This window comes from Phoenix dactylifera, chromosome 3 (genome assembly GCF_051530095.1).
Source record: "Phoenix dactylifera cultivar Ajwa chromosome 3, Ajwa_hap1_PhDact_Kaust_v1.1, whole genome shotgun sequence".
Lineage (NCBI taxonomy): Eukaryota > Viridiplantae > Streptophyta > Magnoliopsida > Arecales > Arecaceae > Phoenix > Phoenix dactylifera.
Window position 1 is genome coordinate 42,228,985 of NC_143192.1, and position 71,499 is coordinate 42,300,483.

General features: G+C 39.5%; 5 protein-coding genes across 11 annotated transcripts in view; 3 read left to right on the forward strand and 2 right to left on the reverse strand.

Moving 5' to 3' along the window:
* Nucleotides 1-131, forward strand: part of LOC120105006 (GDSL-like Lipase/Acylhydrolase superfamily protein) — a 1,705-nt gene extending 1,574 nt beyond the window's left edge. The window contains exon 5 of the mRNA XM_088719339.2: nt 1-131. This exon is cut by the window's left edge and continues 184 nt beyond it. Within this exon, the coding sequence (XP_088575465.2) occupies nt 1-55 (55 nt within the window). The 3' untranslated portion in view covers nt 56-131.
* A 4,580-nt stretch (nt 132-4,711) lies between these two features.
* On the reverse strand, nt 4,712-13,799 carry LOC120105922 (rho GTPase-activating protein 3-like). Its single transcript, XM_039118709.3, has 5 exons — nt 13,177-13,799; nt 8,504-8,624; nt 8,296-8,415; nt 5,699-5,929; nt 4,712-5,602 (listed from the first exon to the last, which is right to left on the reverse strand). Exons 1-5 carry the CDS (start codon nt 13,581-13,583, stop codon nt 5,033-5,035), a joined length of 1,449 nt encoding a protein of 482 aa, XP_038974637.3. The 5' UTR covers nt 13,584-13,799; the 3' UTR covers nt 4,712-5,032.
* A 12,022-nt stretch (nt 13,800-25,821) lies between these two features.
* On the reverse strand, nt 25,822-41,158 carry LOC103699601 (ubiquitin fusion degradation protein 1 B-like). 7 transcript variants are annotated; one of them, XM_088718465.2, is made up of 10 exons: nt 41,009-41,158; nt 38,284-38,328; nt 32,318-32,395; nt 29,528-29,552; nt 29,387-29,419; nt 29,134-29,255; nt 28,891-29,021; nt 28,506-28,732; nt 26,749-27,002; nt 25,822-26,065 (listed from the first exon to the last, which is right to left on the reverse strand). In XM_088718465.2, exons 2-10 carry the CDS (start codon nt 38,284-38,286, stop codon nt 25,973-25,975), a joined length of 966 nt encoding a protein of 321 aa, XP_088574591.1. In that variant the 5' UTR covers nt 38,287-38,328; nt 41,009-41,158; the 3' UTR covers nt 25,822-25,972. The 7 variants fall into 7 exon arrangements, with proteins under 7 accessions (XP_088574591.1, XP_088574588.1, XP_088574593.1 ...); XM_088718462.2 differs by having other exon boundaries at nt 26,749-27,008; nt 41,009-41,147; XM_088718467.2 differs by having other exon boundaries at nt 38,284-38,350; nt 41,009-41,142.
* A 4,868-nt stretch (nt 41,159-46,026) lies between these two features.
* LOC149768108 (L10-interacting MYB domain-containing protein-like) lies at nt 46,027-46,633 on the forward strand. Its single transcript, XM_089929942.1, has 2 exons — nt 46,027-46,386; nt 46,472-46,633. The coding sequence occupies exons 1-2, from the start codon at nt 46,027-46,029 to the stop codon at nt 46,631-46,633; spliced, it is 522 nt and encodes a 173-aa protein (XP_089786068.1).
* A 1,606-nt stretch (nt 46,634-48,239) lies between these two features.
* LOC103718497 (V-type proton ATPase 16 kDa proteolipid subunit) lies at nt 48,240-56,980 on the forward strand. The gene is made up of 3 exons (XM_039122238.3): nt 48,240-48,547; nt 48,663-48,948; nt 56,526-56,980. The coding sequence occupies exons 1-3, from the start codon at nt 48,472-48,474 to the stop codon at nt 56,656-56,658; spliced, it is 495 nt and encodes a 164-aa protein (XP_038978166.1). The 5' UTR covers nt 48,240-48,471; the 3' UTR covers nt 56,659-56,980.
* The last annotated feature ends 14,519 nt before the right edge of the window (nt 56,981-71,499 follow it).

A 71,499-nucleotide genomic window follows, 5' to 3' on the forward strand; every position in this document is an offset into this window, starting at 1 on the left:
TGCTAGTGCTGCTTATCCTGTCAATGTTCGGAGATTGTACGAGTATTCTTCCTAATTTTAAGATCCATGAGTAACAATAATTAGCAAATAACATTCTCAGGGAAAGAATTGGGGTGAGGATCTTCACTAGTTCATTTAGCAACAGCATTGTGAATAAGGATTTATGATGACATTTAACTATGTTCATGCTGTCAGGGGTGGAATGTTGGTTTTGTAGACTGCTTTTTCTTCTTTTTTTTTTCCTTTTTTTTTTTTTTGGTACAACGGCGGCTCACACCCTACGGGTGTGGATACGGCCTGCAAAATCTGAAACAAGTAAATCTAAGAGAGACTCCGGCATAGTGTCGGGCTCCCACAAAATAAAACCTCCAGAATGGTGAGCCGCATAGGAAGCGACCCAATCGGCTGCACAATTCGCTTCCCTGTAGACGTGTGTAGCCTGATATTAGCTTATATGCTGCAATGCAACCTGTCCTTGATGTGAGAGAATTTAGATCGTTATTCTATGGATCTTAAATTACTGACCTTTTCTTAACATATAATACAACCAAACATGTGAATATTGCTAATGAGTTCCTCCCTCCTTCGTGTCGCTTGGTCGTATCTAATGGCCTGAATTTACAAAAATCTTTTAGGTAGGAAATGTTGGCGGCTTGACTTTATTGATCAACTCGGTGATTTGGGTATAACTGCGTATATCCATGTATATTTGTGCAAATCTACGTATAGTATACACAGTAAAATTAGTGCCCCTCTTAGCAATTGTGCATATATAGTTGTCTTGTATTTTGTGTGTATCTGTACATGTGACTGTATATATATCGTAGGGCTCCCAGCCCTATTCACAAGTATGTATATCTGTCTCTCTCCATGCAACTATGTGTATCTATGTACATGTCTGTAGAAATATGCACAAGTCACCTCGGTCCCTTGAGAGGCCCCCGGCTTGGCCACTTAGAGAGTACCATTAAAATTTTTGAAAATTCCAAATTAGACTTATAGATGGGTCCCTTTTAATATAAAATAGACCGAGGGAAAAAAAGCTTTGGCATATATACTACCAGATAATACTTGTGAAAATTATAATTATCGGTTTTTTTTTTTTTTTGTGCTAAGGCGGGTGGATTATACCTGACGAGTATGGATACACTCAATAAAATCAAAAAACAAAATACCTCGGAGTGCCACGGGTAGCTCCCCATCTCCAGCCTACAGGGTATTGCCAGAGTGACTAGCTACATAATCAGCTACCCAGTCTGTAACTCCATTGCCTTCATGAAAAACATGCTTGACCTGGAGGCCCCTCTGTCCCTCACCAATGCCCAAATATCTCGGAGCAAAGGGTGGACCAGTGGACGCAACCATTACCCCTTGGGCCTCTCTGAATCTAGCTAATGACCGTGGTCGAGTGCTCCTCTAGGACCATGGAACTGGCTTGTAAAACACACCGGGTATGACAAAGACCCACCCAAGTGGCTCTCAGCTCCGCACCCGGAACTGAAATGTTGAAGAGTTGACTGCCCTGCAATCACGACTTTTGGTATCAAAGATTCAAACACTACAGAGAATTAATCACCGACAATAATTATTTGTTGCCTTAAATAGTTTTTTTTTAGAAATATCAAAATTAATCCCTAAAAGTAGTGACCGGTCTCAGTTTCACAATATTGGCCAAGATTTTGGCTTCTCACTTTCTATGTACTGACATACCTATCAAATGTTTTATTATTATTATTATTATTGGCTGATATTATATATATATATATATACATTCTTTTTTATAATGACTGAAATATACATATTGAATGTCTAGTTAATTTTATTTCAAACTTTTTCCACTACTCGTCTTAGCTGAGATAAATTGAAATCTCAATCCATCTCAGTATAACACAGACTACTAAGATAACTGGCACATTAGCATCCAAGAAAACCTACTCTGATTTAACTCTAAAAAAAATTAGTCTAATCTCTTTTTTTTTTTATGTCGAATGTGATAGAATCGCTTTACCTCGCATAATAATTTGTCCACTCTCTTCACCCTGCACCATACCATACCTTTAAGCCGATGGCAGGCTCATGCAACCTTGAGATTGGAGGGAGACCTCCACAAACAGTACTTATTGCCTCCAGGTACAGGTCAACGTTTCCTTCTCGGAAAGCCGCGTAAATGAATCGCTTGGAGCGTGAGCAGGAGACAGCAGTATTTTAGATTCACTGCCGTGTTTGACTCGTTGGTCTCTTTGCAGTGCATGTTATTAACTTGATCCCCAGAACACATCTCTGAATCTTAACTAATGCTGATATATTTCTCTATGAAAATTGCACGGAGAATTCAATGCAGGCCTATAGATAGAACTCTCTCTCTCTCTCTCTCTCTCTCTCTCTCTCTCTCTCTCCCCCCCCTCCTGTTCCTCCCTTCAGTTCTCCGTTTCCCAGTGGTAGGATATGCCGTTGACTTACCAGTGTTTATATAGCTCACTGAAATATTACAGGTCATATAGTTGACTCTCAGCTAGGCCGGCAGCTCCTGCTTCGCATGGATTTGAGTGCTGAGGATCAGGAGAGGGTCAACCTTTGCCATTCTCGGGAACTGACGTTTTCCAGGGGATCGAGAAGATGAGATACGTCAAACATAGGGGAAATTATTTCTATGAGTTGACCCGACCCGTGCTCTAAGGGTGGATTGCCTTGTGTCAACCATGAGTTTTTTTTTTTTTTTTGGTACAAAACCATGAGTTCCTTAAACGACGAGCTTTCTCTGACGTGCATGGGTGGACGTGGAAATTCCTTTACGAAAACGCTTGCTGCGAGAAGCTAAAGCTTGAGCACACATCAATTATACGCCTTTCGGTTCATTTAATTGTAACATAAAGTTTTTTTTTAAAAAAAAAAAGAAAAGGAGGCAGAGATAGCCACCCGACTTTTATTCAAGATTAAAAAAAATACAAAAGAGAGGGGAAAATATTTTAAAAAGTTATATTACAGCAGATGAATCGAACAAAAGAAAAAAAAACGAGAAGAAAGAATCAGACATCTTATGTCTCAGCCTTCACCAAGATCTTTAGGGACCATTCCTATAACATAAGGTTGAAAAACCAGATTGTATCTATTTGACTCTCATTATTAATCTTTTGATTAGAGTAGAAACTCTCCATTCTGACTTTATCCAATTTGGACTCTATCATTTGAACATATTTTTTCTGATATTGGACACTTTTCCCAATACTTGAGCCCAGCTGTTTGCGCTTTGTTCTTCATACTCTTATATCACATCGAGCCCAATACTAGTATATAGAAATCACCAGCTTATTAGAGAGACATGAAGCTAACAATTCCCCATCTGCTCTATAATTCAGAATTTCACCTTAATAGATGCAGATTTTTGAAGGGAAAAAAGACCTAATCAGAGACCTAAATCAAGTGCTGTCTCAGACGATCAGCATCGAAAAGGACGTGCCCCAGATCAGCATACGTTGGCCTTCGTCCTTCTTGTGACGCCGCGTGCTGATGTCATCCAGTGGTGTGCGTGGCTACAGGCTTCTAATCCTTTCTGCAACATTCAGTATTATGACACGTAGAATTGATATGCGGATCTCGTGACTTCTAAGAAATTTTTTCTCGTCTTTCCGGGGACCGAGACACAAAATGTTCACAACCATAAATCATTCAGTGTTTCCTCCGATTAAGCGCTCCAGAGGGGCAACGGAGGTGGTGTAGGGTGCAATTGGGCATCCTATAGCTAAAAACTCAGCTCAACTTTATTCAAAATTCAGGCTCGAAAACTTGCTTCTAGATCGACCTAAGTTTTAATATTCAACTTCGAGCTCGATTTGGTTAAAAAAATAGTACTACTTTAGAACCATTCGACTTGATTCAAATATCAATTGAGTCATGCTCGAACTCGAATTTGAGCTCAAATTTAAGCCTTGATCATAATTTAAAAAATAGTTAAAAACTAAAGTCAGAACAAATTAAAAAAATATTATATATATATATTATTAAGTTTCTAATTTTCAAAAAAATTTTGAAACGTTTAATTAAGTTTCACATATGATGAAGGTACAATCGGACTAAAATAAAAATAGATATCAGTATATTTATTTTATTTGATATATACAAATACGAATATAAATATTAGTCAGTTGCAAATTTTATATCCATATTTATTTTAAATTTTATGACTACAAAATCAAAAATACTACTAAATAAGTGATAAATCAAATTAATAGCACGATAATATAATTATAAATTTTCTCAAAAGTTCATTAATACTATATAAAATTAAATAAAATTATAAATAGAATCAAATATTAGAATACACATTGAATAATTATCTATTCATATCCACATATTTTTTTTAATGAATATAAATATGGATACAATGTTAACCGAACGCCCGAATTTCTTTCCATATCATGCAAATTTCACAAGTTCCGGCTTGAATCATCTGACGTGTAAAATTCTAAAAGCCTGTGGAGTTCTCATTATTAGCATCCTATCAATTTATAAGCTGTAGCAAGCATGAAGCTAGCTTGAAGTGCAATGCAGTCTTGTCAAGTGCTGGATGGCAGGTGAAACAAGTGAACCAAGATACAAGAATTAAATCAATCAAAGGTAGGCTATAGTCTCAAAATTCAAATAACCAATATCTGGCACATATTTTAGAGCTCATAGTGTCACAATCTGCTAGCTGAATCATTTAACCAAGCTCTACATAAACTTTTAAGCTCATCCATTCTTTGATACAATCCATGAATATGGAGCATTTATAGGTACAAGTTCTGACGGGTAACTTCAAAGACAACTAAAGTTTTAAAGCCCAACAGAGAAAAATTAGAATTGTGAACACCCCCAGGGTACTTCCACTTTAACTATGCCTAAACATTATTATTTTTTCTACTCATCCCAGATGCACTATGAACATTAACCTACTAAATTTTTGAATTCCTGTGACCAATCACAAACATCAGATAATCACAAATAAAGACCATAGAAAACTACCGAGATACATGTTTCCACTATACGATACACCTCATGCCCAAGCTTCTCTTCCTTCCCTAGAGTTTCCAATGCCAAGCTGTCCCAATTTCTTGCTGGACCTGTTTAACTGGAACACAGGGTGCCTGCAAAGCTTCCTCACTCCTTTCCTAAAATTCAATCTATCCAATAAGCCTTCTACATCCCCATGACAGCGTCCACTTTTAGACCCATCTTTAGTTGCATTTAACTCACTACCAATAGGTGAACTTTTTCCAGAAATGAACTCACGGTCCTCACTGATATCACTCTTCTTCTCAAAGCTCCGAAAGCTCTCTTCAACATCACTGTCTGGAGCATGTTCTGCACTGAACAAGAATTTTCTGAAGGCAGTTCTGTCAAGGAGACACATTCCCATGGTTTTCTCATTAGAACCCACAATAGATTTTTCAGTTGATTTTGTTAAATTGGGTTCATCCTTGTCGCTTGGAGATTCGGAATAGGGATGGAAAATCCTGGTCACTGCAGATGCCTCCTCCCTTTCTTGTAGTGTCTTTATGATCAACGTCTTGAGGAAGTTCATTACCTGAACTGCATGGATCAATGCAGTTAAAGGATCGGCCATCTGAAAAATAGAAATGTCACATCAGTCATTTTACAATCAGTTTTGAGTTATATGCAGAATAACTGAACTGATAAAAATTCAACTTTTTCTAATAACCTGAGTCATGTTTGGTGCAAAAACCATAGCAATATTACGAGCATTCATCTTGTTGGAATGTTCATGCTCCACAACATCAGCCATCAGATTGATGGCCCAGTCAAGCAATGCTGCTTCCGTTGGTGGAAGCATCCTTGCAAGTAGAGAGCACTCTTCTTCAGTGTTGCAATGCATCACCTGATCTGGAGTCAGTGAGTCAAGCACCCCTGTGGGGAGTTCCCGAAACCATGCCTACAACAACATTTAAGAAAAAAATTCAGTTAAGAAAAGAATATGAAAGGAATATGCGTGCAAAGAATAAATTTTGAATAGAAAATCTTGAAACTCAGAAAATGGTGTAGCTTTGGTGCATTCTCACACTATTTGTTCTTGTGCAATGTTAAGATACACAATGTGTAGATTTTTCTATTTTTCTCTAAAGCATTGAGTTTTGCATTAGTAGTTTTTTCAGATTAAATGAAAATATGGCCGGCCATTCCTCATTTAGCTTCCCTTTCCGAATATTTACTTCGTTGCTTCTTTCCCTTTACTAAATTTCTCAATTGTTCTACAGACTAACAGATGGTAACATTGCAACTGAATTTAATATATCAAAACCACCTGCTCAGCAGGATGCAACTCTAAATTGCTAATGTAGAAATTTGAAAATTAACATGCTAAAAATGAACATACTGCATGTTCTCAGGCATCCTTCTGAAAACTCAGCAAATCAGATAAATAACAGCTTCCAATAAGTTTGTGCTTTTAGAGTGGCATCTCGTATGAGTTCAGTTAAACGCATAATTCAAGTTTTAACTAGTGTTTCCTGTTATGAGCCATCTAGAAAATCAGGCCGATGACTAAGCTGCCAAAGCTCAATTACATCAACTCTGACATCGGCAACGTATCACTCCATGGAGGCATGAAGGAAGCCGCCAAAATTATGCTTAAGTGTTCCTATCTCACTGCAAAAAGATCCAATTCAGACAAGGTTAATCATGCTCTGGACAGAATTCAGTCTCATAGAAGGGTTACCACTTTTCAATCCAGACCCGATCACAGTTTGAAACTGGTAATTTTGTGCTACTGGTCAGTTTGGGTCTCATTTAGCTGGATCAGATCCAAAAAATTTGACCATTTCTTTTTAGTTGGTTATTTAGTAATAGCGGGTTGAAAAATCTAGTCCCTTTTCTTTATTTTGACCCACAACAGAAAATGGGTCTAAATTTCCAGTGGACTTAATCAGTACATGCAAACCTAATCATATCACATGGATCACGGACCTTCTCAAAATTCTCGTTATTACTGTTTTTTTTTGCTAGACCTCATTATTACTGTTTGCTATGCATATGGTAGATAGGTCTACTCACACTAGTCATGTATATTTAGACACACAGATTTGTTACAAGATGCCCATTTTTTGCGCCTTTGCACTGCATCCATAGCCAGAGCTGCACTCTCTACCAAGGCCATGTTTATTATTAAAGCGGGCTTCTCCAGAGACAAGACCAGATGGGGGCAAGAATAACATTATCACAATTAGCTTCAAAATGCAAAGTTAATTACCACATACATTATGTTTGAGAAGTTTATTTGAAAAAAGAATGCCAGTTACAAAGATATGATAAAAATACAAGAAAGAAAGAAATGAGGGAAAACTAGCAGTGAGAAAGGGCTGGGCAGAAAAAGGATTCTTTACAATCCAGGTAAGCTAGATCTCTAATCACAAAGTTGATAAAAATTATTAGTTTCACAAAAAGCTAACTTAGATATGAACCCCATACCCATATATGTAGTGTTACAAATTGGTGAGTTCCACGAATAGATAATTTGAATCCTTAAAAAGGATGGCAGATGAGTCTAAACTTGATCAATAATATGGATCAAATCCAAGAGGGATCATGTTGTTCTTGTTAGCTTTGGATCAAGAACTCATCCCGTTTGCCTTAAATATGAGTCCTGGATGGATCCAATTAGAACCGGCCAGCTTAGAGCCCTAATCTTAAGGTTTTAATTGCTCCAGAATGATAATAGCAAAGTTATTCTTTGCATGATAACTACATTATTAATATGCTTTATTCTAGATTTCTCAAATTTTTTCTGGTATATTTTGCTTATTAGGTGTCTACATTATCAGCACTTCAGCAATTTGTACCACATTGATTGCCCTCACAAGAACTTAGAAAACCAGACAATGGAAATGCTGATAACTTGAAAAGAATGTAAAGGTGCAGCCCAGTCAAAATGCAAAGAACTTGGAACAAAGTCATCACCATTTCGTGAGCATATAGGCCCTTCAGTTCTTTAGGCAGCATATTAGGAACCAAATTTTCTACTTGAGAGAGCTCATAGAATTTGTCCAAATTCTAGAGCTTGATATAAGTCAGAGCAATACATAGGTGGATTCTTGATAATGTATCAGTGGTGCATAGAGTGGTTGTAGTAATATTTCCCAGAAAATGTATTATAACACTTGTATAAAGGATGAATGGATATGTCACGATGGTGACAGGTAAAGCAAAACTCAAAGAACATGGTGAAAAAATATGGACTAACTGCAAAACTCAAAGAAACTGATGATCAAGATTACAGCAATAACTTTGGAAGATGATGATTACCTTTATCAGACCAGCTAGACAATGAAAATCAGTTCCAGGTGGCACAATTCCTCTATTCAATTGGTCTCTAACATATGCTTCTTGACTATTTTCGGCATTAATTCTAAAAATTCCTTCAGCCTTCAAATAAAAGAGGAATGGTATCAATTCTGACAGATCTTACAAATAATATCACCATCTGTCAGCATTCCAATAGTACAGAACTTACCTGAAGGCCTCCTTGTGAATACAAGGCCCTCTGCATCAGAAGCAAAATTGTTGGCACGCTATTCCCTCTTGTATCATAAGAACATTGCATAGATTTGGCAGAAACTCCAAATACACTAACACTGCAAAGAAAATATGAGAACATATTGTCCATTAGGATCCTTTACATAGGAAAATCACAATAAAGTATGAACCGGATCATGATCACACTTCAATAAAATAAAAGATAAAACTGAAAATAATTAGAATGGGGGAAAGTAAGGCATGATCTTTGGAGACAAAAACAATTTGCCTTTAACAATGTTTACAAATTATGAGCTCAAAAAAGATTACAAATCCAAGGTTTTTTCTTATGAATACGATCCAATGGGTCATAATCTACTCCAGATACTCTTTTCTCATCTTTTTTTCTCAAAATAGCTCTCAAAAACTCAAAAAGTATCTCTTGCATCTGAAAAAAGGGGTCAAATTTCTCCTTGTTTTTGGAAAACGAATTTTCAATTGCTTCCAATGTTCTCAAAAATTTGTAAAATAATCTTGGAGGCTAGACTTATGAACCATAAAATAATAGCCACTACTTACAGGTTAACTTTTGAAGCTTTGAAAAGATATTTTGAAGAAAACCATTTATATATGGACATGATGGTTTGTCATCTTTTCAGTTTTACTTTCCATTATTTACATTTGATTTGCAAATAAAATGTACTGAATTCATCTGTTTCTTTCCCATGACAAAAAACTAGTGAGTACTACTAGGAATTTGTAGTGACAAACTATGAGTATTTTCAAACATATGAGGAATGCTACTGTTTAAGTTAAAGCCTACCTTTGTAAAATCTAGTCAAAGACCAGAAAAACATATTTAAAGAGATGAAGATATTGTCCCAAAATAACATTAGAAAGACATATAATGATTAAATAAACCATCTGTGATCAATTTCAACCTTGACTGGCTGAAATCATCAAAAGTTGTAATACCTAGTCAGAAATTGACCGAAACTAGCTGAAAACCTGAAATATTTAAGTTGACCAGTTCAGTTCTAGCTTAAATGGATCAGTTTCCGCCAACACTTAAAACTTTGGATTCAAACCAAATGATTTAATGTAGTGGTGTCTCCACTCAAAGGCAAATTAAATAAGTGGTTATAGTATTGTCTCAACCAAGGTCTGCCAAACCGGGCCGAACCGCCCGGTTCAGGCAGTGCCAAACTGACCCAGTGCGAAACTAGGTCAGTTCGCCTAATACATTCGGTTCCGGCCCCGTACTAGCCAAAACCTCTACCAAGCCGGCCAGAGCCGGTCCTTTACCGACCGAAACTGGCCGATAAGTGTCTGAACTGGCCGGAACTAATCGATTCAATGCAGACTCCGTGCGAACCGGCCAGTTCGCACCGAATCAACCCGATTCCGAACCAGGTTGACACTGTGGACTGCACCTGATGCTTTTTAAAGCATCATGTGTCTGTTGGGAAGGCCGAAGGCCTTTCCAACAATAAATTTTGAAAGCGGCGGCTCTCTCCGCCACTTCCACTTCCCAAATAATCCAAAAAAACACCGATTTAGGCTATCAAAAGAAAGATCCATGGCTAAATAAGATGTACTTCCTCTCCCCTATCTCAATCGCTCTTTTTTGGGGGAGCTTAAAAAAATAGCTCAAAAATTGCAAAATAAGAAGACATTATGCCAAAATTTTTGATTTAGGCTTATTTTTTTCTATATTGTAGATCTATAGATGATCTACACACTAACATAAAAATTTTTAAAATTCGAATTATATATAATTTTAAAAATTAAAAATATATTTTTGGATTAAATATATATATTTTTTTAAAAAAAATAAATATTGAAAAATTGTAAAATCAAAAACATATTTAGGGGCATGCAAGTTACAAATAACCTCGCATATGGAGTAGGATCCATATATGTATCGGATTTTGAGTCATTTACTGGATTCTATTACTCGCAGCCACAGACAGCCAAATCAAACCAACTTGATTCAGAAGTTAGAACCAGGCAGAGCCAAGGAGTTGACAGATACGGATATAGATTGGATGTTAGTCTTCAAAAGGCCACAAGAAGATTGGAGACCTCATCAACCAATGTGCATTCATGACAGCTAAGGGTAGCCGAAAAGAGAAACTACTAGTTGTTAATCCTGTTTACTACATGATAAAAGAGGGTATGAAATAATGACTTTGGAGAGCAATTTCTGAATGGATAGCATAGCAGATCCGAGACCTCCACGATAATATGCCCAACAGCCCAACATTCAGTTGATTTTTGTACCTTTTCTAAAACCACCATTGGCCAATCACTTCCATAGCCTAAGTGCCTAACAGTTTGCACCAGAAATGGCACTGCTCGTCTAGATATGTTGATTCAATAATCAAACAATAAGAGTTGAGCAGTAACTAAGTTGGTGTCCACAGAGCAGTATCTAGAGCTGAATGCTAACTCATGCACTTCCATACTAGCTCTCATACAATGAGAACTGAACAGTAAAAGCCGAAATTACTAGATAATCTGATTTCTAAAAATGCAGCCAAAACATTAACACTTTCAACACAATAACCAAATAATCATGCCATGCATCTATGTGCAAATTCTATGTAATCTTTTACTGTATTCACTCGTACTAAAATTAAAGAATACATCAATATTCAGCACACATAACATACGTATATTGTAATGCATAGTTAGTACTTACACAACACAACATACTATTCTAACTATCTGTATCACTTTCCATTCATAATCTAAATTTTGTAAAATTTGTTATCTGAAATTCTTAGTATTAAAACTTAAGTAGATTATTGAATAAAATCTGTGAAATGAATTTTTTAAGTAAGTTTTTTCTCATTATCTGAGTGCTACTTGCAACATTCCATTCCATTCACATTTTGGACTAGCTACAATATTTTATACCGATCTTTAATACACCTACTGCTCATGAAGGAAAGCTATAGAAAACAACACAAGTGTAGCAAATGGCCCAAGCACCGGAGCCGAGGGGGGAGTAATCCCCCACCCAAAAACAGAAAAAAGAAATTGGTTTTAGTTCAAGTTCAGGATCGTGTGATGTGAACTTGCCCCCACTAAAAACATAGATTAGTAAAAATGTGAAGAATCCTTAAAATCCGAAACATGATTTTTATCTATTCTTGATCTTTATCTAGTCTTACTTTCTTAGACACCATTTGTAGATGATAACCGTTCCTAACTTAAAGACTAATCTTAGGATATGAATGTTCTACTTATCTGCATGTTTTTCAAAGATCCCACAATTTTTTACGTTGATTGTGGGATTAAGAAGAGTTATCTCACTACTTATTCTTGGGAACCTTTTATAGAGAGCAACAGAGATAAGGGGAGGGGGTGCGATGGCCGAGCGGAAGTCATTCCCTCATGGGTCCACATATCTTTAATTCTGTTCTATTTTAACTTCTGGGATCACAAGCGAGGTAAGCTCTTTTCCATGATCTTTTTTTTTTTGTTTGGTAAAAATAATTCCTCTTGTTGATTTATTAAGTCCATGATTATTTATTATTAAGTTTAACTTTTAAGATTTCAATCATTTAGAACAATAATGTAAATAACTCAATAATATGGGGGAAAAATCCTAGTTTCCCCTCCTCATAAATGGGTTGATATCCCTTACAATCATAAGAATTATTATCTTCGTATTTAAGTTTGCATTTATAAAACTTAATTACTTTGTATTTGTTTGCGACTAGGATAATAAGGAAACACACTAAACCGGTACCTTTTTTATCTGTTGAAGTCCTAATGTGAATATTAGCATAGTGAACTAGGATACATTGATTTCCTCCATAAAGTGAACATAACATTTGTTTCCATAAATTTAGCCTCACTAAATTAAGATGTTTGATTCACTGATCATTGATCTTTCTTGTTGCCCCCTGGAGCAAATTCCTGGCTCCCCCACCAGGCCAACCATATGAATTGATCCAACTGTTATTGCAAATGGCAAGTATATCTGCCACTGGAACATATGAAAAACGAGAATGTCACAGCAAATGGCATCAGTCAGGGTTATCATAAGAATCATGGTTCAATTGAAACAGCCGAAAAAAATTATTAACCAAAATAAATTTTTTGCATCCTGCACCTGACTGGATTGAAAAAAGATCAGGAAAAAAGAAAACAAAAAAAAGATGTTTTATCTAAATTTCAATGCAACTCAACGCTTTTGAAAATAACAAAGATGAGGGGGGACAAGAGTAAAGAGGAGCACCCAAGAGAAAAAAAAAAAAAGGAGACGAAAGACGGATAAAATTTTCCCAATCGTAATATATTATACACACAATGAAAAGAGGTTCAGAAAATTTCCAGGAAACTATCAATAAGTTTCCAATCAAAGTCTGGTAATTCTGGAGTCCAGCCTAGCACTGGTCTTGCTGGAATCAGCTCTAAAATTGATACGGCAAAAGCAAAGACTTGCAAGGAACAGGCCATTCTGGAACAAAAGCTTAATGTTGCAGTTCAAAAGACTTCAAATTGCACCTCAATTCCAACACATATCGCCATTTTTTATTTTCTTTTAACAAGTCCACAGAGACAACAAAAGGATAAATCATTCGCATTAGAAACAGAAAGCAAAAAAATAAAAAAAAAAAGAATCAAGGATCAATGTTTTAGGAGGTTGAACCGGACCTGGCGCTGGGAACACTCTCGGGAACCTCGGGCTCGAACTCCACGGGCAAGCCGAGGAAGCCACCGAAGCGGTCGAAGGTCACGTGAGAAATGTGGCGCACGTCGGTGGGCCAGCCGATCTCCATGGAGGAGGGGCAGCCCCGGTCCTCCGGCACCGCGCCCACGCTGCACATCACCAGCGACTTCCTCAGCGCCGCCGCCACCACCGCCACGATCGAGAACTGATGTCCTCCCCCTCCGCCGCCGCCGCCGCCGCCGCCGTGCCCCTCCCTCTGTCCTCCTCCCGCCACCATCAACGGCGACGAAACCGGGCATTCCCCTTCGTCCTCCTCCTCCTCGGAAGTGCGGGAGGGGAGGGAGAGGGGAGGGGAGTGCTGGAAGCGGAGGTGGAGGTGGAAGCGGGCCATGACAGAGAGAGAAAGAGGGATTATGATATGATGACAGAAGGGTGAGGATGAGGGTCAGGGTTTGGTCGCATGGTGGATTGGGGGAGGAATGGGAGGCGGTTTGGGGGGTTTGGAGAGAAGAAGAAGAAGAAGAAGAAGCAGAAGAAGAAGAAGGAGGAGGAGGAGGAGGAGGTGGAGGGTCTGGACTTTGGGGGGAATCGATGGGGACACCATCTCAATTCCTTGTCCTTTATTTATCTTTTTTAGTATTCTTGGCGGCAAGCGAGAAGGGCTCGTGAGCGCGACACCAAACGAGGGATGGAGTTTCTACGTCGGATTTGTTTGAGCCATCTGTGAAGCAGCTGCATGAGACACATGGCTGCTGATCGGCTCTCATCGAAAGGAAACGTATATGTATCCAAAAGAAAAGAAAAGAGGAAAGAAATGAAAAACGATGACATGTTTCTTTCTTTCTTCCATCCTTTTTTTTCTTCTTTTTTTATTTTTTTTAGTTACAACGGCTGTTCACACTAGTTTCGCTTGAGTACTATCATCTGAGTCACTGAACAAAATGCTATACAAATATAGCGAAACAAGTGCAGAGCGTGTTGGCCAAGTCCCACCTTATGTGAGGTGGGACCCAGCAATTTAAATAAAGAAAAAAAAAGGGGAAACAAAAAGAGGGAAAAGAGGGGTTAGGGTTAATTATTCTATTAGAGGGTGGATGAGAAGAAAACAAAAGAAGGTAGCCGTCTTGGGAGAAGTGCTTGTGGAATCCATCTCAAGGAGGAGGTGAAGATCTTATTCAAGGCATTTCAAGAGGAAGAAGAACCTTGTGCAAACCTACACTCGGTGAGATTGTTCTCATTTTATTATTGGAGCCTAAACTCTTTTTCATATAAACTCTTTGTTTGTGATCCAAGGAAGAGATCCTTGATGTATGTGATCCTCTAGCTTAGCCTAGAGAAGATACTTTGTAAGCCCATTATTGTTGATAGTGGAGGTTTGTGGTGGACTTAGGTCCGGTGGTTTTTTTCCCCTCATATTGGAGGGTTTTCCACCTAAAAATTCTTGTCTCTTTCTTGTGGTTTGTTTTTTTGGTGGTTCTTACATTGATTAATTATTGTGGTATTCTCATTCTACTCACACAAAGATAGGAAAGTTTTCATCTAGTGAAGGGGTCTTTCCTAACAAGTGGTATCAGAGCAAGGTTTTGTGCCTACAAGGTGTTTGATAAAATTCTTGTGTGACTCGAATGGAGGATTCTATGGGAGGCATGATTAAATTGACATCTTCCAACTATGCCATTTGGAAACCTAGGATGGAGGATATCCTTTATTGTAAGGATTTGTATGAACCTATCCATGGAGATGAGGCTAGGCCAAAAGAGAAGACTGACAAGGAATGGGAGATAATGAATAGAAAGACAGTTGCACAAATTAGACAATGGGTTGATCAGACTGTGTTTCATCATGTTGCTCAAGAAACCAATGCCTTCTCTTTGTGGAAGAAATTAGAGGCCATGTATGAGAGAAAGACTGCACAGAATAAAGCCTCTTTGATTAGGAGGCTTGTCAACTTGAAGTATAAAGATGAGAAAAGTGTGACAGAACACTTGAATGACTTCCAAGGCTTGGTGAATCAGTTGACTACTATGAAGCTTGTCCTAGATGAGGAGTTGCAGGCTTTGTTACTTCTTAGTTCTTTGCCAGACAGTTGGGAGACTCTTGTGGTGTCTCTAAGCAATTCTGCACCTGACGGCAAGGTCACTTTGGATATGGTAAAGGATAGCATGCTAAATGAAGAGGTTAGAAGAAAAGAACAGGGAATATCTCCTGAAGCTGAGGCTCTTGTGACAGAAAGAAGAGGTAGAAGCAAAAGCAAGTATCCTTACAATAGAGATAAATCCAGGGGCAGGTCAAAGTCAAGGAAAGGCATAAAATGCTATCATTGTGGCAAACTAGGACACATGAAAAGAGAGTGCAGAGCATTGAAAAGAGAGCAGAACACAGAAAAAGGTGAAGCAAAGACAGAGGAAAAGGATGTTACAGCAGTTGCAGCTGATGCAGATGTCATTGTTGTTAGTGATGGTTGTGTCAACCTTGCATATGAAGATAGTAACTGGGTGATTGATTCTGGTGCTTCTTTTCATATCACTCCACATGGTGGTTTCTTCACATCCTATACTTCTGGTGATTTTGGTTGTGTTAGGATGGGAAATGATGGTTTATCCAAAATTGTTGGCATGGGGAGTGTATGTTTAGAGACCAATACAGGGTGCAAGTTGCTACTCAAAGATGTTAGACATGTTCCGGATATCCGCCTCAATTTAATCTCCACCGGCAAGCTTGATGATGAAGGTTATAGCAATCATTTTGGTGAAGGAAAATGGAAGCTCACAAAAGGCTCTTTGTTGATAGCAAGAGGAAAGAAAAATAATACTCTCTACATGATGCAAGCAAAGCTAAAGAAAGGAGAGGTGAATACAATTGATGATGATTTCTCTACAAAGCTTTGGCACAAAAGGCTTGGGCACATGAGTGAGAAAGGACTTCAAATTCTAGCCAAGAAGGAGTTGCTACCAAATACCAAAGGTGTGTCTTTGAAAACTTGTGTTGATTGTTTAGCCGGAAAACAACATAGAGTTGCATTTCATAGAACACCTATATCTAGAAAAATTAACATTCTAGATTTGATACATAGTGATGTATGCATGATGGATAGTAGAACTCTTGGTGGTGCACTTTATTTTGTTACCTTTATTGATGATCATTCTAGAAAGGTATGGGCTTTTGCTTTGAAATCCAAGGATCAAGTCTTGGATATATTTAAACACTTTCATGTCATGGTTGAAAGAGAGACAGGCAAGAAGCTAAAGTGCATCAGGGCAGATAATGGAGGTGAGTACAGAGGGCCATTTGAAAAATATTGCAAAGACTATGGCATTAAGCTCCAAAAGACAGTTCCTAAAACACCGCAAGAAAATGGAGTTGCAGAGAGAATGAATAGAACAATTGTAGAGAGAATCAGATGTATGCTCTCTCATGCAAAGTTGCCAAAACCATTTTGGGGTGAAGCTATGAGGACTGCAGTGGATTTGATCAACCTTTCTCCATCGGCTCCTTTGGATGGTGATGTGCCAGAAAGAGTTTGGACAGGAAAAGATGTATCCTACAGTCATTTGAAGGTGTTTGGATGCAAGACATTTGTTCACATTCCAAAAGATGAAAGGTCTAAGCTTGATGGAAAGTCTAAAGAATGTATTTTCTTAGGTTATGGCCATGAAGAATTTGGATACAGGTTGTGGGATCCAAAAGACAAAAAGGTGATCAGGAGTAGAGATGTTGTCTTCTTTGAAGATCAGTTTATTGAAGACTTTGGAAAGCAAGAGAAGCCGAAGTATTTGAACAGTTCTCCAATTAATCTTGATCCAGTTCCTCCACCTATGGTCCATGATGATGATAGGGGAGATGTGCAGGATGACAGTGAGCATAGTGATACAGGTGCTAGTGAGGGTTCTACAGGTGATAATGGTCACAGTGAAGCTTCAGAATATGGTGAACTATCAAGTCAGTCTGAAATGACAGAACCAGAGGTCAGAAGGTCTACTAGACAGCACAGAGCATCATCTAGATATCCTGCTTCAGAGTATATTTTTCTTACAGATGAGGGGGAGCCAGAATGCATCCAAGAAGTGCAGAATCATAAGGACAAGGATAAATGGTTTCAAGCTATGCAAGAAGAAATAAAATCCTTATATGAAAATCATACTTTTGATTTGGTAAAGCTTCCTAAGGGTAAGAGACTACTCAAGAACAAATGGGTATACAGATTAAAGGAGGATGAGAGCGGCTTAAAACCTAAGTACAAAGCAAGATTAGTTGTGAAGGGCTTTGGTCAGAAGAAAGGTATAGATTTTGATGAAATTTTTGCTCCGGTTGTGAAAATGTCATCTCTTCGGATTATATTGGGTTTGGCAGCTAGTATGGACCTTGAGATTGAACAACTTGATGTGAAGACAGCCTTCTTGCATGGAGACCTTGAGGAAGAAATTTATATGGAGCAACCTGAGGGGTTTAAAACTAAGGGCAAAGAACATCTTGTTTGCAAGTTGAAGAAAAGCTTATATGGGCTTAAACAAGCACCAAGGCAATGGTATAAAAAGTTCGATTCTTTCATGATGGGCCACGACTACAAGAGGACAAAATCCGATCATTGCGTCTATGTGCAAAGGTTTAGTGATGGTGATTTTATCATTCTATTGCTTTATGTAGATGATATGTTGATTATTGGCCGTGATACTAACAAAATTGATAGGTTGAAGAAAGACTTAAGCAAGTCGTTTGCCATGAAAGATATGGGGCCCGTAAAGCAAATGCTTGGCATGAGAATTTCTCGTGATAGAAAGATCAAGAAGCTTTGGCTATCACAAGAAAAGTATATTGAAAGGATGCTCGAGCGGTTTAATATGGAAAAGGCTAAACCGATTTCCTCTCCACTTGCAAATCATTTCAAACTCACAAACAAGCAATGTCCTACAAATGAAAGGGAGAAAGAGGAGATGCAAAAGGTACCCTATGCTTCAGCAGTAGGAAGTTTGATGTATGCCATGGTGTGTACAAGACCAGACATAGCATATGCAGTTGGTGTTGTGAGCAGATTTCTCTCGAATCCTGGCAAAGAACACTGGGCTGCAGTTAAATGGATATTTAGATACCTTAGAGGTACTTCCAAAGCTTGCTTATGCTTTGGAAATGGAAAAACTATGCTAGAAGGATTCACAGATGCAGATATGGCTGGTGATATTGATACTCGAAAGTCTACATCGGGATACATGATGACTTTTGCAGGGGGAGCTGTTTCATGGCAGTCCAAATTGCAGAAATGTGTTGCTTTGTCCACTACAGAGGCCGAATATATTGCGGTGACAGAGGCATGTAAGGAAATGTTGTGGATGAAAAGATTCCTCCAAGAATTGGGCTTGAAACAAGACAAGTATACTCTTTTTTGTGATAATCAGAGTGCCATTCATCTTAGCAAGAATCCCAGCTTTCATTCAAGGTCGAAGCACATTGATGTGAGGTATCATTGGATTCGGGATGTGTTGGAAGAAAAGCTTTTGCATCTAGAGAAAATCCATACCGATGAGAATGGGTCGGATATGATGACTAAAATTTTGCTTAAGAAGAAGCATGATATTTGTATGCTTAAGGCAAGCTTGGTGGAGCCTCTCACATAAGATGGGAGGGGGAGAATTGTTGGCCAAGTCCCACCTTATGTGAGGTGGGACCCAGCAATTTAAATAAAGAAAAAAAAAAGGGGAAACAAAAAGAGGGAAAAGAGGGGTTAGGGTTAATTATTCTATTAGAGGGTGGATGAGAAGAAAACAAAAGAAGGTAGCCGTCTTGGGAGAAGTGCTTGTGGAATCCATCTCAAGGAGGAGGTGAAGATCTTATTCAAGGCATTTCAAGAGGAAGAAGAACCTTGTGCAAACCTACACTCGGTGAGATTGTTCTCATTTTATTATTGGAGCCTAAACTCTTTTTCATATAAACTCTTTGTTTGTGATCCAAGGAAGAGATCCTTGATGTATGTGATCCTCTAGCTTAGCCTAGAGAAGATACTTTGTAAGCCCATTATTGTTGATAGTGGAGGTTTGTGGTGGACTTAGGTCCGGTGGTTTTTTTCTCCTCATATTGGAGGGTTTTCCACCTAAAAATTCTTGTCTCTTTCTTGTGGTTTGTTTTTTTGGTGGTTCTTACATTGATTAATTATTGTGGTATTCTCATTCTACTCACACAAAGATAGGAAAGTTTTCATCTAGTGAAGGGGTCTTTCCTAACAGAGCGGATCCATAGAATATCTCCAGAATGATAGGCAGCATAGGAGGCGATCCAATCAATAGCTCTGTTCGCCTCCCGAAACACGTGCATAACCTGAGAAACGAAACACTTCCTTAGTAGCCGCCTGATGACCTGTAGAAGTGGGTGGTCGGGCACTCCCGACCCCTCCAAAAAATTTCACTTAATTACTTCCGCAGAGTCCCCCTCCAGAAGGATGCTCCGGGCTCCCAGAACTCGCCTCGCATAGGAGACTCCCTCCCAGACGGCCCTGAGCTCCGCCCTGGAGACTGATGACTCAAAAGTGTGGCGCCTGCCTGCTGCAATTAGTCTGGACTCATGATTCCTGATCATAAAAGCAACGCCCGTGCAAACACCTTCCTCTGATAGATTACCATCAAAATTCACGTTAACATGGCCAGGGTATGGGTGATGATATGTTTCACTCTTTTCAATCTTAGCTTGTAATGGTGTATTTATCTTGTTTCTGGATTAAGTGGAGGATTAAAAGAGAACGTGGTTGGTCTAGATTCATCAACACATAAATGAGATTTCCTCCTTACCTTAAAACTAGTCTAGACTCTGGTTATAGTCTTATAGAGATTAACTTCAGAGAGGTCACTCAAACTCAATGGATGTGCCTGCTATATTGTGTTCTTCTAGGTTAATACTTTGTTCAGGAACGAAATATTAAACAAGTTTTTGGAAAACAAGCATAAGTTAAACATGGTTATATCGATCAAAGTTATTTACGCTAGGATGATTATTTCAATGGAGTCTATCATAAGCTATCCTCAAGACAAAGCCATCATTCATGCATGTTTTTTTCTTTCTGAATAAAAAAAATAATCTTACATCAAAAGTCATTCCAAAAATTGTAATCAAATGAAAATAGAAATAACTTGTGACATGACTTTTCAAGAGATATAGTCATTTCTACTCCTGTTCCCTTTATTTTTGAACCATACATAGGCTAAAAAGAATAGAAAAGTATCGAGACCAATTAATCAACGGTGGTAGTAGGAAACTCCCCATCAAAAAGGGTTTTAAAAAAAAAAAAAGATTGTTCTTCATGGGTCTTCTCATCAGTGCATGCCAAAAGGGGAGAGAGGAGGAAAAGAAGGTGGGTGCTGGTAGGCTGGAAATGAGTCTAGCTTGACCAAAGTCTTAACTCTATGAATTTTAATTCTAGTTGGCATATGTAGGCCTGGTAGTTAACTCCATGAATTTTGAGTATAGCCTTGTTCTAGATCTAACCAGACACAAGTTAATTGTATTCAGGTCCACTCAGCTCATTTGTACCACTACGTGCAGGAGTCATCTCAATGAGGGACCTCCTGCACACCGTTCGATCATTTCGGATCAACACCAGAACAGTGCTTCTTATGAAAATTTCAGTAATCTAATGTTGTTTATCGAGCACGCAAGAAGCTAGACCTATCTAATGTTGTTTATCGAGCACGCAAGAAGCTAGACCTTGATTGGAAGCAGGTAAACTTGCTTTGGACGGTGTCAAAGTACCTTATCTCTATCCTTTTCTTTGATTTAATAATGTCATGCATGGTGAGTAGTGTGGTGTGTTATGGAGATGATGTGAACTCTAACCTCCCAACCAATCTCCTTTTAATTGGCGAATGAAGCATACATGTTGCTTCGTATTGAAACATGGCACGTTATGATTTCGGATTGTGACAACGTTTGACGTTGTGCTGTGGCCATTTCCAACAACAAAAGAATAAGAGTAATAGTAGAATAATGATATAACTTGGGATCGCATCATATGCTGATGAGCTTGCCAGCCTTAACCTTCCCCACTTTTTAATCAAGCAGTAGTAAACAGACTCATATTTGACCATGACAGGCTGAAACTGAAACCGAAACCGAAACCTTGCGCTGTTAAAGTAAATCAGCTAGGCATGCATGACGGAAAACTGGACGTGCCAACGTCGTAATTCCAATCAGCCCAGAGAGGAAAGCATGCAAAGAAGTTCTGATATATCTGCAAGAGCATTTACTTCACTCTCTAACATGGCAAAGTTATAGCTTCATAATTTATATAATTTTTCTTTTCTTTTCTTTTCTGTTTGGTAGAAGCATTTATAAGGTATTTAGTGAGCTTTTAACTAGATCAGATGCAGGCAGCTCAACTTTTTTTAAAAAAAAAATAATTAAGGATCAATATTATTGTATTGTTCAGAGGAATGAACTCCATGATCTTGAGCACAAGGAACCATGCATAAGTCCTCTCCATATGAAGATGTTCAAGTCTTTTTATCCATAAGATATATCTCAGAGGGAGAGAGAGAGTGTGTGTGCATCCCTAGCAAAGGAAGGGGTCTCTAACACTGTATCAACTTTCCTTGAGCATGAGGAGAGAGTATATTTAAAGCAAGGCCAGCGGTCGGTCAATTTTTATAGAAGGAAGAATGCCTAGTTAAAGGGACATGTCTTAGTTTAATCCATCAGGGTAGGGCTCATTTGATGCTGCAGGTATATGTACCATCTATATATGTCACGGCTCAGCTGTAGCCACCTAACCAAATAGATGGCTGGGACCCAAAGGTTAGAATCAATAAATAATTGTTGTCCCACGATAACGGCCTCAAGAGACAAGATTACTGTCAGATACTTAGTGTTTCGTAAGTAGTACAATGGCGTTATTTGCTCGGAGGACAACAAACGGGTGAATAATTGTTTTGTCTTCAAACTTGATCCAGATCTAGGTTCAAACCCTAATTGGCTTTAATTTTGGGGGTCCCATTGGATTGGCCAGGTAGGTTCTAAGTTTAAGGGCTGGGACATGAATTTTTTGACCTAATTTTTGTTAGATTTCGTCCAGTCCATCGGGATTTGATAGGGTCAAGTAGAACAGTGCGATAATATCATAATACTGTACCAAAAAAGAAAAGAAAAGGAACATAATGGTAATAAATGACTTAGATAGCGCAGCCAACCCATGGGCTTTTGAGGATGATTTGAAGTAAATCAGCTAAAAAATTTCAGATCTATCAAATGTCTTTGTTTTTCAACGATTCAGGATAGAGTTATGACCGCTGCAATGGAAAATAACATATATTAACAATAAAAATAATTATAGCAATTTTTGACAAAATAGCTGCTCAAAGATTACAACATTATTTTCTCAGAGAAAAGATTATACCATTATTTTATTATTCCAAGCATAATAACAGACAAATATGATTCAATCTATAAAGCGGTGAACATCCCTTCACCTTTCTGGGAAAAAAATATCAATTTTATCTCATAAAAAGATATTTTTGCCCATCCATGGACATGCATCATGGATGCATCTATTAATTGTGTGCATCTGCTTGGTTGGATGCATGCATCCTTACGAGAATAGGGGCATGATGGTTTAATAAAGGTCAGAAGAGATGTTTTCAAGAAATAAAAGTACAAATGCAATTTATATAAATTAAAAAATAGAATTAAAGTGAATTTATCTATCCACCGAATCACAAGCCTTGGAGTCATTAGCCAAAAGGAGTGCATTTCAACATCGTATGATGGGATCGAATCATGTGTGATTGAAATGAACTAAGTGTCCACCAATTGAATGGTTCAGATGCGCTCAGGACTGAGATAATTAATTCAAAGAGCTGTATGGTAGAGACCGTAGGGTACAGCGCTCGCTTTTAGACAGCAAGAAAACAAAATGCGTGTCGATTAGATACTATATTAAGAAAACGATCAAAAATAACGCGGGAAGTTGCCGGATGACGTTGATTTGCCTCAGGTTACGCATATGATGCGATGAGACCATGCAGCCATTTTGGTTGGGATTATAACCTTTTAGACGCCAAAAAAAAAAAAAAAAAAAATCTGAGCGTGTTTGCCTTCTATTGGTTTTTCGTCCATACCTTCAAGATTATGGTAATCTTTCTACTACGAGGACCCATCAGAACTTATTAATCAAATTTGAGTCACATTATTAAAAATTATTAAAATATCAAAAGAAGAAAATAACAATAAAAAAAATAATTTTATTTCTTTGTTTCGTCACATTTGAATTTTATATCTATATAAAAAAATAATATAAATTGATATAGGATTGTGCTAATAAAAAAATAATATTTATTGATATAAATTATTATGTGATTCTTAAAATCACTTAAACAAAATTATGCCGATAAAAAATATAATGCTGATTGATACAGGATCATGCTGACAAAGAAAAATAATACTGACGATATCAGATCACGCTAACCAAAAAAAATAATATAAAATGATAAAGATTGTTATGTAATTTCTAAAATTATACTAACAAAAATAAAAAAATTAAAAAAAAAACTTTGGCATGCCAACTCACAATAATCCTAACTTGGTTGGGATAGAAAACAATTTTATAGATCGATGAGAAAGTGCTACGATGCATGACACACGAGAGAGAGAGAGAGAGAGAGAGAGAGAGAGAGAGAGAGAGGAATTCAACTTACAAGGAGAGAGAGAGAGAGAGAGAGAGAGAGAGAGAGAGAGAGGAATTCAACTTACAAGGAACTAACGACCCACTGAGAATTGCATCAAATCATTTCTACCATGGTGCACAGTAAATGAGCAATAACATAGCTGATGCAACATAACATTGCTATACTGAACGACCTTGTCAAAACGGTGCAACAAAGTAGTCTCTTGTGTATCAGACTGAAGGTGAATAGATCAGGTGCCTCAGTCATTGTATGTATATGTTGGTGATCCATATTTGTGATGGTGCAAGAGATTTGATAAAGGGATTGGATGAGAATTGCGATCTTTCATAGGTAGTGAATTGTGATTATTGAGCTTTTTCTACTTTCCCTATACTTTCTAACCGTATAAATATAAATAAGCTTCCCTGGTTTTTTGATTCAATTTATCTGCAGAGAAAGGTAAATCATAGAATATTTCTTTTTCCATATTGTCTTAGTTATGACCCATTTCTCTGTCTCGACATCTGGGACTCAACTTTCTGGATAACTTTTGTTAGGGGTGTAAAGGGAGGCTACTAATCTTTAGTCCCACATCGATTAAATAGTAAAAAAGATTGTGCCTTAAATTGAGGGGCAACACTTCTTCCTCCTAGAGGCATCTTTTGAAGGGCAAAAGCCGTAAGAAGAAAACACCGTCCTAAAAAAGTGGGTGCTCTTTTTCAAAGCGAACAATACCTCTAAAAGGGACGCAACTCACTTTTTCTGCTCGAACAACCTTCATGTCTCAAATCATTATACTTTATCTTACCATTGTACACTTCTCACCTTGTTTAAGATTGCCTTCTAGAACTAAAATTTCTCAGTTCCTACGAGCTTATGGTAGTTGCATGTTGTTGTAGGGGAGGATTGCTTTAGATTTTGATCTCATTCTTGCAAAAGCCTCCAAAAGCCTCCTGAGTCCTGACCAACTTTCCCCTCTTTCAATATTTTTATCGTTATCTTTTGCTCACATGCGCATGCAAGTTGTTGCACAGAATATGGTGCTTTTTCCTCCAAAGAAAGTCCTCTGGTACCTGTGAGCTAAGAAGAACCCTAAGAGGAATCCTGAACCCATTTATTCTCCTTGGAAGGCAGTGCCAGATTTAAAGCATTTCCTAACCAGTGTTTATTCATGGAGACCCGATCCAGAGGCAACAACCTTGGCAATGCCCAGACATGATATCACGTAATCAGGCTTTTTAGCTGGCAGGAGATATACAATCATCAAGCTGCTTTTGGAATCACTTATTGTTGGCAATGGTAATGAAACAATGGCTTCAGGTCAGCAATGGCCATATTTAGTATGACTACTACCTAATAAAATCCAAGTTCTTCGATGGAATGGGACAAACAATGATGATCTTGGCTTATGAGACAAGAATAGCAGAAGAATAATTCGAACCAGTTAAGTAGTCTAACAGGGAATGAGATTATGCGATTTGCAATCACTCCAGAATTACCCAACTAAGAAGAAAACTGAAAAATCTCTATAACATGTGGAAATATAAAGGTTTCAAAATTACTATAATGTAAGTAAAAGAGAGAAGCAATTGAACATGATAAACCAATCTGCTTTTATGCTAACACATGCAAAAGCAAGAATGAACAAAGCAACACCAACTACAGCAACAATACCAGCTGCTATCAATAGTTAACTAAGATAACAACTTATCAAATCTCATCAGATGTAAATATTCCTCCTTCACAACAATTTGGCAATAATCATAATATCCCAACTTACTAATAATGATTCTATTATTACGGAAATCTCAAGAATCATTCAACAAGATTCAGCATTTCAAATTCCATATTTCTTAGAACATGGCGTATGTTTTCTGCACGTATTAAGGTTATCCTTTGTTTTAACAGTGCTACTTCTCTATTGGGTCCCAAATCGAGTAACTCAAAGTCAATTATAAATCGTGACTGACTCAAACATCAGAAATTCACAAATTGGTGAAAACTGGAATGCACCAGTTTCAATGTGAAGATAAATATTTATATATCGAGGAAACCTTGGTGTGCAAACAAATTATGAAACATATCTCGTGTGAAAAGAACATTTTCGATTCATGAAAAGACAAGACATACAGTGAACACTTAATTAACCCTTCAATGAGTAACTCCTCCCAGTAAATGCCTGGAACTTGGGCTCTTCTTCCTTGGGAGTTTCTGCTTTTGTTTCTTTTGTAGCCACCTGCAACACAAATCAGCACAAGTTAATTTATGGTGGAGATTCCATTTAGGAATTCTAATTGTTGTATCAAAAAACTCGAGAAAAACTTATTGGTTGTAGCCATAAGTTGTTTTTGATATTTCTCTCAGTTCCCTCTTCCTTTTTTTTAGCTTAACATAACAGGTGAATATTGTGTGATGACAAAGTCTAAATACGCTGCAATCGTTAAATAATAAATTAACAATATCTGGTTTCTTGCAATCCAGAGATTAATTACAATGAGCGCAGGAGGCAGGCAACCAAAGAAGCCATGCTTATTTATGCACTTTTCTCCTCTTAAATTTTTCTTCTTGCAAAAATTTAAAAAGCATATTTGATGATCAAGCGCTACCAATCTAAAACTGAATAGCTAATTCCCTGGGAAAAAATTCATTCATCTGAGCTTAAAAAATGAAGCTGCAGAAAAGAACTCGGTGTTATAGATTATTTGCACCAGGAAAATGGGCTACCACTGATGCTACTACGCATATTAGCTTCAACCTGCATACTAGCTTTTAAAATAGCAGCCTGTATGAGTTGGCCAAGAAGAGAGATCTTCTGGAAGAGAAACTGGTCAAATTCCTTTCACTTCCCCAAACAATCAATTTACACGCAGCGAAGCATAAGAGAGAGAGAGAGGTGGATGTTAGATTAGCTGAAGACACCTGTGCTTCTTCTGGAGCATGGTTTGCATTTGAACCAAAGACAAGCTTTCCCACAGGTTGACGTGCAGAACTACTACTTTGTGGTGTAGGTGTTGTTGAGTGCCGATTCGCATCTTTTGGTGCTTCCATCTGATCATTCACTACAGAAGAAGAGATGGTTGGCTCTTGATGCATTAAAGGCTTTCCATCCAACCGCCTCCCAATGCCAGTAAAGGGGCTGAACTTTGGTTCAGCATCAGCTTCAGCCTCTTGAACTGTAACTTTCAAGAGAGTACATAAATCATAATAAATTTTGATAGAACACAAGTTATCTCCTCTTTCACTAAATCATCAGATGCCTTGAAACATAGACATCCAATTAATTAGGTACAGAGAACTGGAACAAAAATTTCCTATCTCAGACATACATGATAGGTGGACCATGAAGAACACTTCATGCAAGATCGGGAATCCAAAAAATAGTGCCTCAGTATAGACAAACATTAGAGCTGCATAAAGATACATACATACAAAAAGCAAGATTTCTGATCTGTCAGAAGTTACAAAGTAGGCTGTTCACATATGTACAGTGAATTAACTAATCCCAGCAACACAAATGAATTATTTTCTCAACTGTAGCATGACAAGCAAGCACTAAAAACAGCAAACCCTTTAGCCACATATAACTTTATTGACTTCCACCAATCACATACTTGGTATCAGCAGACAAACTCCAGTCAGGCTTACACCCATATTTAAGTTGTTATAAGATAAATAGGTATTTAAGTGACCTTCAGATAAACACAGGTTGGAAAATGTTCTCTATACGATAATTATTACTGCAGTACCCCACCATATGCAATTAAAATGAAGGCACAGGCTAAAAGAAACTATTTGTGTGCATGCACGGAAAAGTTGTCCATGCTTCATAGTAGCTTATGTCTCCAGATAAGCAACTCAGAATCCTAGAAGTCCCAACAAGCAGTCCAATGGATCAATAACTTTCACCAAAAAACGTAATCAAGAAACTAAACCTAACAATCATCTGCCTGTATTTGACGGGAGGACCTGATAAAAATAAATATCCATATTTGATGATACCATAAAAATAAATTCATATTTGAGCTCCTCTATAAATTTAGTACTGACTGATATAATTTTTGTTGCAAGCAGGTGACAAGTCTAATCTAGTAATTTTGGTTACAAGAGTATCCAGCAGAGGCATGTAGGCAATGAGGAGATTCTGGTAGTTAAATCCAACAATCTGTATACAGGAAATATACAAGCCAGCCTTGCACAATATGTCTGACAATGTTGTGCAACTTGAGGAGAAACTATAACGTGATGAGCATTTGATGGGGATAACAGCCTACACACACATATATAGAACAGGACATGGCACCTCATGCACAGAACTTTCTGCCATCAACAAAAACAACTGAAAGCAAATTTGCCCCAATATATTTTAGCTCTTCACTCAAGATATTTGGCCTTCGGAAGCATGATATAACACACTATCTTCTGACTGAAAACAGCACAAAGAAGATCCATACAGGCAAAGCATATTCAAATACATTTACAGAAATATTAAGGCAGGTAATGGATGATGGAACTACCAGATCTTAGATACATTTCTAATAAGAAAATGGTCCTATATTTTGCATGGATAAGCCACATTTATTTTCAGCAAAACATAAATTTGAAAACCAAAAGGATAATGAAAGGAAATCAAAGAAATAAAAGTAGTAGCCATAAGAAGGGTAATCCAGAATGGGAACCTTGAACTGGTGCTTGGCTGGGAGGAATTAAAGGTTGTTGCGGTTGTTCAGGTTCTTTATAATCAAGGGGAGGTGCAAAGTCCACCTCACAGTCTGTCTCAATGATACTAATTGCAGAAGCAGGTTTTGTTTCCACAATATCTATGTAGTACTTTTTATTGTTGTAAGCTACCATGATACTATCACCTGTAGTCAAACAGGAGAAGCTCCTTAAAGTTGTCTCCAAGCTGCAGTAAAAGAAAAAAGGTTAATACCTGGCCATGCTAATGCAGCTAATCAGTTACTAGAAAAATAACATTCAATTTTATATACAAAAGCATCAATAACAAATATGATACAGGAGCCAGCAGATATGCTAGCAAAGGTACATAAGGAAATTACTAACATGGCCTTGGGGTTTGAGATATCTAGAAAGTCTTTCGTGTGAGGCTGCAGTTTCACATATGTACCCTTAGGGAGGGTGGCATTTTTGACATGCACAGTATCTCCCTCTTGTAAAAGAAGATTTTGCATCATCTAAGGACAAAAGGAAGAAAAATTAAAAGAAACAGAAGGTTCCTTTTTAGCTCCATTTGTAGATACATTAGATTAAACAAACGAAATTAAGAGTTCTCTTAATGATGCCTACCCAGTATGGCATGTAAATCATGCCCTCTTCTGCAATAAACTCTAGAACTCCACAATGTGAAACCCGTTCCGTTGCAGCATTGTGAAGTTCAAACAACATTGGATAATCGATGTGCAAGGATGCTGCAAAGAATCAAAAAAAAAAATATCAGAAAGATACAAACAGCCAAATAAATGAATGCTTATTTTATAAGCATAGACAGTAACATTAAGATCGAAACATAAGGGAAAAAGAGGGAAAGGGCTCAATTTACCAAGCCGATCAAGAGCAGAGGGAGGCATTATAACTGAAATAACAGAAAAGATGTTACGACATCAGCAGTTGTTATCGTATAATAAGTAAAATACAAAATTTGATATGATACAGGTTAATGAAGGATTTGGAGAATACATACTTTTATCACCACTCTCCAGATGGGGCTGCAGAGAAAGACATTAGAATTATTACAAGGATAAAAATGAAATACAAAAGTCCAATTTTAGAATCATGGTGAAAAGCAGCCCTCTTTATTGAAGTTCACTGAACCAGATAAGACATTTTTGTTTTTTTTCTTATTGTGAGGCTTCGAAAAGTCGACAGAAAAATGAAATGAAATATTCTGCCATGCTGAAATTAAAAATATCAAGAAAGAAAGCTAATCTATACCAGTCAGTTACCTAAAACCTGCACATCACTAGCATGGCAATTCGGTGGACTTAGTTGGGTTTAGATCATGTCAAATATGCTGTCAAAAAATGCTTAACCCAGACTCAAGTTGGATTTGACCATATTTGAGAATTGCAAGCCCATACCCAAAACAGTTGGCTTTGCATCAGATTGGGTCAACCGGGCAGAAAAATAGTAATAATAGTAATAATTAATTAATTAATTAAAACAATACAGAAATAATAAATAATTTCTATTTTATGTAGCTATTAGCTAGTAGCTAACTTAAAAAATTCATCCTACATGCCAAATAAAAATCCATTTTATGAAATATCAGTCTAATCCTCATTTTGGGCGGCCTAGGAGATCAAAGAAAATGGCAAATGAATCCTCATTTTCCTTCAAGTTGACCAGCCTTGTCAACCTATCTCATCTGGATGCCTGACCTGAACCCTATTCATATTTTCACCACATCTGATTCAGGATGGCCAAAATTTCTTTTTCCCTTTTTCTGTGCAAAGATTGTCAAAGTCAAAAAATTGCACGAGAAGCACCACTGTCAACATGTCAATTATGTGATCCTCTCAAACAAAAAGACTTAAATATGCAATGAAAAGTTATCAACAAAAAGACTTGAGTCTGAAAAGAAAAATTATTTGCAAATTCTTCTAGTTTCATGTTTAGCTTCATCCTACTAATGACAACCATAAAACGTTCACGGGGTCAAATGCAGGTAGAAATTCAGCAACTTTTTAAAAATTCTTGAAGATTAATTTGAACTTCTGAAGAGATGAATAATGTGCTACTTTGTGATGTAAATTATGTAGATGGAACTATATTTGGTTCAAATCGTATTGAGAAAAGGCACATACTACTCAAATGCTATCCAGGGATATCTTGGTCTTCTGGACCAACCTTGGTAGCCCTAACTATAAAGACAGCCAGGTAAATAGCAACCAGTGTGCTCTTCCTCCTTTCTCTTTTGTTCTCTTATTTCCAGATTCATTTCTTCTCTTTTTTCGTTCTTCTTAAATATATCCTTCAGATCTCACTGATGCTTATGTGGCTATGCCTTTAAGGCCCTGTTACTGCTCAAATCTGCTGCTGTGTGTACAGGTGATTGTTTACTTCCATAAACACAGATCTGAGTAGAAATTGAGGAAATATGAAGGGCTCTCAGGGGGTTATCAGGTCATTGAGATTAGATGTGGTGCTTCATTACTCTTGATATCAATGGCGGATCCTTGGTGTTGTCATCATCTCTGTGCAAGAGAACTTCATTCCTCCTTCAATTCCTTAAGGAGAAAGTGCCACCTTCAATAAGCCAACCTCTACTCCAAATAGATATTAAGTAATCTGTGCAGCAATCTAAATGGTTCGCGGCATCTGCTTTGTTCTTAGCAAATTTACAATGTTGAAATTTCTCCATGCATACACAGTTGTTAACAGAGAAGATCTGTTTCTATGTTGCTTTTTGAACATGATTACAGCAATGTCAAGCAATGACAATATGACAAGTATCAGTTAGATAAAGGGTCTCTACTGCAGATTTTGTGTTTATATACAGATTGATCTTGAGTGATTGGCTGCACTTGCTGGTTTTTCTGAGTATTATAGATGACTTTGCATCCATGTTAGTTATTTAGTTTTGCATTTTACACGTCCCATGTACCAGAATTATTAGTTAATCCATTTGAAATGAATATCACTTCCAACAAGTTGAATGGTGAATTCCATACAAGTATTTTAATATTTTCTAAGCCAAAACAAAGAAAGACGATTTCATATCCATGAGTTGGTTTCTGTGTTTTACACATCTCAGGGACCAGAATTATCAGCTGATCCACATATGATGAGCATCACTTCCATCAAGTTGATGGCAAAACACCATCCCCAATGTGCCACGAGCATACAAGAATTTTCTAAGCCAAAAGGAGGAAAATATAATTGATCAGCTCCACTCCTAATATAGATGGTGCCAAGTACGAAGAGTAGGGGAGTTAGGATTCCCAAATCATGGCTATAGAACAGCATGGAACCAATATTAGTTCCAATGTCATGTTTGTATAACCTCAAAGCTTAATCGGGATGGAGTGCAGAAAATATATACATTGAAAAAGAACATGATATTGTACCAAAAAAGAACATGATGACAATATCTGATTTCCTCTACCATTTCACAATCAAGGAGACAAGTCTGTGACATAATACCATAGGATACTGGTGGAAATGGTACATCTGCTGAAATTCTCATGTGCCATGACAACCCAGAAAAACAATTATTTGATAAAAAACTATATATGGTTGGCAACTACGTCTACTGTCATTCATGCCCCCTAATAAGTAACTCCATTATGAAACGTTGAGTCTTGCAAGCCAGAGCATATTTGGCAAGTGTTAGAAAATAGTCAACCATACAATCAATCAATCTTTGGACATCAAGGAAAATGGCTGTGAAAATCATAAACAGCATTCAACATATAGAAAACTTAAAATTCAGTAAAACCATGTGAGTTACAGCAAGAAAAGAATACCAAACCTTATCAATAAAAGATGCAGAATAGCAACGGTATGTCTGCTCAAAAGAACTTCCATGATAACCAAAACCGTCAAAGAACTGCAGCAGTTGATAGTAAAAAAGTCAAGAGGCTGAAAATAATTGCTTAATGCGTGTACTCAAAGTTGTACATATGAAAAGGAAGTAAATGCTGTAATCAAGGTTTGAGTACTGGTGCCACTACCCATACTAGCATCCGATTGGTAATGGGCATACAGAGTATCAGTGCAATATGCCTAAGGTTGAAAATAGATCGGATATAGATCGGAAATTAGTATATCCATAGAAGTACCCATGTTTTTCCCGCGGATATGAATATCGATACGGATAGTAAACGGATCCCAAATTAGTATCGATATTTGTTCTAAATAGGACAAATATGAATCAAATATTAAGCATATGCCCATTTGTTTTAAATGAAAATAGATACAAGCTGGACAATTCTTGTATCGATATCTTTTCTATTCAAATACAGATATAAGTTGGATATTATTTCGGATACAATTCAGATTTTGAGCCAAATTCAATAATGAGAACTATCAATAGCATAACTATAAAGGATGAGGACAATCCACCATCCAAATTGCACGTAGCACATGAGTAACTAGGTAAGGGTCTAATGCATAGATATTAATCTGGAATATGGACAGACCTTGCAGGTGTTGGGTCATCAAGTCATCAGTCCGATCGCTCGGTCAATTATTCGGACTACAAGTAAAATATAAATATATTTTCTATATCAAAGACATGATTTAAGTGACACAAATTAATAATCCACACTACTCTTTAATTGTAGCCTAAATAGAAAATAGCGATGAATCCTAGAAAACTTGTGAGAAATTATATAACATATGAATATATAAAAGTTATTGACAAGGTTTGCCGTACCGCCCCATACCGCCCAGTACGGAGCGTACCGTATCGTATCGAAAGAAAATCGGTACGAAACATACATTCAAGTCGGTACAAGCCTCATATTGCCCCGTACTGAGGCGTACCGACCCATACTGAGGCGTATCAAGGTGCGTACAGATCCGTACCGAGGCGTACCGAGATAAAAATTGAGAAAGTGAATAAGAAAGTTATTTCGACATAGAAACGTACCGTACCATACCATATTGTACCGAACCGATAACGTACCAATACGGTACCCGGTACCAAGATTACGGACCTTGTTTATTAATATTGTTTAAATAATTTAAACAATAAGTTTTTGAAAACATCATAAAGAATAAAATGAAGTATATTCATTTTTTATTTTCTACTAGAAAATGATTGAATTTTTATGGAAAAAAATTAATTATTTAAACATCACAACAGACTTTAAAAAACTCAATTTAAGGATGTGAATAGATTTAAAATATGTACAACTACCCACCATTTTAAAGCAGGCTGAGTATTAGTATAGTGGTTGATGGGCTCTCGGCTAGGTAGGAGTGCATAGTTTTGATTCCAACTTGAGGAATTATTTTGGTGCTTTTTTTGCTTAGTTGAAGATCCAGATCTAGAAAAATCCTTAAAATCCAGATCCAGATCCAGCAAAAATTTTAACTACGTATCTAGATCCATATCTGGATTCGATCCAATATAAGAATTTGCATCCAAATTGAATATGAATGAGATATGGCATGATTATATTTAACCTGCTTTTCAGCCCTAAGTATGCTGGTCCAGAACCTAGTGTCAGTATGGGCAGTGTACCATGTAACAATTCCATGCCTGCCCTGTATGGTACGGATGGTACAGAACAGTGCAGTCTAGTACTTAAAACCTTAATTGTGATGTTGTAGAAAATTTTAATCCAGCGTATCAATAGATCTGACACCGAGCTTAACCACATGACTCCAACATTGCCACTCTGAGCGTTATTATGAAATAAGATATCGATTTATTTATGGATGAACTATGGAAGAAGATAATACAAGTGCTATGCTATATAGACTTAAGTTTTCAGCATGTATATGTGGAAACAACATTAAACACAGTTAAACTATCATCAGAATGCCATCTCCTGGACTCAGATTTAGTCACTGAAAATCAAAACCTCTCCAAAGAATGTGTTAGATGTATATTTATAACCATTTTCTTGAGCTGATTTTATGAAGAAAAAGGCAGGAATTAAAGCATTGCAACAGTTAGAGCAGAAATTAACAGTGATGTGGAGAGAGCAGACACTAGGGCACAATCAACAGCCAGGAAAAAATTATTTACCAGTCCACATTCAAAAAATTGTCATATTGCATTATGCACAAAAATTGGCTGATAAAACTTCTTCAAAATATATTTTTCTATTTAATTAAACAAGAAATACAAAAGTCTCTTTGTCCTCTTCATGCTCATGAAATTATTCTTTAGTTTCCCTTGATTTATCACTACTAGGATTTCCCGCCACATTTTAATAAGAAAGCCCTGCCCAATCTATCTAGCGTAAAACAAAAGTCCATCCCAAAACAAAATTTTAGGATGCCCAGTTGCAGTAAATTTCCATGTCCAGAATTATCACCTTCAAAGATCAACTTCTTATATTCCTACTCAAGCAAGTATACCAATAACATATACAAACATCCCCTGTTTAATGTATTTCACTGCCTCCCACCCCCAAAAAAGAGGGGGGGGGGAGAAGGGAAGGGGGGGAATCTCTCCCTTTCCAACAAAAGGGGGGTGATGAGAGAGAGAGAGGAGAAAGTAGGAACCCCATAGCCCACACATATGCACACAATATGTAGGATAGAACTGCCATTTCACCATATTCATATCTCTCTTCTTCCCTTCTTTATGGAATCATGAATTCCGGAAACAGGAGCCAATTCAAACGAACCAGGTGTTCTGTTGACAAGTTCCAGACAACAAGGTAAAGCCTTCTCTTTTCATACTAAATTTAAATTGGGGAGAAAAAGAGCTAAACTAATTGTTATATGATCAGTTATTTGCCTTTGTTAATAGTTTTGTTTAGATTTTTTTTATATCATAGAAATTCTTATATGTTTGAGCGACTGAAAACATGGTCTTGTTACAAACATATTGTAACATAAATTTTAATTTTTGATCTTAACACTCCGAATATTTATTTTTTTTTTTGCTTTCAAATTTTAATTTTTGATCTTAACATTCCAAGTCTTTATCTTTCTTTCTTTCAAGCTGTTTAATTCTTCTTCTTAACTTAATGAGATAATCATTATAATCTTTTTGCCATACAATTTACTAATTCAATAAGATTATCAGGCTGTTTTCTTTATAATTTAAAGTTATAAATATCTCTTTCATTTAATTAGATCTTCTTATTAATTATTCTCATCCACTTTTTTCTTTCTCCTTTTTTGCCAATTTTCACATTGTTTATTGCATTATCTTTGTATGCACAACGTTTTTCTCAAAAATCACTATATATGATTTCAATCAACTTATCCCTGACCTATATCTTATGTAAAGAAACCACACTACTATTATCCAAGTCCAGATTTTTTGGGGATGCATCGCCCAATAATCAAAGCAATGATCTCTGGCTGCTAAGCATAGGAGTATGAATACTAGGGCAGGCCCTAGTTCACCAAATATTAGAGATTTAGATACGGATCAAAAGACCTATCAAATAAATGCATGTATAATCACAAACTGTGCTGGCAAGTGTTTGCCGAATTATTAACATTTACATAAAAGACATGACAAGGTTAGTTACATCAACATGTTTCAAAATATTTTGGGTTTTAAGCTTAGAACTTTTAATCCCTTACTTTGCATTGATCTAAGCATTAGGAATGTAGATGGACACACAATACTATGTCAATAAAAAAAATGCAGGTAACTGAAAATAAGCATGGTGAAGGATGCAGCTAGGCAACCAACAAGTAAGCTTGGCGGGTCTGGATCATATCTAGAAGAATTGAAGTATTCTATTAGCCACAAATGATATTTTCAAACACCTATAAAGGTATTCTTCCAAAGTTTATCAAAAATATGGTAAAAACCACGGATTGTTGTGCCGGTATTGGGGCCCGTACCAGTTACCTAGCAGCAAGGTTCGTTACGCCCCTGTGCTAGGCTCGTACCGACACAACAGAGAGGGCAGAGGTGAGGGAGAACAAGAGATAGGAAGAGAGAGAGGGGAGAGAGGGAGGGAGAAGGAGAGGAAGGAAGGGAGGGAGAGGGAGAAGGCCGGCGGAGGCCAATGGAGCATGGCTCGACACGGCGGAGAGGGCGGGGGAGAGGGAGAACAGAAGAGAGAAAAAGAGAGAGAGAGAGAGGGAGGGAGGGAGAGAGAGAGGGAGGGAGGGAGAGGGAGAGAGAAAGAGGGTGGCAGACAACCAGCGGAGGGACGCGGAGGGGTGAAGGAGGGGCTTGCCAACTTCAATTAAATTCTTCGAAATTAAAAACAGGCCCTTCGGGACTACTATTTTGAACGAAACAGAAGAACCAGAGGGCAGAGCCCCTTCTCCACCCCTCGGCACCCCTCCACCAGCCTACACTGGCCGTTCGCCACCCTCCCTCCCTCTTCCTCCCTCTCCCTCCCTCCCCCCTCTCTTTTCCTCCTCCCTCTCCCCCTCCTTCGTCAGTTTCTCGATTTGAAGGCCGGAAATATCCTGGTCCACTGCCAATACGGCTCGGTATGCTCCGAATCGGGCGATTCAGGACAGTTCCACTGATGCTGGTAAAAACAATACCGACTAATGACAAGTCCTCATAACTATCATATTACAATTTTCCACCTTTTAGATATGGTCAGTCAGAAGCTATACTCACTAGAAATATATTAAGTAATCTAGTGTTTTGGATACTTAGCCCAAACATGCTAAAAGTTTGCTAGATCTGTTGACAAGAAGAGCATCAAATTTCACATGCAAGAATGCTGGTGATTCTATAAATTCCACCCTCTCAACCTGAATCTCATATAATCATGTGTATATGATACACAAAGTCCTAGAAAAGCAAACTCTCCTCCTATTAGGCTGAAAATTCCACTAGTGAGCGGACGTGAATAAAGTTTCTTGATGTTTTGTTGAAAGATGGGCAAAGGCATGGATTCATTGCCTACCACCTATTTAAAATATTACAAGAAAAAGGCAAAAAGGTACCCGAACACCCAGAAAGGTCCATAGACCCTTAGGAACCTCAACAAAGTGACTAGCAAAGCATAAGGTTCTTGGATTTTTTGATGATAGATCCAAAGCATAAGAAAAATCATGTGAAAAAGCAAGCTTAAAAGGATATTATTGTTAAGTTTGACTAGACTTCTAAAACTTGATCAAAGATCTAGCATTTGGTTCTAATGTCCAAAATCATGCAATTATTTGTACAAACAGATCTTACAACATCTATGTAAAACACTGAGAGTACAGACATCAAAAAACATGACAATGCTGAGACCATGATGATGATGATAAAATTATCCCTCTTCCTACCGGCAGTATTTATTCTCAAAGCCTAATGTGCATGCCTCTCATAAAGAAATGAAAAAGGAGCAAAGCAGGCACTGCAGATGAAAATCTGTTTGATGCATTTGCATCATTTTATAATACCTTATTCCTCGCTTTCAGACTTAAGGTGTGGCAAGCCTTGAACGTACTTTGTAAAGTCTAAAGACACTAAACAATGACTACTAGTATAATCTTTGTAAAGCAAAATCTTCAATACCAACAACATGACATTTTCAGGGAATAAATGCATAAAATCTGACTTTAGCAGATATTTGAATTTTGACCTTCTAATCAGATCCCCCAACAACATATTACAACATTCTTAAAAAGGCAACAGTGCCGCAACATGTAATGAACAATTAAGAACATAAAGATCACAATGAATGATGCACCACTTAAAAAAAACTATATAATTAACACTATAGACAATATCATATGGATTTCAGAAGTTAAATATAACATTACAATAACTCCATATATAATAAAAGAAATCTGTAATAATGACAAAGTTTTGAGAATTGAATCAATATAACATACCATTTTGCCTAGATTCCAGCACTTCACCCTCCAGTGATCCTATCACTAGGCAATTCAACACAAGTAGCTAACATTTACAACAGAAATTTGAAATTTTCTGTATATTTCCCATGAAACTTCAAACAACAGTTATATGCTAATTTGAAAAAAAACATTATGGCTCATCTACAACTGCATAAACCTAGTTAACGACAATTAGAAGTCTATGTTATCATGAATAAGAAACAGTCAATAAAATCTAGAGAGGCATTAGTCATAGATAATAAGAAGATATACATGAAAAGAATTTGTTCCATAGAATAGTGCATTCAAAGTATGTTGTCTAGCAAATTGAATGGGAAAGATAATGGATGAAAGTTAGCCACCTTACCACTTATTATTTTAAGACATGGAAAGAATAAGAATGTTAGGTGTCTGATTCAAACGGTTAGAGCACTGGGCATTCACTAAGAGACTTGATGATTCCTTAATACATAGACAGCTATGAAGGGGAAGGAAATGAAAGAGAATATCACTCAATATTTTGAACCTAAAGTTCCATATGGTTCCTTCTACCTAGCAGTGGTGTCTAAAATGGCAGCCATTGTGGACAGAAAGGTCAAGTTTATCTCTGGAGGTGCAAATAAACTAGATGAGGTGTGAATCTGACACAATCCTTACTGGACCTAGTTTGCCTTTAGTTCTGAATCTAGATAATTTAGTTAAATGGTTCAAATTCAATTTGCAACTAATTAGGTTGATATGGAAAATCTAAATTAATGGAAAAAAACCCAACCATTTTGAACTAGTTTGGTCCTAGCCAAGTAATCTATAGTGTTCATGTCAAGTGCAGTTTTGCAGTTTAGCAAACATATGACCAATGTGATTGAAGAATTGAATCTAGGTTTGGAAGTCATATAGACAGCTAATTAATCCATCTTTTTTTAATCTAGGTCAAGTCTAAGTTAGATCAGTTATAGTTGAATTTAGGGGTCTACCAAACCCAACCTCAACAACTCGGCAAGTATTGGGAGTTGAACTCATCATATACCAAGGTCAAACCTCTCAGTGGAACTAGGATACGTCTCATGGTAAATAGAACCAACTAGACAGGTTATAGTGGAAAGTGAAACTGCATCACACATTTTTGTTTTATAAATAAATAAAAAAAAAAAGTCATGGGGCTGCATAAAGGGGCCTTTTATATTTATATCTCATTTTTAGTGAACTGAAATAATAGATAGTTCCAATAGCATACACTGCATGAAAAAGGCGATTCAAGTAGCTAATCAAGATACAAGGAGTGAATCAGAGAGCAAGTTTTGCATGTCTTCTAAAGTTTCAAAATTTTTTTTAGCTAAACAAAGATTTCCCCTCTACCCTCCATGGGAAAAAAAGGACTCAACTAGCAAGCCTATTTGTTTCTCTTGCTAGAAAATATACTAGAACTTGTACCCATATTTTCTTAACACTGGAATTTCATAATGTAGTCCATGTGATCCTAAAACCATGACCATCTTGTTGACCTGCAAAATCCTTGTATTCAAAAGCTCATGACCCTCATCGTATGTAAGTTAAAATCCCCCAATCATTTAAATACTGAAATTCAATAATTAAGTCCATCTAACCCTAAAGCCAACCATATTCCTGAGCTGCAATATCCTTGCATTCAAAAGCTCATGACCCTCATCATACGTAATTTAAAATCCTCATCTCAAAGATAACTTTTCTATGTCGTTCAGACTGATTGAGGTGCAGTTGGATGCCTGACTAGGCGATCCCCATAAAACATCCACATTGCTGAAATTCAGCTGAAAAGAAGAAATCGATGAGCCTGATTAGCCCTGTAATCCCAAGAGGATAGCCAAAACTATTTAAGATGCCAATCCTCGGTGCCCAGAAACCCATGAAGTAGCAGGATTGATCCGACAACTTGGTTTTCCCATTTTCTTCCTTCCCTTGGCTCCTCTCTCTATCCGGTCCCCTCCTTGGGTTGATATTCATCCAACATGGAAGCCAAGCATCAAAACAGGCCCTTAATGAATTTCATAGCTAATATTTCCATTCTATAATTTCTGGATGTGTTCACAGCACCATAATTTATCATGACCAAAGGAAGAACGCACTCATTGCTATTTATCACCTATCAAATTCCAATTTTTATTTATGCATTGGAGAAAACAATTATAAAATTAAAGACTCCATGTTTTCAGCTATTAAATTTTAGTTTTCTTGGTGATCCTCTGAGATCATCAGCGTATTTACCATCCACAGACAAGCAAATACACAGCATCCTGCCGAGACCATTATAGGTCGAGTCATGGCATCCGCATGATGTTAGGCATGAACACTTCGAAATCCAACCAAACGATGAAAACATTCAACCATGAAAACGTTTTCTATCCAAAAAGGGAGAGTCTGGGCGTGGTCGAACAGCCTAAAAAAATTCACGTGACAAGCATGGAGACAGAGATTTTTGGGGGCAAAAATATAAACCCTAAACATAGTCTAAAACGTCGCAGTCATTTAGTAGTTCATTTCAAGTAACGAATTTTCAAAATTCCATGGGCAAAAAAAAAAATCAAACAGCGAGCTTAGAATTTTAAAAAATAAAACAGCAATTCAATGCATCGAAGATCAAAAGAGACAAAAAATCAAGAATTCATAGTCTTGATAACTTTATGTGAACGAATTGAAGGGAGAGATAAATTAAAGATAAGAATATGGAGGGCAGAAGAGAGAGTACCGCTCGGTGAGAGAGGATCGCGTCAAATCTCTTATCTCCGGCTCGGAAGCGAAGAAACTAGAAGCGTGGTTCTGGGGCAGGGGATTTTGGGGAAGATTTGACGATGGGTGGGAGCATGGTAACCCCTTACCGGTGGGGGGTTCTATATACATCCCCCCTATTGCTAAGGACACCCCCCAAAAACCAAAAAAAAAATACCCAAACTAACCTTTAGTGTAATTACCATATTGCCCTTGAAATTTTCTCAGTACACCCCCATTCCTCCTCCTCCGTTTCGTTTTGAAAAGAAAAAAAAAAAACACCCCTCAAACCCCCCTTAAACTCCTCGATCCATTTACATCGTTTAGGCGATCTTTGAAGGAGATTTAAGCCCCATTCGAAGCATGGACAAGCAACTAGTGATTTGGGACGAAGAATCGGCCGCAAAGGTACGTGTTCCACCTTGTTTCGAAATTTTTTTTTTTTCACGGTTCGTGCTCCGTTCGGCACTGGATCGCCGAACAAAAGGCTTCTGTTCGGCTGAACAGTGCCGAACAGAAGCCTTCTGTTCGGCAACCCTCAACCGAACAGAAGCCTTCTGTTCGGCTGCACAGTGCCGAACAGAAGGCTTCTATCCGGCACTGTGCAGCCGAACAGAAGGGTCGGCCCCATGGGGCCGACCCAATTGCAGCGGGTCGGCCCCATGGGGCCGAACCGAAGGCACTGGTTCAAAGAACCAGTGCCGAACGATTTGGGGAGGCCGGGGGGGGAGCTACCTCGAGGTGGTCGTGGAGGCGCCGGCGAGGTGCTCGTTGCTCGGGAGATGGCCGGGGAGGTGGTTCCGGGAGAAGCCGGCGAGGTGGTCGGAGATCGGGAGAATGCCGGCGACGAGAGGGAGAAGGGGGAACGGGGGGGTTTTGGGCGTTGGCGAGGTGCTTTGGGCGGAACAGTTCAAAGGGAGACGGAGGGGGTTTGGCCGCCGGCGAGGTGCTTGAGGCGAGGTTTTTTGGGCGGAAGGGAGAAGCCGGCGGGTGTTTTGGAGGGGAAGAGCGGGGTGGGGGGGGTTTGGGGGGTGTAGAGAGCAATTTAGGTGAGGGGGTGGGGAGGGTGGGGGGTAATTTAGGAATTTTTAATTTTTTAGGGGTGTCCTTAGCAAATGGGGGGGTGTAGAGAGTATTTAATTTTTTTTTAATTTTTGGGGGGTGTCCTGAGCAATAGGGGGGGTGTATATAGAACCACCCCTTACCGGTACATGTCACGAACCGAACCGGCATGATTCCAAATCGGACCAGTTTGTACCGGAACTGGCCAATAGAGCACACAATGCCTACCAGCGCAGTGTTAAATACCACTTTGTAGCATTTAATGCTCCACGCAGTGCGCTGCCTAGGATGCATACACGTGCGAACCGATTTGCACTGGTACCAGACCTATACCGCTCGGTTTCGGCTCTAAAGGAGCCATAACCGTTTTCCACGTTTGAACCGGATCGACTTGGTACAGGCCGGTTCAATATACTATGGGTGAAAGTCTAGGAGAAGCAAAAGGCCGGGATGAAGATGAACTGAGTTGGCTTGGGCTTTCTCAACCAAGACCCGATTCGCAGCTAGAGATGTTGTGTTCGATCCTACCAGATTAGGCTAGATTCGGGTTCAACCTAGACATGGACCAGAAACTTGAGTCAACTTTAAGAGACGTTATGCAACTAACCTGAATCTATAAGTTGGACCCGGGTATGTCGAAGGCATATAATGCTACCCAACATTCATCTGCAGATACTAGTAGTTAGCAAGTATCAAAATAATTTACTAATAACCTTCGAGAATTATAATTGATAAATTCAAAAAAATATTATTATGAAGGTACAAGTGTATAGCTATGCTATGCATTATATATGGGATAAGCTATCCATCTTTATAGGATTCATGTTTGATCGGGTTCATAAAAATCACTCTCATAACAAATGCACAATAATAATAGGGTTTGGCGGACATTTTTATTTGACTAGATATAAATTCTTATGTTTTTCTTCTCGTGGAATTATTTTTTGACCCCCACCCACTAATAGGTTGACTAGTTTAGATTAGATATAGGCTCATATCTCTTAGTGATTACAATAATAATACGATAGCCAAGGGATGGGTTTTGCTACCCCACTTATCACACATTCAATAACATTAGTTGTTTTATTGATCAAACCTATGGTACGACATATTTTTTGGAAGGGCAATAAGAGCGTTTATGAGTTTTTTTCTTCTTCTTTTTATTTTTTATAACTAGCATTCAGATGAATTCAATGGAGGCCAAAACTATACAACCAATTAAATTTGGCTTGTATAATATTAGAATTTTCTTCTTTGCCCTGAATCAAGCAATATGTAAGGCACCAGGTGGGAAAAATATAGATAGACATATCGAGCGGGTTTAAAACTCTTATACAACAAATCAATATCGTGGGCCTGGTCCAATTTACTTTATGCACCAAACTATCAAAGGCCTAGAGCCTGACTGGAAAAGGAACCCTAAAATCCAAGGCTGGACTCCAATTTCGTTTGTATGTTACATTCAGTAGTTTTCTTGGACCTCCTTAGCCCATTGCTAGTCTAAGGCCCCATTTGGGAGAGCTTTTAGAGGGCCAGAAAGTACCCAAAATTACTTTTGGATAAAAAAGAGTGTTTGGTAAAAATTTTGGAAAGCTGTTTTAGCTTTCTCAGAAAGCTGAAAACAACTTTTTGGAACAAGCTCCATTTTGAAGCTTTCCGAAAATGCTGTTTTCAGCTTTGTCGGAAAACTGTTTTTTTGACCAAAATACTCATAATAAAATATAATAATTACATAGTTTGTCCCTTTATAAACCTAAAAATCTACTAGAGCCAAGAACCCTAGCCGTTAGACTCCCTTCCGCAAGAAAAGGTATTTTTCTTTTCTATTTTTGTATGTATCTTTTGAACCACGTTTTAGAAGAAAAAATTTTTAATTTCTTCTCCGTACCTTTCAAAATCCATTTTTTGTTTTTTTTCCATCGACCTCGTGGTCTACGCCGAGGTCCTCCTCGAGCGTGGACCGCAAAGAAAAGCACATGGACCACGACATCGCATTCCAGGCTCAAGCTGCGAAACCGTGGACCGTAGCACTGTGGTCCACAGTGCCTCCCCTTACTGATCTCGCGGTCCACGGTGCCTCCCCTTATTGATCTCGCGGTCCACGGGTGACTGCGAGATCTCTCTCTATTACAGAGAGAGGATCTCTCTCTATCGTGGACCGCGAACTCTCACTATACCCTTAATGATCTCGCAGTCCACGGTGGATCGCAAGATCTCTCTCTGTTACAGAGAGAGAGAGAGAGTTCTCTCTGTGGTTCTTTCCGAATCTCTCCTGCCGCACCAGCTGTCAATAGTTTTGTATTTAGAATTTTGATGGTGAGCGGTGCTTTGGGGTTTGATAATATTATTGTTGCCTTCTAACTTAAGATTGGATCATCCTCTGCCAAATACTGTCACCTACTGGCTCAGAAATTTGCAATCTTCATTGCACTTTGAAGCTTTAAGAAGTAAGAATACTCCTTTTATCCTTAATTAGCCAAAATATTTTATGCCTATGCTTTTGACTTAAAGATCCAAATTACTACTTACATTGTCATTCTTCAACAAAATCCACTGCTAGTGATTCCAGTGCCAGTAGTCTTTATTTGCATCATCTCATTATTGTAGTTAATAGTTTTATGTACTCTAATTAAATATCCATGTATTTTTCATGTAATTGTATTTTATGGAACTTATATTGCTTCATGCACTGCTTGTGCTATACATATCGAATATAATAATAAACCCAATTATTTGGGTGTAATTGAGATTTGCATTACAAATCCATATTTGCAAATCATTTATATTCAGGATCACATCCATTATAATCAGAAGCTTTTCCGAATATTGTTTACAACTAGCTTCCATGTTTTAATCTTTTTCTTCCTCTTCCCAACCCTTTGTGTAATCTGAGCTCTTCTATTTGCTGGGACTTCCCCAGGTTTTGGCTACACAGACCCATACCTCTTCATTTGATTCTTCATTATATTTAATCATCTATAGTGACTTACAGGCTCCTACTATTGCAGCACCTTCTCGTTCCTAGTTTTACTACCATCAACTTAGCATTCTATACATACTTCTGCATGCATGTACTTTCTTTTGGCTGAGTGTTTTGAAATGTACAATGTTGATGTTGCCTCAGCATATTTGTATCGCATACCACTCTAGAATCATCTAGTCATCCATCTGATTTCAGTCTATCATAGGTGTCTTTACCCATCTTATCATGCTCCTGTAATAATATATCCATGATACCCTGGTTGTGTTTTAGTATCTTTTGGTTATCAGGTTTGATGGGGCAAAATGCTGGTTTCTATTTTCACCAATATTCTCTCTCTTTGTTACATTTCTATTACACTCTGTAACAGAGAGACAAAGAGTTCTCTCTCTGTTTTTGTAATAGAGAGATAGAGAGAGGATATGGCCATACCCTACTTTGTCGGCTTTATAATATTTACTAATAAAGTTATTCAGTTATTAGGAAACAATTAATATACATGTCGAATCAAGAAATATTTTGTTTCCATTTATGCATGGATTGCATTGCTAGATTTTGTTTATTATCATACTTGATTAAGAAAAAATTGGAGCTTAGTTATTAACCGTACTCATACAGCTATTAACATGTAACATGTGTTTTGTGAATTAAACAATGTTGTTAACACATTGTACTGATTACTTCACTTGCTATTGATTGTTGACTGAATACAAACTAGCAAATCCCATCAAGCAATAGGACTAATATATGAATATATAGGATTCTAGGGGTCCATATGTTAAAAAAGAGTTAAAATGAAAATGACATACTAAGTTATATATGTACGTAATCTATATGTATGTAAATTATGCATATGTAGATATGCTTTACAAGGTGTTTTATGAATATGGATGAAATTATGACTTATGATTGACAAAATATTTCATGTTTTTGTTGTTGCATTGTAAGAAGAACAAATGTCTAAAAAGAGCCAACATACCCTTGCTGATCCATCAACCCAAGATGAGAAAAAGAGGAAGGCCATTTGGAATGACAAATTGATGGAGGAGTTTATCGATATATGTATTGATGAAGTTGAAGCTGGTAATCGCCCAGAAACACATTTCAATAGGATAGGGTGGGCCAATATAATTGAAAAATTCAATGAGAAGACTGGAAATCAATATGACCACAAAAAAATTAAAAATAAGTGGGATAACCTGAAAGCAAATTGGAGCATTTGGATGAAATTGGTGGGAAAGGAAATAGGGCTTGGATGGGATCCTGTTAGAAATACAATATATGCATCAGATGCATGTTGGAAAAAAAAATTGCAGGTACATGTGCCACTAGTTTAATATTTGTAAAATTTTTTATACTAACTTATAAACTACTATTGACAACTATATTATTAACTTGCAGGAGATTCCTGATGCAGCTAAGTTTCGAGAACGTGGTCTGCAACATGCCATAAAATTGGATAGATTATTTAGAGATACTAGTGCCACTGGGGAGGGGGCCTGGGCACCAGCTTTACTGGTGCAGAAGGATGTTGAGGACACAATTGGAGCGTATGAGAGGTAGGATGGGGTTAATAATAATAAGTTTGAGGGCTTAGGTGACTCAAATGAGGACCATCATATTATTGCATATAAAATTAATGATGTTCCCACTGATAATTTTAATGTTAATACTACACTTGCATTGATGCTAACAAAGAAAGAGGAAAGAAGAGAGTTAGCCCTATTTTGCATGATAAGAAATGCAAGAAAGTAGGGGGTGCTGCACAACTATCTCAGCAATTGAGTTGTCTTATTGATGTAGTGGAGAAGAGAAGTATAGTGTCATCCAAGATAATTGATAATTATATTACTATTATGCTATGCTATACAATATCATATTACTATATTATAATAATATTATTTTACATTACAATAATATTATACTATATCGTATATTTATTTATTAATATATATTATGTTTTATTATGCTCTGTTGTATAATACTATGCAATATCCTTTATGGTAATTTTGTCATATAAAAGTACTTTCTCAGTTTGTTTACTAAACACATGTTAAAGTACCACGACACTTTAGAAATTTAGTTACCAAACAGCAAACAGCTTTTTATAAAAGCTTTACTTCAGACAGCTCTACTTCCAACAGTTCTGCTGCCAACAGCTCTCCCGAACAGGGCATTAATCATAATGGCAGGGTAGCTACCATGTAGGCTTTTAAAGCTGAAATACTGGTCCTCTTGGTTGGTGTCTGATAGTTATCTAGGCAGAGGTCAAAACTCTTAAGGCTAGTCTGATTTGGAAGAGAAAGGAAGAAGAAAAATTTGGTCAACGAAAGAAAAAATACCTCGTATTTATTTGGAGAATTTTATAGAGATTTTCTATGGGAATAAGTTTTTTATATTCTATGAAAAAAAATTATATGTGAGATGGAAAAGCCACTTTCTCGTAGACTGAGAATTGTGATTTTTTTTACCAAAAATATCCTTAAACAATTATATTTTTTAATATTCTTTTTAATAGTTTATCTTAAATTATTAAAAATATACTATTAAAAATTACGACGATGTAGAAGAATTATGATAATTTTAATATTAAAAATATTAATACCTATTAATAATTAACACCATATAAGGAAATTATCTAACTATTAGAAATTGTTAGAATTCTAAAAACCCAACCTAATAAATATTTTTTAATACCTATTTTATAATATTTTTATATTTAAATATTTTAAAATAACTTAAAATTATGCATGTAATATTTTATAACTCATTAAGGGCATAATATATATTTTATGTAATTTTTTCAAAAAAATATATGCTCAGCCAAATATAATTTATTCTAAAAATATTTTTTATATCATTTTTATCAACCAAATATATAAAAATTATTTTTCATATATATATATATATATATCCGAGAATCAACTTTTTTAAAGAAAAAAAAATCAGTGTGGTAAAATTATTTACCAAGCGAGTCGAAGAGTGATAACGTCGGTCACTCGGTCCGAAATCCGACGCCCGATTTTTCATTGCTTCACGTGCACTGTGCGTGCGCCAGTAACAATTCAAACTTTTTTTTTTTCTTGCCACGTGTTACACGAGTTCCCCTTCTCGTCCGCCAGGATTTCGGCCCATCACCTGCCGTCAAAATCAAGCTGTCCGATTCCTTACGCTGTCCCGCGGAGGGCCGCAAACTGGAACCCTCCTTGCAAGTTGCATAGCCGCCCACGGAAAAACAATTTATTTTTTTTTTCCAAAATTGAAAAATAAAAAGGAGAATTCCGATCCGTTTTCCGGTGCTCTTTTCTTCTCCGCTCCTCTTCCTGCCCCTTTGGAAGGAAAAAGAAAAGAGAAGCGTCTCCAGATCCGTTCACCGCCTCTCAACCCTCTCGCGTTCGAAGATGTCCAGCTTCAGCGGTGACGAGACCGCCCCCTTCTTCGGCTTCCTCGGCGCCGCGGCCGCCCTCGTCTTCTCCTGTAAGAATAACAACAATAATCCATGTCTTCTCTCGTTTCTTTCTTCTTCTTCTTGTGATGATGATGAATTGGGTCTGATCTGAGCCGTTGGCTTGGTGGACTCTCTGATTTACAGGTATGGGGGCGGCGTACGGGACGGCGAAGAGCGGGGTGGGGGTGGCGTCGATGGGGGTGATGAGGCCGGAGCTGGTGATGAAGTCGATCGTGCCGGTGGTGATGGCGGGGGTGCTGGGGATATACGGCCTCATCATCGCCGTCATCATCAGCACCGGGATCAACCCCAAGGCCAAGTCCTACTACCTCTTCGACGGCTACGCCCACCTTTCCTCCGGCCTCGCCTGCGGCCTTGCCGGCCTCTCCGCCGGCATGGCCATCGGCATCGTCGGCGACGCCGGCGTCAGGTACCAATCAATAATATTGTGTTTCTCTTTTGAGATCCGCTGCTATTTTCTTTTTATTTTATAAGGTTTTTGTGAAGATTAGGAAATTGTCCTAATCTTGGTCTATATATTTGTTCCTTTTCAAGTCAGGCTGCTGGAAATTCTCTCTCCCTCTCTCTCTAAAAAACTGTCGGCTTCTTTTAGGTTAAATTTAGGATTTTTATTATTGGGTTTTCACTCGGGATCCGTGCCATGATATTTTTTTTGAGTGATTATAGATGGATGTGAAACAAAAAGCTTCTTATGCTGCCGGATTGGTTTTCAGATTAACCATAAAGGATACGATTTGATCGCTGGGTTTATGCTAGTGATCCATAGCATGATCTTTTTGATGAATTATGATTGGATGTTGAAATAAAAAAGGCAAATTTGTGTTGCTTTACTTTAAACCGTTCACTGCACTGATATGCCTCTCTTTCTCTTTCATTTCTAAGCCATCCTATTCATTGTGAGATTTTTGCTCTGTTGCAAGATGTGCGTGAGGGATGTTTGGTTTAAATTCATCTAAATGGGACTGTATATAAAAAGGGCAAATTTATGGTTTGATGATCCTTCAACCGCGATCTTGGTGGCTTGATTTGTTAGATTGTGTTCATACAATCACCAATACCCAACAAGACACTAATTAATTTGTCCCTAGGTTAACCAATGCACTCCTATTATACTTAAAAAAAATTGACTTCTCTGTGAAATCATTTATCACTTTCTGAAAATACCAGTGCACCTATTGATTTAGTCCAAAACATGTAACCAAGTTTCTATTTCTTTTTTTTTAGTAACATGAAAAATGTTGAAGAAGGGCCTGCGAGACTCTGGAGAATGGATAGTGTGTAGTGCAGTGCATGTTTGGGAAAGAAGACAGACCAGCGTAAGATAAAAGTAAAAAAAATTAAAATAAAACATTTTAAAAACAAAAAATACATGATAATTAAAGTGAAAAATAAAAATATAAGAAAATAAAACACAAAATAAAGAGATTAATTAGGGATACAAAGAGAAAGTCACCCCTATTTACGTTCTCTCTCTCTCTCTCTCTCGCGTTATGATTCTCTGCTTGATTCTTTTTGCCCTTTCCTTTTCTTATTCCTAAATCTCTCTTTGCTTGATCATCCTAATCAATGAGAGAGAGAGAGTGAGATTGGGTGGGATTGGACTTGGATGGGAAATGGAAATTAAGAGAGAGAATTGGATTGTTACTTTTTATTTTTGTAACATGTGAATGATTTCTGGAATCAAGTGAAGAGTACTTTGAGAAAATAAAGTGACAGATGGAATTTGAATGGAAAAATTCAAAACTCTTTTCTTTATTGTAACAAATGTAACATGCAAAGTGAAAAACATTTTCATTACATTGTATTTATATGTTGACCTTAGGCATATCAATTTTGATCCTTGATCAATCTTATTGATTTACAATTGGAAGACTAGCTATTCTACAACAATTTTCAACATCCTTGAGGACTAAGTTTTGTGATTGATGAAGATCATTTTTTTATTGCTCCATTTCGAAGATATTACATTTTCTGATATAATTAAACAAGGAATAATTTGAAATGAGATGACAAAAAGGATTTTATTTTCTAGAATAGAGGATAATTGTTAAATGTTTTCATACCAGTTGTCAAAGATCAAGAGAAATAGAAAAAAAGGAGCACATAAGCATGCGAAATGCACAATTGAGGAAAAAAATAAAATGACATACAACAAACATGCAAAATAGAAAAGAAAATAGAATAATATAAAATTGAAAAATGAAATATGATAAATAAGATGAAATAGAAAAAGATAACATGAAAAAATATATAAAGATGAAAGTACAAATAACATAAACATGAAATTTTTTAAAAATAGAAATAGAGGAAGGTAATGCTGGTGAGGGATACAAATGAATATTTTAGGAGCACAGGAGAGTGGGAAAGTAAGTAAAAGATTCTTTTTTTAAAATATAACCTCCCTCTCTCCAAGATATCCTTCCTTTGTTTTTTTTCTCTTTTTTTCTTCATTTTCCCATCTCTAAAGTCTGTATACGAGAGAGGTATACTGGGTGGTATTTGCAGGGAGAGACGAAATCAAGAGGGAGATCCAGTGGCTGCATTTTTCCTCTTTCTTAATTGATTGGAGGGTATTTTGGAGTTAAGTGGAGGGCTTTCTGTGGAAAAAATGACAGATGGAATCTAAAGGGAAATATTCTAAAATTGAAAACTCTTGTTTCTCTGATATGGTATAGTATGTCCATTCCACATTGAAAGATAGGAGTTTTGAATTTTAGAATATTCTTATTTGGATTATGTTTGTCACTTTTTCCTTAAAAACCTTCATTTAATTCCAAAATATCTTTCACTCAATAAAAAGGAAAAAGGCACATATATCGATCTCTTTCTTTATCTCTCTCTACCTGAACCCAAAATTCCTTTCCAGTTGGACCTCTCTCGCCCCCTACTTGTTCATTTGGATGATCATGTATAGAGGGGGAAATTTCATGGATAAGAAAAATGAAAGTACAAAAAAAATGAGGGGGAAGAAATTTAGTGAGAGAGAGATTGGTGCAACATCTAGCCATGTAATACGTCACACCATTTTAGGATTGGTGCATATTTGCATGATGGTTAATTCGGGCTCGTGACTTGAAAAAGCTAGCTCATGTTGCTAATAAATTTTTGAACTTGACTTGTGCTCAAGATCTGATATTAAATTAGTTCGGATCTTACTTGGTCAAAATGACTTCAATCTGATTGATGACATATGTTCAATTGTAGACCAAATTCTACTTACGTTTAAAACTTGGTTTTTATGGCAATTAGGTCACCTCATGGGATGCTTATTGTTTTATATTTTGAATGGTACAAGGGATATCAATGATGAGAAAACCATGAATACTAAAATTTTAAGTGTTCTTTTCCTTGTCATCATTGAGAAGTACACCACGTAGAAATTCATTGCTTTTGTTTAAAGTTGAAGATGTATCGAGGGAGTGGAATAAGGATAAGAAGCTATAAGGGTGAAGTTTGGTCGACTTCTTATTTTTAAAACAATGGCAGGAAGTAGGATGGTGTACGATCTTTTTGAGTGGTCTCTCTTCACTCACCTAATGTGTTTGTATTCCACAAAGTTCTCATGAGGTGAGCGATATCTCAAAAAGAACAGGATAAAGTCTATCTAAAGAACAAGATAAATCCCTATAATCAAGGTGAGGCTTCCCTATATATACAAGTGGAGCCAAAATCCAGCGGGCTGACAAAATTGTGAATGGAGGAAACAAATGTGGGTGGTTGAGGACTTTTATGCAGCTATGTGAGGTATTGCAACTGACGAGGCAGGGACTCATGATATTGCAAATTCGGTATGGCATCATGCATTTTTTATGCTCTTTTATTCCTCATAATGTAAAAGCTCGAAAGCGGCATCATCTTTATTTTAAATTTTTTGTAACATGGCATGTAAACTTAAATGCATTAACAAAAATTCAATGCAGTGGTTTATAAAGAACATGTTTTGATCTATTTATTTATTTATGTTTCTTGTTGTCCAAAATCATGCAAGTATAAAATACTGCTCGTCAAAAATATTCATATGTTTTGTTGCATTAATTAAATAATAAAGAAATCTCTGCATGGTCTTTTAATCAATGGTACTTCATTAGAAGTTAATTAACGGTAGCTTTCTACTAGGCTACTAAAAAAGAAGGCTACCATTATGTGGGGAACCTTTCCCAATAGCCCAAAAGAATGCTACCGTTAATTACCTTCTAAGGAACTACCCTTGACTGAAGTTCATGTAGAGATTCCTTTGATTGTTTAATTCATATAATAAAACTATATGAACATTTGAAGAGTAATATTTAATCGTACATGATTTTAAGCATCATAGAAAAAAATAAATATAGCACAACATGTTTCTTCATAAATCATTGCATTGATATTGACATATTTAAATTTACATAGCATGTTATGAAAAGAAAACTCAGCGCACTGATCATGCCGTTTTTATGGCTTTTTCAACATCATGATAAATAAAAGAAAATATTGGCAGCATACTGAATTTGTGAGTTTTATCCTTGTTTGCCTCGTCAATCGTGCAACCTTTAAGCATAGTATTGTAAGATCCTTTATGGCTGCCAAACACCAGTAAGCGTCTCTCCCATTATGCCATTTTGTATGCTTCATAGAAGCTAGCTCCACTTGTTTATGAAACCATGTGTCAGTGACAAAGACTAATAAAGAGATGAATTTTATCCTGTTCACTTGTCTCATCTCTTATCTTTTGTTTAGAAGCTCTCGAATGAGAGAAGTTTTTGAATATACAAACACGTTTCCAAGCAAAGTGAGGAGGTTGTACAACATTACACCGCTGCTTGGAAAATAAGAAGTATGTGGACCATTCCATATTTGCTCCTGTCATCACTTTAGAAGGAAGAAGATATGTGGAACTCTACCTTTTGGCTCCTTTTCTTGTACCACGGCTCATCATCAAACTTTTGAAGTGAACTAAAGTCCTTCTGACTAGTGTACCTCTTAGTGATGATGTCACAGAAAAGAACTGAAGTCTTTATAATCCTCATAGCTTTCTCATCCTTAACAATCTTATTATTTTATCTTTTAAAATATAGAATATAATCATTCCACTGGAATTCTAGCACATGGAGCGTTTGGTATCGATTAAAATATAAAATGATAGGCATCTTACAAGGGCTTAGACATTGCAGAAGCCGAGTAGGATACAATTTACAGCTGAACTGATCTTATTAACCAGATTGGGGTCATTTTGAGTCAAAATTAGACCCAAGTTGGAACCGAAAATGGATGAGCTTGATATGGGCCTACCGATTTTCATTTCAGGGTTTGAGCATGACCGAGCATAATAAACATGATCGAGCTCAATACAAGCTGGACTTAGGTCATTATCAGACTTAGGCATGTCGGCAAACAAACATGAATAGTTCAGGAACATTGTGGCATAAAAATGAGTTGTACTCGGGCATGTCGCCAGATTGATATAAAGCCAATATAGGTTAGCTTAATTTGAAATTATTCTTTCTTCTGCAACAGATAGATAACAAGCATGGTAGTAGGAAGGAAATTTACCAATGCTCGACGAGTCTAGGATAATGATTTTTGAGAAACTGAGCCCAATCCAAAAACAGATTGCCTGATATCACTTGAGCCCTCTGTTTCCATCTGTATCAAGTCTCTTCAGAGCTATCAGGTCACTAAGCCTTAATATTAAGCATCTCTGTTAATTCTCATATGGCATAGATGTGGTTATTCCCTCTATATTAACAAGCACTTAACAAGGAATTCTTCCTTCCTAATTCACATAACTTAACCAGATTGCCCTATCTAATAATTGGCAAAAAATAATATTTTGCAGCACCTATATCTTTTCCTTCTATTTGCTGCCGAATAACTTATCTATGCATCTCCATAGACTTTTTCCTAGAAGCGTCTTGTTTATTTTGTCAAGCAGTCAACGTTATGATTCCTCAATTTGATTATTTTTGGACAAGAAAATGAAGGATTAGGGCCCAATTTTTCAAGTTTAGTTGAGTTTAGCTTGAACAATGGGGATTTAAGTGTTGAGTCATGACATCTACAGGATGAAACAAAAATGTATATGTTCCTGAGAAAGTTGAGCTTTTGTCAAAAGACAATATCTAGTTGGAGGGAGGATTTGTTGGGTGATTGAGAATCTTCATCATGCAATCATTGAGGTTGGCGAGATTTAGATGGTGGAAACATCGATGATGTCGAAGACCAAAACAGAATCTATGGAAGCATCGATTATTTCAAAGACAAAACAGAATCTAAGTATTGTATCCATAAATGAAGGACAAGGCATTGAGATGGATCATCGGTATTTTGCTGGAGGAGATAGAAATGCAGTATTTGCCTCATTGCTTGTGGGCAAAGGAAATTTAGAATTATCAACATAGCAAGACCCTGTGCTCACTTTCTTCTTGATTCCGAAAAAGCTGCCTAGTAAGTTATCCTAGCCCTTAATTTTCCACTCCAATTTGGAGGATGCTAGCAGACCACTGTCTCCTGTCTCCTGATATATCACTCTTCAAATATGTTCATTGATTGTAACATGTTTATGATATTGTTAGTCCTTCTATATGAAAACTTTCCTATCCAAGATCTTTTCACAATTCTTAATGAAATTGGAGAACCAATTGAATGCATGATCTAATTTGTCATGTGCAATAATTGACAAAATAGAATGCTTGCAGCCCTAATCACTTTCTTTTTTTTTTTGCTGCCAAAGACCTCTTATTTTTAAAGCTTGGCTTGAATGTAATTTCAAGCTTGAAGTTCGACATCAAATTCAGGTTGTTTATTATTTAATCAAGCATAATTTTGGATCTAACCAAATGAGCCTATTTCAATCAGCTTGAGAACCTTAAATGTTCCTAAGTTGATATGACTATGACCTGAAAACTTGATAAGTGAAGGAAATTGTTTCAATGCACAGCGCTCTCATCTTCTATTGTCAGGCATCATCATTTCATTTTCCTTTGTGAAACTCTTTCTCCATGAGAGTAGCATGATCAAGCTTGGGCTGCATTTGGGTGTCAAAAAAAATCAATAGTTTCTTATAGCTTTGTAGGATTTTATAACCCACAAATCATTGCAAGCGGTATCAGCTAAGATCAAAATTTCGTAATTTTTTGGTCTAATGAAGTTATGATTTGATGAATTTTCTAAACCAAATCCCACAATAGGGAATACCCCAAGGGGAAAAAAGGAAAAAGAAGTCTGCTAGCTAATGAACACTCTATTCTGTGGTGCTGCCCCCTCTCCGACCTTGACAGATCTGAAGCAGTGTTTAGAGGAGATAAACAAAGGGATGCTTTCTGGAATTTGTGCAACATTAATAAACAGTTGGTTTTCAAGGGTTAGTGATGGTTGGAAATCCTAGGAAGTACCACATTATTGACTGCTCTGGTGAACAAGGAGTTCTCGGGATACTTTAACTGACAGTTGTTGGAGCTTGTGCATTGAAGAAACACATCATCTTCTCCCATCTTTTGAGTTCATGTTGTATTTCCTAGGTACGTGAAAATTCAATATTGCATCATGTTGTATTTCTAGGTATGTGAAAATTCAATATTGCATTTGGCTGATTGATTCAGGCAAAAGGTGGGAATAATTGTCACCGGTCAGTGGTTGGGGAACGAAGCCCCTGTACTAGATTATTAACTTATTTTGTGATGATTGATTCATGGAAGGAAGCCCAACTGATTGTTTTGCTAACCGAACAAGTAGGACTGCTCGATAAATTCCAGCAACCATTTGTCAGGAAATTTATTACAGTTAGGAGTTTAGACAACTTAGGTTTTAAAATTTTTCACGTTTGCCCTACAAAACTGGTTTTGAAACGGCCCTGGCCTTTTCTAATGAAAATAAATAGTATTTGGGGTGATAGTGCATTATTTGGACCAAAATGATGCCAATTCTTTTTATTTCATGTTGGTGCTGGACATGGTTTACCACTGGTATAGCTTTTGAAATTTGCTGCGGTTTGTTTTAATTGTTTTGCAGAGCCAATGCACAACAGCCCAAACTTTTTGTTGGAATGATCCTTATCCTCATCTTTGCCGAAGCGTTGGCCCTGTATGGCCTCATTGTTGGCATCATTCTGTCATCTCGTGCAGGCCAATCAAGAGCAGACTAGGCATCAGCAGAAAGAGGACAAAGCCTCATGCTTTGCAGACTTGTTTGAAATGTGAGATCCTTATCGACCACCAAATCATACAAGGTTTGCAGTTCTTCACTGTGCTTGCACTCTCGTGAAATTTTGCACTGGTTATGTACTGATTACTCTTTTAGCATTATAGTGATGGACATGTATGCAAATAAAGATCACATCGCCTTTACTTTTTAGGCTGCAGCATTTGAATTAGAGTTTCCACTGTTGTGCAAACTACCAATGTAAACTTGGTCTATGCTTTTCTCAGGACTTCGGTGACCTAAATTTCTTTTCTTGTTTCATCATACATGTTGTTTCATGACCTTCAGTGCTGATTCAAGGTGTTAGTTTTGCGTACTCAAAGTAGTAGGGGTTTCTGACCCTCGCACTGGGATATTTTTGGATTTATACTTTCGTTATTGGGGATATTGGTTTCAGAAGGGTGGGGAAATCACAGTAGCAATCAACCGGTGGTGCAACACATTGCATGTTCGAGAGTTGGCATTGGTAGCAGCAGGAATGTTACTTGTCCAAGTTCTTTTCCCCAGAATTTTTTCCCCTTAATCAAATTGTGTCAAAGAATGGTGGTCTTACTGCTGCAGTGAAGTTATGGATGATATGATGCCAAAAACAAGAGCAGCATTTTTGCATGCAATAGATAGATCAATAGATTTATTAATTCTAAGGGAAGTCTTTGTTAATCTCATCGAGTCAATCTCTCTTGCTTGCCAAAAAAAAAAAAAAAAGAAAAGGAATCCATGGTTACATAAGCCTTGAAAGCTGCTTCACAACTAATGCCTACTGGCTGTTGCGATTGTAATCGGCACCTTCCACTGAGCATTGATAAAAAAAAAAAAACGGAAATGATTGTCTCGCTTGCATATCGTACTAAAATTTGATAAAAAAGATGTGCCAATTTGATTGGTCAACGTTAGCCGGCAGACCAGCCGATTTGGATATCCAAGCTGTGATTCTTTATGCCTGTCATCAGCTCCCCTTGACCATGTCTAAAAAAACTAGGGATTGCAAAAGAGTAGACGGGGGTACAAGCAGCCTATTTTTCTCGCCTTGTGCGCGAAAAGAAAGTATAAACTCATCCGGTGTGATAATAAGGGTGGACCTAGCTGCTCAGCATTCTAAAGAGTTTTTATGGATTCAACAGTCTTTAGTTTCTTTTGCCTGTATTCTTCTTGATAGTGATGTAACTCATGTGCAAGCAGTCTCTATCAACTCAATAAATTAGGAGTTCCCTAGGTTGTAATTGCTTGACCATGGTTGAAAAAGGTAGTAATTGCCAAATAATAGACGATAGCACAAGTAGCTAACTTTTCTTGGTTGCGTGCCTAAGCTGGTCTTTTGCCTGCGGTAGACTGCGGTTGCTTTTATATGTAGCATTTGTGCGGTAACTCCTCAATTCAATATTTTTTCTAAGTAGGATGGGGAAATCTTGGGTGAAAACACCATTAAGAATGGAAGGTCCTGCATACCAAGGGTTTACCAATTGCATTGCTGATATTTTTAATCAACTCAAAATACTAGAAGTTGACCCTTTTTTTTTTTGTTCCCGGTTGAAGAATATCCATTGTTCCATTTAAGTCTTGAAAATTGCTCTACAACTAATGTCTTACTTGTAACTTGATTGTCCTCAGCAACTTCTAGAGAGTTATGATAAATATAAATGGATATGACTTCCTCTCTTGCCAATGTTATTATAATATGACAAATGATCTACCAATTCCATGGGTTTGATTGACAAATAGTAGAGAGTTGCATAAATAGCTAACTTTCTTGGTTGCCGTGTCTAAATAGGTCTTATGCCTAAAGTAGAACGTGTCCTTTTTGTATGTAGCATTTTGTGCGCAAAAAAAAGAGTTGTAAACTCAATCAATTCTATATCTATATCTATATCTATATCTATATCGATATCGACATCATCTGTATCTATACCTATATCTATGCATATCCATCCATCTATGAGAGCTGACTAGGAACCAGCTCCTCAAGAGGTTTTACCAATTGCACCACTTGATACCCTTCTATCAAGCCAATAAATTAAGAGTCGTGAGTGACCATTTTTTTTTTTCAATGAAAGGATGGGAGTCCAGCAAGTTTTTCAGACTCTCAAGTCTTGAATTTTTTTCCCTCACAGTAGATCACAAGATTTTTCAATAGGTCATGGTTCAGTCAATAATATGATTGCGATTTTAGGATAATCCAATCATGAAACTGGGAATATCTCTATTGATTTTGGAGCAGATACAAAATCGTTTGTTCATATAAATGAACTGTTGGGATTAATTCTTAAAATACAATAATAATCCCTAGATCAAGTGGCTCTTGCGGTCTCTAGTATATATAACATTATTTGACTAATAGGATAAACTAGATAAGATTTAGTTTAAGTTGTCATAACCTCTGCTATTTGGAAAACAAATACATGCGGTACAATTGGAGGTTGTATTGCAATAGGACTGGTGGAGCTATTTGGGGTTATATCTAGATAGACAGAGACTTTATATGATCTTGCACCTTGGCAAGCTAGGGATCCTTCTATTTGACCTCCCAAGATATATTAAATACAAGAAACTAAAAAACTAAAGAGAAAGAGTAAGCATGTAGAATGAGGAAGTAACTGTGCTTTTCTTTCAAGACATAATAGCTAATTAACTAATTCAATCAAAACTGGCTAGTTTCAAACTTCTCAGTTCTATATGTTGTCCATGTTGATTGTTCTGGACTGTAGAGCAATAGCTAGATCTGACCAAGACAAATCAAAACAATTTTGGTACTTTAAGTCTAATGGACTGATCTACAGGGATTTCACCTACTCCCGTGGTGCATCAGGTTCATGACATTAAGAGGAAGTCCGGCTAAATTCGGGGTGAGGACAAGGCTCAAATTCAGGTCATCAGTACCCAAACCACAACGACATTAATTACCAACCCAACCTGTTGGCATTCTCATCTCTAATGGTAGATGGCAACAGGCATTACTCTGATACAAGTGAGAATACTTAACCTTGTTTGAGAAACACCTCAGTTCCAAGAGCTGTTTTGTGTTTTAGTATGCACAAGCGCTCTGAAAAGATAGGGATGGGATGATAAGAGAAATGAAGCAAGGGAAGTTGTCCCTTTCTGAGTTTCTGTTTACAAGCCAAGCCTTTGGTTTTCCCCGAGCAAGACAACAACATTAGCTCTGGCAAGATGGTCCAAGTTGTCTCCATGCCGGAGATCGTTCTGGTTCACACATAACCAAAGGTTGGCAAGTCCCATCCACGAAGAAGTCTTCGATTGGAGTCAGGCATTGCGTCGTAAGATTTGGTCAGGATCCACTTGCTTTTGTTAGGGCCGTAGTCATTCAGTGCTACCGTACAAATTACTATAACTTGACTTTATTTTTGTCTAGAGCTAAGAATTCCAAATTTGATATTTCGAAGTTGGCTACCTGCATACATAAGTAAAATAAGAATTGCATAAGCAAACGGGTCTGCGAACCCCTAGCTATTGGTGTCATAACTCATTTCTTGCTTGGTTCTAATTAGTCCACTACAGAGTTTTCATTTTCAAATCAATCAATCAAGCATGTGCTTTAGATCGGCTAATTGGAGATCAAAATTAGAATCCAGATCTTCTCCAACAACTGAGATCAGCCCCTCATTTTGAGTATAAAAATAGATATGATTAAGCTCTGAATGAAAAGGCAAGAGATAAGCCGCTTGAAAAGCTGAACAATATTCGATGCACCCTTTAGGGTTGAGATAGAAATCAAGAAAAAAGATTTTCGACTATAGACTATTTTTGGCACTTTCACAGAAGACCAACCCTATTTCCTTCCTCTTATTAAGCCAGATGTATTGAACTGACACGACACCATACCCTACTAATCTTTATAAAAGTTTCAGTAGGCTGCATTCGATCCATTCCACAAAAGCCACCTCAAGTTCCTGTGTTAGGTGAGCCCCACCAACCACAGATTTGGATAGAACTTTGAGAAAATGTTTAAAAATTTCCTATAAAATTGCCACGAGTCAACTATTCTACCATCAACGAGAAACTTTCAAATGATTGCGTGAGCCCGTGCGAGAAAGTTTACCTGTTCCCGGAGTACACATATATTGCACGTACCATACTTTAATTATTTTTATATAATTTTCTGCGCTCTCTTTATTAATTAATTACTTTTATGACACATGCATCAGTCTCCATTTTACATTCCTCGTTTCAAGAGATAAACTTGGGTCATTTATTTATTTTATTTATTTATTTATTTATTTATGCATGTATTTAATTTTTCAGAGTTGACCGTAAATTTGTTTTGTTGATGGATGGCAAACTACACAATTATCGTGGATAAACCATGCACGTGACAATCAACATACCGTAGTTTCACAAAGAGCAAGGTTTATATTATCCAAGGCAGGCATTGCGTATCCATTTGATCATCATCTAAATGCATGCTTGGTGATATAATGATACTTTCGTACTACAAATGTCGTAAAGATATGTCATAGCATTTATAACAAGCGTGCTAATTGGCCATATATTGGGATTGCCAACTTTAACTCTTGCAGAAAGAACATTGTTCCCCTCAATCACCCTGTTCGTATTTTTTTCTTGTTGAGATGGTGTTCATTAATTATGCTCACCATGATTCGACCATCTTCTTGTAAATCATGCTAAGTCCCCCATTATTATTACAAAAAAGGAAAATAAACTTACATGATGATCGAGCATAGCTTTGTTTGAAAAAATGGAATTCACGAAAACCAAATTTCTCCAAAATGGATAAAAACTTTATTTTCTTTTTTATTGTGCTGGATGAATTATACAATTTTAGTACGAATACATTCAAAAAAAAATCAAAATGCAACATAGTTCAGGACACATTAGCCAGCTCACTCTTCTTGGTCCAAAAGTGTATTTTTGAAATAATTAGCTATGTACGAAAGTACTCATAGTTTCCAGTCTGGTTGGTCTCGGAAGGTTCTTAAGTAAATACGTTACTCTAGCTCTAGATGCAGCCAGAGGAGCGAAGTTTCATGAGGAAACAGAGGAAAGACCCCGAGAAAAGGAAATAGGAATGTGGGCGTGGGCTAACTGCCGCAAGGTGAGAAATTTCGTGACCATGCTTTCGTACTCCAGAGTCGACTCACGCTCATCCGTGCAGTCCAAGAAAGAGAATCCAACAGCGTAGCAGTCCATGGATGTTATCTTTGGAGGACGAGTCCTCACGCTTTGGAGCTATCCATGAACGAGACACGAGCGACCATGAGGTCCGGCAATTTGCACCCACACCCACCTAAGATCTCCACGAGCAGCCAGGACCACCTGAACAAAAGGACGCAGTTGCGGGTGAAATAAACAGCGAAGCTGGTGGAGTGCTGCCCCACACTTATGGTCTGAATTCTGCACTCGTCTTTTTTTTTTTTTTTTTTTATATCAGCTGCTCACACTAATCTCGTATGAGCACAATCAGCTGAATCAATGGAAAGAAGACTACACAGAGATGGAGGAATAGAAGTATGTCAGGGCCAGAAAATCTCTCCAGAATGATGAGCAGTAACTAAGACGACCCAATCAACAGCTCTGCACATGCACAGCTTGAAAGACACAACACTCTCTCATCAGTCGTCGAATATCGCCTAGTAATGGGTGCTCTGCCCTCCGCCCCGCCTCCTGAATGTACTCCTCCTTCATGTTGGACTTTTGATGCGAGAACATGAAAAGATAAAAAACAAGTTAAGCTTGAAATTAAAGTTTGGAAACGAGTGGGCCTCTTCTAAAATCCCTTTAAAATTCTTCAGTGTTGTTAAAGAGTTCCCGAATAACAAAAATGCAGCATGAGAAACTTGATGAATTTTTATTTTCCATAAGCAGTGAATGGGGGTGCATCACACACACACACACACACACACATGCATGGCGTGTTGTCTCCAACTATATACAATAATTCAAAGCCTCTGGTGATAGCATTTTTAATGTTATTGAGAGATGCTGCTGAAGATATCCTCGACTAATGACACACTGATACTTGTTGACTGATCGCCCATGAAGTTGAGACAGGGATTGTATTTGGATTCTGCTGGTTGCGTTTGCACCCGTTTCAACTGAGATGTAGGTGCATCATTATCACCAAAAAAAAGAAGATATCCTCAATTAACACCAACCCTGACGAGTTAGAAGGGTTGGCATTAGTTTAGAACCTTTCATTAATTTCGGTGGTGGGTGTTTGGTATGGAGCGATATTCGAGGATCAAGGATAATCTGAATAAAGGTAATGAGATCACCGTGTTTGTTTGCACTCTAGTGATCCTGCATGGCAGTGATTCCAGATAATCCTTACTTCTCAAATCGCCGCCTAACTTAGTGATGAATACTCGTCCTCAAAACACCCCAACACGGTAATCTTGGTATTTAGAACAAGCTTGCCCCTCAATCCAACGGCTGAGCATGCAATGGCTAAATCTCCATGTGCCAAACATGAGAGACTTCAAGGAAAGTACCATCCAGGAACAATATCCACGAGAAATTTGGATTCCTATCTTCTTTCCTTTCTCTTCTTTTTTTTTTTGGCCGCAGTGATTTTTTTGATTTTGTGAGGTATTGATTTTTTTATTTCTTGATTTTTTGATACTTTGATCTTTTGATTTTTTTTTTATATTTCATTGAACACATTTTGATTTTCTAAAATATTAATATACATGCAAAAAAATCTTATTTTTTATCCACTAGATCTATCTGTATATCTCAAAAAATCTTGTCTCTCTTATTATTATCTGTTGCTGGAAATTGGACCCGGGGGCGGCCGTTGGCTGGAGAAGAGGAGCTCCGCTGCCTGGAGAAGAGGAGCTCCGCTGCCTGGGTAGCGGCGCGTCGGTGGGCGGCGTTCTCCTGGAGACCTGCAAGAAGCCGGTGGCCGGGCTCTCCAGCGCCGGCCCTCCGATGGCTAAGTCAGTCAAGGGTCTGTATGAGGAAAGAAAGAGAGACGGAAAAAAGAACCCCCCTTAAGTGGAGGAATTCCCCTTTTATAGGGAGGATCAGGCTACCTGTGATGTGACAGAGCAAATTGGTTGTCGTACAATTGGTCATCAATGCTTGTTCATGTAAGTCAATGCTATCATGGTAGGAGATTAGGCCGGAGCCTGTCGTCGCGGAGTCGCCATCATTTGTAGGTATGCGGATTTGCCGTGAGAGACTCGATGTCCGTAGGCGACGGAAACCATACGCTTTAATTGTTGAGTAAGCCCAGGGGCCTGCAAGGGCCATGCGCTTTGACTGTTGAGTGAACCGGGTGTCTGCACGACCCTTACACATTAATTGTCTGCACGGCCGTGCTGCGGGTGGACGTAACCTTAGTGTGCAACTTAGGCATCCTCAGGTTGGTAAGACTGTGTCCCCAAGCCGGAGGAAGTCTGCTCAGTGAGCCCCTGCTCGGGGGGTCTGCCCGGTCGGCCCCTGCTCGGAGGGTTCGCTCGGCTGGCCCCTGCTCGGAGGGGTCTGTTCGGCTGGCCCCTACTCGGAGGGGTCTGCTCGGTCGGCCTCTGTTCGGAGGGGTCTGTTCACCAAAGCATGGCGACACTTTTTCCCCCCAACACTACCCCCGACTTCCGAGCTCGAACTGTTCGGAAGTTCGAGCACGGAAAGTAGTATTAATGTGGTTTAGGGGATTTTGAATTTTTGCGCGTTTCGAGATGCTTTTAATGGGCAGCGCCTCTTTCTCCAGAGACGTTTTATCATCCCCCCTTTTCGTTTTTCGAAGCGTCCTCGCGTCGTGGGCTCATGATGAGACCACACGATCCGACACGACGCTCCTGTATTCGAAGTGTCGGTTCGGATTAAATGCGGCGCCCTTAACTCTTAGGGTTGACGCGTGTCGTGATCCGAGCGGGGAGCAGCGCTCTGTTTCGCTGATCTGGGCCGTCGGTAGGGTATATATATATATCCTTCGTTTTCTTCCTACTGCCTCCATTTTCTTCCCATTTTCTTCTCAACCCGAAGTAACCGATCTCCGGCAAACCTCCCACAGGTCTTTTCCGTTCATTCGGAGTCCCCCTCTTTCTTCCTCCTCTCTTTTCCAATGGGTTCTGGTGCGAATGAAGTCGGGTCCGTCATGAGCGAGGCTGAAGTTGAGATGGTCGAGGAGTGGTTCTTTCCTCGGCGAGGGTTCCGATTGGAACCCGCTGGCTTGGGGGATCGAGTAACGAACCCCCCAGTAGGCCGGATCGGAGTGTACCTGGAGGCACTCTGGGCCGGTCTACGGTTTTCCTTCCATGGGTTTGTGAACGAGTTGCTTACGGAGTACCAGCTGGTCCCGGCGCAACTCGCTCCGAACGCATGGAGGACGATTGTCGGATTCCTGTCGCTATGCTTGGCGTACGGAATTCCGACCTCCGTGAATGTTTTCCGGCGACTTTTTATGTTGAAGTCGAATCCGGGAGACGGAGAGTGGCTCTATGTCGCCCTTCGGGCGGGTCGGCCACTCTTCCAGGGCGCCCCGTCGTCCATTCACGATTGGAAGAAGAAATTTTTCTTTTTGGGTTCCGAGCAAACGTAGGGGTTTGACCCTAGGTAGAGGCCGAGCCGACTCAGGGCTGTCAACAAAATCCCTAAGCTTTCTGCGCGCGAGCAGGGGGTCCTTGACGCCGTTCGCAGCCTTGGAGACGGTATCCTCCTAAACGGCCTCATAAGCGAGGACGCTTTGGTGAATGTAGGCCTGAGTTTGGCACGTCCTAAGGGTAAGGGTAACAGCAGGAAGCCCTCCCTCTCTTCTCTTTTTTTTTTTTTTTTTTTTTTGCATTTCTTATCTTGCTCGTCCTTGCAGACATCGCGAAAATGGTAACGAAGAGCGAAGTTTTGTATGCCCGGTTCCGAAAGAGGGCTGCAGAGCTCGGAGGAGAGCCGCTCGAGCCAAAGAAGAAAGCGGCAAAGGTCTCCGCTCCCCATGTCGGCCCCTCTGAAGCTGCGAGGAGAGGTGGTCCGAGCTCGGAGCCCGGAAGCTCGGGGGGGGGGGGGGGGGGGGGCGACCACGGCGCTCGCGTGCCCGGCGCCGCTCTCACAGATCCCTGGTCGGCCTTCCGTCCGACCCGAGGGCTCGGCATCCGAGCCGAGCAGCAGCCAAGGGGCTGCGAGGCCGCCTTCCCCGGGGGCGACGAGGCCGCCTTCCCCGGGGGCGACGAGGCCCAGCCTCCCCGACCCGCCGGAAAGCGAGGGCCAACAAGAAAAACGGTCCTATGTTGTAGAGTGGACGGTGTCCGAGGGCGACTCAGCCCTCGAGAATATTGAGACGGCGCGGCAACTCTTCCGCGTCGCACTCCTTCCAGCCGATAGGGCGAAGATTCAGGCCATGAGCCTGAACCAATTTTTGGAGTCGGCCCGCCTTTCCGCTGTTCGGGTAAGTTTTTTTTTTTTTTTACTTATTTCCTACATCTTTAACTCTGGTGCTCCAATTCTATTTTCGACCTAACTTCTACCTTGATCGCAGCATCTTCACGAGGTCGAGACGCTGATCACGCTTGGGGCGGATTACAAAGAGCGGGCCCGTCGGAGTTCACGGGCTCTGGAGGAGGCCGATCGGAAACTGGCGGAGTTCGAGCACCACGAGAAGGAGCTCTTGCTCAGAGTAGGCGCCACCGAGGACGAAGTCAAGCTCCTATCGATGGCGCTTGATGAGGAGAAGGCCGCCCACGCTCTGACGAGATCAGAGCTGCGGGCCGCCGAGGCTCGCCTAGCCGAGGCGCGGTCCCTGCTCGCTGTCTGCGAGCAGGCAATAAAGGGTGCAGAGCTCAAGGTCGAGGAGCTCCAAATTCAGCTCGGAGCCCGGGAAAAGGAAGCCCAGGAGCGAGCCCAGAACGTCGTCCAGCTCTTTCGGGAATCGGAAGAGTTCCAGGAGCTGCTTGAGGAGGAAGCCGTGAACGGCCTTATTCAAGGGTTCACCGACTTCCGTAATCAACTGCGCCGGCTCTGCCCCGACTTTGATCTCAATCTGCTTCAGCCCGGAGCTGGAGTCGAGGGCCTCGGGGCGGAGCCAGCCGAGGCGACCGGAGGGGCAATTCCGGAGGCCTTCGCGGAAAAGGCTGCTCGGGGAGCCATTCCCGAGGTTGCGCCTAGAGGCCCTGAAGGCGGCGAGCCCGGGACTACTGCCGAGGGGGCCGAAGCCGAGGGCGTTGAAGTCGAGCCTGGGGAGATCTCGGCCGGAGACGCCGCGACAGCCGCCTCTTAGCTTTGAGCTTTTCCTTTTGTAACATGAGGTCGGCCCGTGTCTACCGCACGGCCGAGACTTAGTTTGTACTTGGCCCTCGGGCTTTTTCAATGAAAATGTTCTTTAATTTTCGCTCTTCCAACCCTAGCCTATTTTCTAGCTAATGTTTCTCCGAGGCTTTGCTGCTCGAACTCCCGAGTTGCTAAGGCACTTCAGACCGAAGAAATGCCCGAGCTTGTCGAGCTCTTAGATCTGAGTCAGTTTCACGGCCGTAGAGCTTGGGGCCCCAGCTGCGGGGCGCCGTGCTCTAATCGTATTAGGTAGCTAGCTTGTAGCTTAAATCGCACCCCCCGAGCTCGGGATTAAATTTTACCGAGCGGCCGAAAAACCGACCTAGGGCTCAATTTGGCGCGTTCGACTAGGTCAGTTCGTAGTCGACTCGGCGGAGGACCCCAATATTGGCCGGGGTGCTTTCCATTAGAGGTGTCCGACATAAGGATGAATGGAACTCGCATATCGAGCAAGGCAAACGCCAATCAGAGCGTACAATTTCGGGCCTATATGCCCCGTGCTGCGAACTGTTCTTCGTGGTGGACGGCCCCGAGCTTAATCCAAAGCGTGGGGTCGTAGCTCTTTGAGCTCATACACGGAGTTACCGCTGGCTTCGAGACGCTCAAATCGCGACCTGGGTCTGACACCGAAACCAGGCATCGAGGGTCGGCGAAAATCGAGCCGGGCCCGATGGCTGGTGATCGAGTTGAGCTCGATAACTGGCGGAGATTGCGAGGGTACTCCCGTCATTCCGAGGGATCGGGGCACCCCGACTATAGTCGAGGTATTTGATGGAGATCGAGCCGAGCTCGACAGATGGAGATCGAGCCGAGCTCGATAGTTGATGGAGATCGAGCCGAGCTCGATGGTTGGTAGAGACCGCGAGGGTACTTCCGTCATCCCGAGGGATCGGGGCATCCCAACCGTAGTCGAGGTATTTGATGGAGATCGAGCCGAGCTCGATGGTCGATGGAGATCGAGCCGAGCTCGATGGCCGATGGAAATCGAGCCGAGCTCGATGGTTGGTGGCGACCGCGAGGGTACTCCCATCATCCCGAGGGATTGGGGCATCCCAACCGTAGTCGAGGTATTTGATGGAGATCGAGCCGAGCTCGATAGATGGAGATCAAGCCGAGCTCGATGGTCGATGGAGATCGAGCCGAGCTCGATGGCGGATGGAGATCGAGCCGAGCTCGATGGTTGGTGGCGACCGCGAGGGTACTCCCGTCATCCCGAGGGATCGGGGCATCCCAACCGTAGTCGAGGTATTTGATGGAGATCAAGCCGAGCTCGACAGATGGAGATCGAGCCGAGCTCGATGGTCGATGGAGATCGAGCCGAGCTCGATGGTTGGTGGAGACCGCGAGGGTACTCCCGTCATCCCGAGGGATCGGGGCATCCCAACCGTAGTCGAGGTATTTGATGGAGAACGAGCCAAGCTCGATATCGGCGCTCCAGATTTTTGCCGAGGCGTCCGGCATCTCGGTTCAGGCTGTATCCGAGCAGGGTCGTATATACGAGCTGAGCCGGGTCGTCTGGGAGTCGGCATTTAGATATCAGGAGAAGTTTAGCACAATTAAGTAATTGTTAGCAAGTCATTGTAGAAAGGTGAGATTTATGATTGAAGCGGAGAACCCCTTGGGGTTCTATTGGTAATACACCCGGAGATTTTCGGAACTCCAACTTCGTGGGACGGGGGTCCTGTCGAGAGACTCCAGTTTGTACGCCCCGGGTCGTTGGACTCGCGCGACTCGGTAGGGTCCCTCCCAGTTCGGAGCCAGCTTCACTTGCTCGGCCGGCTGCGAGGCCTCAGCTCTTCTAAGGACGAGGCCGCCTGCTTTGAAGGATTTAACTTTGACTTTAGCGTTGTAGTATTGCGCTGTCTTTTGCTGGTACCTCGCCATGCGAACTCGGGCGGCTTCCCTTGTCTCCTCGATCAGGTCCAGGTTATCTCTGAGCTGTGAGGAGCTGGTGCTGTTGTCAAAATACTCTACCCATGGAGAAGGGAGTCCGATCTCCAGCGGGATGACAGCCTCTGTCCCGTACGTCACATTGAAAGGAGTTTCACCGGTGGGCACACGGAACGTAGTCCGATAAGCCCACAGGACGTTGTACAGGTCTTCGACCTACTGTCGCTTGGACCGATCGAGTCTGGCCTTGAGCCCCTGCAAAATAGTACGATTCGTTACCTCGGTTTCTCCGTTCGTCTGGAGATGCGCGACCGAGGTAAAGCACCGTCGATGCCAAGCTCGGAGCAAAATTCTCTGAAGCGGGTGTTATCGAACTGGCGACCGTTGTCTGATATGAGGACGCGGGGGAGTCCGATTCTGCAAATTATCGACTTCCAAACGAAGTCTCGCATCTTTTGCTCGGTGATCCGGGCAACTGGCTCGGCCTCCACCCATTTAGTGAAATAGTCGATGGAGACAACTAGGAATTTTCTTTGCCCGGTCGCCAGAGGGAACGGTCCCAAGATGTCAATTCCCCATTGGGCGAATGGCCAAGAGGAGCTGATCGAGGTCAGCGGGGTCGAGGGCCGTCGTTGGATATTGGCGTTCCTCTGGCATCGGTCGCATCTCCGAACGAAGTCCAGGGTATCCTTCTGGAGTGTCGGCCAGTAGTATCCTTGGCGCAGAATCTTGTGCGCTAACGCTCGTCCCCCCAGATGATTTCCACAAATTCCCTCGTGGACTTCGCGCATCGCGTAATCCGCCTCTGTTGGGCAAAGGCACCTGAGGAGGGAAGAGGTAAAGGATCTTCGATAAAGCTTACCTTCATATAGTATGTACCGAGCAGCCAAACGCTTGACTCGGCAAGCCTCGCGTTCATCGCCGGGGAGGACCTCATCCCGCAAGTAGCTGATGAGCTCGTCCATCCAGCTTGGCTCAACTTTAATGCAAAGGGCTGGCTCGGGCTCCTCCGTGCTGGATTTTTGGAGGTACTCAGTGCCGCTGCTTTTGGAAGCTCGCTCATGCGAGAAGACGCCAGCTTTGATAGTTGGTCTGCTCTGAGGTTCTCCGTCCTGGCGATGTGTTGGATGCGGAAGGAGCTCAGAGTCGAAGTAAGATCCCGCACTTTCTGAAGATTCTCCTGCATCATGGCTTCTCTGGCCTCGAAGTCGCCCAGAATTTGGTTCACAACTAGCTGGAAATCACTGAAGGCCCTTAGGTCCCTCACTCCTAGCTCCCTGGCCAACTTAAGCCCGGCGATGAGTGCTTCGTACTCCGCCGCGTTGTTAGAGGCGGGAAACTCGAAGCGCAGGGCCTGCTCGGCGACCACTCCATCTGGACTGGTGAGGATGAGGCCCGCTCCGCTACCCCCCGAGTTCGAAGAACCATCGACATGCAGGGTCCAAGTCGGGCTCGGGGTCTGCTCCACCGGCGCTAGCCCGGGCTCGAGCTCGTCCGGCACGGTGCACTCGACTATAAAGTCGGCGAGTGCCTGTGCCTTGATCGCCGGCCTGGGCCGATACTCGAGGTCAAACTCCCCAAGCTCGATAGCCCACTTGGCAACCCAACCGACACGATCTGATCGCTGCAGGATCTGCTTCACCGGTTGGTCGGTCAGCACGGCCACCGTGTGAGCTTGAAAACAGGGTCGGAGCCTCCGGGCTGAGATGACCAAGGCATAGGCGGTCTTCTCCAGCTTGGAGTATCGGGTCTCAGCATCCCTCAAGACCCGGCTTGTGTAATATACCGGCTTCTGGAGATTGCTCTCCTCTCGAACCAGGACCGAGCTCACCGCTACAGGAGAAACAGCTAAGTACAAGTAGAGGAGCTCGCCCTGCTGAGGCTTCGTGAGCAGCGGAGGAGAGGCAAGAAGACACTTGAGCTCCTCGAAGGCTTGCTGACATTCGGCCGACCATAAAAAGTCTTTTGGCTTCTTGAGGGCCGCAAAGAACGGAAGGCAGCGCTCGGCCGATCGAGAGACGAATCTTCCGAGAGCTGCAACTCGGCCCGTAAGCCGTTGCACTTCCTTGACTGTTCTCGGAGGCGTCATTTCTTGAAGTGCTCGGATCTTCTCAGGATTGGCCTCGATTCCTCGCTGTGTAATTACGAAGCCAAGAAACTTGCCCGAGGCAACTCCGAACGCACACTTGGCCGGATTGAGCTTCATTCGGTACCTTCGTAGTGTGGAGAATGCTTCACTGAGGTCGGTCACATGATCTTGCACCATTTTGCTTTTCACCAACATGTCATCAATGTAGACCTCCATGTTCCGGCCTATTTGGTCTTTGAAGATCCGGCTAACCAGCCTCTGATAAGTTGCTCCAGCATTCTTTAAGTCGAAGGGCATTACTTTATAACAATAGGTACCTCCGTCGGTGATGAAGGCCGTCTTTTCCTCATCCTCCGGCGCCATCCGGATCTGGTTGTACCCGGAGAAGGCGTCCATAAATGTCAGTAGCTCGTGTCCCGAGGTGGAGTCCACGAGCCGGTCGATGCTAGGGAGCGGGAAGCTGTCCTTTGGGCAGGCCTTGTTCAGGTCGGTGTAGTCCACGCACATGCGCCATTGCCCGCTGGCCTTTTTGACAAGGACCACATTGGCGAGCCACTCTGGATAGGATATTTTCCGGAT

Excerpts from the sequence above, each read along its gene's own strand:
- LOC120105922 (XM_039118709.3), bottom strand. The coding sequence starts at position 13,583 with ATGGCCCGCTTCCACCTCCACCTCCGCTTCCAGCACTCCCCTCCCCTC. Across the intron at positions 8,625-13,176 it reads GAGAGTGTTCCCAGCGCCAG|TGTTAGTGTATTTGGAGTTT; the intron begins GTCCGGTTCAAC and ends TTTTCTTTGCAG. Across the intron at positions 5,603-5,698 it reads TTGCACCAAACATGACTCAG|ATGGCCGATCCTTTAACTGC; the intron begins GTTATTAGAAAA and ends TCTATTTTTCAG.
- LOC103699601 (XM_088718462.2), bottom strand. Across the intron at positions 29,420-29,527 it reads TCTGGAGAGTGGTGATAAAA|TTATAATGCCTCCCTCTGCT; the intron begins GTATGTATTCTC and ends CTGTTATTTCAG. Across the intron at positions 29,022-29,133 it reads TGATTTACATGCCATACTGG|ATGATGCAAAATCTTCTTTT; the intron begins GTAGGCATCATT and ends TTTTGTCCTTAG.
- LOC149768108 (XM_089929942.1), top strand. The coding sequence starts at position 46,027 with ATGTCTAAAAAGAGCCAACATACCCTTGCTGATCCATCAACCCAAGAT. Across the intron at positions 46,387-46,471 it reads GTTGGAAAAAAAAATTGCAG|GAGATTCCTGATGCAGCTAA; the intron begins GTACATGTGCCA and ends ATTAACTTGCAG.
- LOC103718497 (XM_039122238.3), top strand. The coding sequence starts at position 48,472 with ATGTCCAGCTTCAGCGGTGACGAGACCGCCCCCTTCTTCGGCTTCCTC. Across the intron at positions 48,548-48,662 it reads GGCCGCCCTCGTCTTCTCCT|GTATGGGGGCGGCGTACGGG; the intron begins GTAAGAATAACA and ends TCTGATTTACAG. Across the intron at positions 48,949-56,525 it reads GTCGGCGACGCCGGCGTCAG|AGCCAATGCACAACAGCCCA; the intron begins GTACCAATCAAT and ends ATTGTTTTGCAG.